The 72,089-nt window shown below is 41.5% G+C and overlaps 2 protein-coding genes across 5 annotated transcripts in view; one reads left to right on the top strand and one right to left on the bottom strand.

Moving 5' to 3' along the window:
* Positions 1-11,069, bottom strand: part of LOC121299263 (pyruvate kinase PKM-like) — a 29,985-nt gene extending 18,916 nt beyond the window's left edge. Inside the window, exons 1-2 of one of the 2 annotated variants that reach the window (XM_041226930.1) lie at positions 10,964-11,069; positions 550-731 (exon numbers count right to left, since the gene is read on the bottom strand). In XM_041226930.1, the coding sequence (XP_041082864.1) occupies positions 550-712 (163 nt within the window). In that variant the 5' untranslated portion in view covers positions 713-731; positions 10,964-11,069. The remainder of the gene's footprint in view (positions 1-549; positions 732-10,963) is intronic. The other variant, XM_041226929.1, reaches the window with a different exon arrangement.
* A 3,984-nt stretch (positions 11,070-15,053) lies between these two features.
* Positions 15,054-60,987, top strand: LOC121299304 (protein mono-ADP-ribosyltransferase PARP6). 3 transcript variants are annotated; one of them, XM_041226985.1, is made up of 23 exons: positions 15,054-15,259; positions 17,902-17,963; positions 24,210-24,284; positions 30,567-30,661; positions 31,212-31,272; positions 32,196-32,286; positions 33,441-33,507; positions 34,450-34,599; positions 35,054-35,204; positions 36,959-37,090; positions 37,218-37,313; positions 37,820-37,912; positions 38,738-38,863; positions 39,056-39,121; positions 41,364-41,431; positions 41,520-41,568; positions 45,941-46,053; positions 47,117-47,189; positions 49,007-49,076; positions 53,550-53,629; positions 54,126-54,189; positions 57,844-57,928; positions 58,424-60,987. In XM_041226985.1, the coding sequence occupies exons 2-23, from the start codon at positions 17,961-17,963 to the stop codon at positions 58,524-58,526; spliced, it is 1,911 nt and encodes a 636-aa protein (XP_041082919.1). In that variant the 5' UTR covers positions 15,054-15,259; positions 17,902-17,960; the 3' UTR covers positions 58,527-60,987. The 3 variants fall into 3 exon arrangements, with proteins under 3 accessions (XP_041082919.1, XP_041082920.1, XP_041082918.1); XM_041226986.1 differs by having other exon boundaries at positions 17,792-17,963; positions 37,037-37,090; XM_041226984.1 differs by having other exon boundaries at positions 17,792-17,963.
* Positions 60,988-72,089: the final 11,102 nt, after the last annotated feature.

The following is a 72,089-nucleotide window of genomic DNA, read 5'->3' as shown; positions in this document are numbered from 1 at the left end:
AACATATGAATCTAAATTAAAACAAAAATGACTACAAAAGATTTAGAAGTGTTTACAGTATAATCGTAAATCTCGAAAAACTACTCCCTTCTAAATCTTTTGTAGTCATTTTTGTATTACTTTAGTATAAATACATGTTAATTTGGATTCATGTGTTTTTTTTTTTTTTTTTTTACTTTATGTGAACGAAAAGACACACATTTGCCCGTTTTCTCATTGGAAATAGTGATATTTTGAAATATCACTGTCCTGGTCAAAAAAGCAAAGTTTGTGGGGAATAATAGCCATTTTCTATACTTTTGAGGCATAAGCAATTAGGAAATAACACTTACTACCCAGGAACAAAAAACAAAAAAAAAAATGTTATTTCTATATGTATATATATATATATATATATATATATATATATATATATATATATATATATATATATATATATATATATATATATATATATATATTACACACACACACACACACACATGCACAAAATGTATTCCCTGGTTGAGGTGAAACCCTGGTCAGTTGTGGTCCCCAGGCAGCACTCACCGATCGTACAGATGATGCCGGTGTTGCGGGCAGTGGTCGGCTCCGAGTCTATGTCCAGCAGACACAGGTGCTCCAGGAAGGTGTCAGCCATGGAAGCGTTGAGCTGCTGGGTCTGGATAAAGGCACTACCCATCTCTTGGGAATGAGTCTTTGATGAGGGCATGGTCACTATTGGGTCTGTCCTGCAATTCAGAATGGTGGGGGGAGGAGGAGGAGCAGAAGGTTAGCTTGACAACAGCTTCAGTCCAGCAACTGTCATTGTTAGAGTTCAGTTCTGTGGATCTCAGTACACACAGTTTAACACTAAAAGGCTGATCTTTACATACATTTCCTCAAAGTAACTGAAAGAAGGCAACATAAGCTGCATCCTACATGCTCAATCACACTTGTCCAGAAGACAAGATAGAGTTGGGTTCTCTCACCACTTGTGCTAGTGTGTGCATCAGAAAAGTTTATTTACTTCACAGAACCACTGCTGCACATCTTTCCAATTGTAGTGTGCAAGGTATTTGTATTAGTTTAAACTGTAATAACTGAATACCTTGTTTTGAATTCCAATCATGTAGAACCTGACCTTTATCGAAAGAATCAAACTAGACAACGTTTCTAGTGAATAAAAAGTAAGTTTTATTAGAAATAAAACTAAATAAAGGAAAAATTTAAATTAAAAAGGAAGAATTAACTAAAGATTTGGACCCTTTCAATTATCTATTCTTAGGCATTTAAGGGTGCCATGCCAGCAGGGAGAACAAACTTAGGCAGAAGAGATGCCAATGGTTTCCAGAGATGCAATGAGACTCACATTACCAATCATGGACTTTAATGCAGATGCAAACATGCACTGCAAAATATGTCAGCTAGTAATCCAAAGTCACCCAAGCTGCAATACACTAGTTTTCATTTGAAGGCCATCGATTTGAACTGAGCAGCTCATTCGTTTGACAAGAACAGAAGATTAAATGCATTGCAGAGTAAGTGAGCACTGATCACAGGTTGTACTTCTATCTATCTATCTAAAATTAAAAAATTAAAAAGGAGAGAAGATCTTAGATTTCACTTTTCATCTGCCATCCACTACATGAATTCTCATTGAGAGGTTGATGCTGGACTGTACTAACCCAAACCTGCCTACTGACTCCATCAGTCAAGCAAGCCTATTAAATATAAGCGGAGTCTCTGCAGAGGTCTAGTTACATGGACCAGGGTGTGCCAACTTTAGGAAGTCTAGGCTACACACCAATTATTACATTACTTATTTATGAATATGTGCTGTTTTATACACAAGTCAGCGGTGGTTTATTATTTTCATAGTTTGTCAGCTTAATTTCTCATACCTTCAGCTCTGATCAAAACGCATGTTTCTGCATGCACTTACTGGTAAAAGCAGTGCTGTATCAGATATATAGTTTAAAGAGCCTTGCTAGCAATATAAATTATATATAACTAAAAGCTCGCATGAGTTGGAATTTATCTGGAAAACCTGGTTTCTGAGATACAGATCCTAAAGAGCCCATTATAACCCCTCTGGTCTAATGGTTGGACTGCATGATTAAAAAGCGTGGGAAATCACAGTAGTTTCAGTTTTCCGTCAAGGTCATTACAATGTACCTTACCTAAAGTTAAGAGACTATGTTCTTCAGTCAGTTGGAGATGTTAAATAAATGGAGATGAGAAGCTCAGATATAAAACACACAAACATTACCAGTTCCTAGGGCAGCATATCAGACACAAAAGGAGGAAGAAGCTGTAGCTCTGCCTCTAAGAGGAAGTGTCTGTGATGCAGTAGGCCCTGACTCGGACTGCTACACTACGTGCTGCCTCTCTCGCAGAGACATGACTAAGCCCTCTTCGTTTTGTTACGCAACACACTTACTACAGCAGATCCTGAGCGGCATCTTAAAATCAGCTATTATATTCATGGTTCTCATCTGTATAAAACAGAGACTTGCAGATGAACATTTGAAGTGGCAATTCTAGTTGTCATTAAGGAAACACTTTAATGTGGATTACAAAAATTGAGAAAACAGAAGGGATGTTGAGAGAAAAAGGAGGTTGAGAAACTGGATCAGAGAAAGCTTGAAAGTATTACTACACAGGATTGTATACCAGAAATCACGGCAAACTGCACTGCAGATGGCATGATGAATCACATAAGCTAGTAAATTTCCACTCGCTGGCTTTAGTCTTAAGGTTAAATGAGAAACAGGAGTGGAAAAGCAGTGAAGCTGAATAGAAAAGGTTATCCCCAATCAGCCCTGCATGCTCATTAAATAAAACTACATGAACGGGTGTAGCTTACAACCAAGGGCTTGACTCTAAAGCAGTACTGCAATTAAAACTACTGTTTTAATGTTTGAATACATTTATCAAAAAGGTACATGACACTTCTTTCAAACAGCAACAAGGGCAATTTACTTCAGTGCCAACTAAACACCAGGGTTACCACTAGGAACAAATGATACTTTATAGCTCTCAATGAAGCAATGGGTCTAAATAATTGATAGTACATCAGGATAACATTATTCCACAAATTCACCTCTGTGGAAATTAAACACTTGTGTACCCATCATACATGTAAATCATCTGCTCAATACAAAAGGTCTGAAGACTGCATGTTCAGACTGCATTGTGTGGAGAATGAATGCCAGAAGGTAGTCAGTTGTCTTAGAAATCAGGACTGAAGGGAACACTGCTTCCAGGGAAAGGAGAAATAGGCCAAGATGATCATGCAACAAAGAATTTACACCGAAAGTTGTGAAACCAGTTTCTTAGCGGTCCTGTGAATCAATTCCTTCACTGTTGGGCCAACATTGCAACATGAGGAGATTAAATACATAATATTTCTGAGAAGTGTACAGAACATTTTGGAACACACTAAAGATAACGTGTGCAACCATCCACAGACAAGCGTTGGGTAAATGCTATTGGATGGGAATTGCATAATTTAGTGCTCTCCTACTGATATTTTCCATAGTACATTCCTTGTACAAAACAAAGGAATTGACGGCTGCCAGGTCCAGTATATATATAAATAAAATAAAAAGAATATTGTAGGTTATATTTAAATTAACACACATATTGCAAAAACCAGTCAAAATGATGGTTCTAGGTGGGCAGGCTTAGAACTTCCTTATTTTTGTGGTCCTGCCTTTCAAAACACTGTCAGGGTATTTAATACATGTATTTAGGAAGTCATGAAATGGGCAACCACATAACTTTCAGACATACAGAGTAAATTTAAATTGGAAAACCTCAAACCCTAGTTACTTCCATGCTAAGAAGGTATACCTGAATACGACAATGCAACTGCCCCTGGACTTGAGGCTCAAAGCAGGAGATGGAGATGGAATTCAGACGCTAACAAAACTACTTTATTAAATAAACAGGGTCCCTGTTTGGGTCAGGACAAAACATGCTTCCTCCTGTCTATCCTAAAAACTTGCTGAATTCCTCTATTCCACACACACAGGCTCAGGCTCCATCAGTCCCCTCACACACAAAGAGAGCAAACCACTACTCATGGTCGGCACCCAATAGCAGCTCACACACACACTACCGAAACTAGTGGTACGGTCCCTCCCTGGTACAATACAAATAACAAAAAAGGCATAGAACCAGACAAAACAAGACAAAAAGAAAAGTCTTGAGGACTGGAACTGACTGGGTCGCTACAATATACTGAACTTACATTCATGAAGAGATATTATTTACTTTGAGTAATAAATTAGTGCTCGAGTAATTACAAATTTAGAGTACTCCAGTACTCTAACCCAACCCAATTAAATGCACAACAACGTTTCCATTAACCACATGCACATGAAGGGCAGTTGAAATAGGAAGCCTGGAATTGTCAAGAATAGGACTTACTCCAAAGAACAACCCAGCTGTACTGTGTGCAACCGCTAGTAAAAATACCCACAGCATTCACACAGGCTGGTTGCTACTGTAGCAAGTATCTATATTTCCTAATCACAAAGGGAAGTACCTGGCTTTACAGTACATTTGTGCAAGAGGAAGTTGCTTCAGAACGATTTGTAAACATATACTAGCAGTTCAGTATTTCATAACGGAGAACTGTCCCAGAATCATACAGCTGGCAAACAAAGGTGTAGACTGCAAACGGAATGCGTCAGGTATAAATGAGTCTAGCAGCTAACCAAAGTCTCTGAAGGTTAAAGCCCTTGGAGGCTGAACTCACAGGTGGCCTGAATGCAGCACAGGATTACCTGTAATCAGCACAAATCCTTCCTGACCAAGCACTGCATGAACACTTCCATTTCTGGAGAAGACGTGCTGGCTGTCACATCCCACTGCCCTTAAATCGTACCAGCATCACATTCAATACTGCATCAGAATAAGTGTCCTATGGCTCAAGCTGCAGAACAGCACATCAGATCTACTTGTGCCTAAATATGCACTGGTTTATTTGTTTGTTGTTCTTATTACAAAAGGGTTTCAAACATTTAAACCCAGCACATTGGTAAAATGACAGTGGCTGTATTTACACCATAGGTGCTTGTTCTATAGATACTAATTTAACAAACATTTTGGACATATGCATGGTACAGGTCATGTTGGGTCCTCTTGGTAGATCAAAAGCACATAATGTGGGCTCAGATGGGGTTGCCTTCCAGTGGTCTCCTAGGCTGTAGAGGTTACTGCAGTGCAAGCTGTGGGCAGTGACTAAGCAGTACAGTACGTGAGCAGACTCACATCTCACAGCAGACTCTATTCATACACAGACAGCCAGATAATCCTGGCGGAATTCAACAACCTGATGCAAATACGGTATAAACACACAGGAGCAGGACTGCACAGCATCCCAGGATGAGAGGCTACATTAGTGTGCTGTACTACACAATATTAGCAAACCACAGATTTAAAAATCACCTCGAGCAGCCCACCAGCACCCCACACAAAGGATGCTTTTTCACTCTTTTGACCAACTAGTTTAATGTTTCAGGAGAGGAACGTTTACTCGGGAGGATCACCAGCACCACAATAAAACAAAACTTTAAACTGCCCAATCCGTTCAGCAAAATACAGCATTTGCTTTATTACTTGAAAAGCTGTATTGTCTACTAATTAGGGAGCAGTAGACTGACTGTGAAAATGAACTTTTCGACTATAGATGATATATCCCTCGATATATGATATATAATATTACAAATTTTATAATATTTTAGTTAATTCATTACTTATACAGCAAGAAATGGCCATGCAGTTTCCCGACAGCAATTGGGTGTCGGTAACATGACCTTGTAAAAAGTCTGTGCAATGTACCCCAGAGTCTTTAATGGCCAAACAAAAAACAGAAATGCATGCAGCATACAAGGTTACCATAACACATTCCACAGGGTATACAGTGGAACATGGAAGTTGATTAAAATTAGTGCACCAAATAGCAACCAATACAAAGCAATACGTATCAAGAGAAGAACTGAGAAAAAAGCAATCCAAACACGTTTATTAGAGACTGATGCAAGTATGTGTGTTTTTCTAAATATAAAAATTGCAGGTTGATCGCATGGATGGAAATAAGTTTGTAATAAACTCCAAGTTTAACTACAAACTTGATTAACCACAGTGTGTATAGGGAAAAAGCTCAGATGTGCATTAACGTAATAAAACCAGAAATGGATCAAACAGCTATGTGATGGAGTCTTATTTCCATCGTGACATGCTGTATCAGAAAGCCAAAGACGGCAGGGAGTTTGTCACTGACGACAATAAAGGCAGTTCAGACTTTGAAATTACTACAACCTTGCTTCTGGGCGGGGGACCCTGACTGCATTTCTCTCTCAGTTCCTTTTCTTTCCCATTAATCCTGGAAGCAGTAGTACAAAGATTGTACTGTTCCAGTGGTGACGTGGTATACATGCATTATTAAAAAATGCAATTATCTCTTTACAATGCAAATGAGTATTACAGTTTTCCAGGCATATTCTTTCATTACTTCATCAGCACTGCAAGTGTCCCCTTTGAAGGATGTCAGTAAGTTACTGTACTTTGCACAGTTTCACAGTAAACTCCTGACTTCGAGATGCAACTAATTCAGGAAAGAGGAAAAGTGGAAATTCTTACATACATTCAAATATTAAAGACATCAAAAGACAAAGATTAGAGGCATCAAAAGATTCTGGTACCTGTAAATGAAAGTGCCCCTGGCAACCTCCCCGACTTCACATTCTAAATCACAAGGAGCTTGTCTTGGAGGAACAATACCTTGAAGGTCAGTTAAAGTCTAAACAATGCTTTTTTTCTTTTTAATTTGTATTTTCACCTTAAAGTCTTGTACCCCGCCCCCATTTTTTCCAACCTATACATAACAAAATGCATTCCATGTAGTACTTCTGTGCAAGAGGCTGCATGCATCACAAGCCTCAGTCAGGTCTTCTTAATCTCATACGCATGCTCACATCCTAGACACACATACCTGAGAGCTGGATTTCCTCCAGATGCAGAGCAGTTGTTTCACTGCCTGCCCTTTACCTAGCAACCCCAGTCTCTAACTCTACAGATTCCTCAGACACAACGAGGCCAGGCCAGTGCTTTACTGTCTACACCTACCCTGAAAAGGCAATATGCCTTCTTCACAGCACTAGCGATAAATGCTCTCACCTTATCTCTAACCTGATAGTACGCCTAGATTTTCAGAAAGCTAGACAATTATGTAGCTGTTCCTACAATCCAAACCAAGAGTGACTTTAAGGGAGCTTCCTCCACAGAGTCCTTCTTAAGGTTACCTACCAACTTCCAAAAAATGATCCACTTGTAGTTGGGTACCAACAAGGTACATACAGTCTGCGTGCTGGGTAAGGCTTTAAAGGCTTGGATGCTACAGCATAGCATGCAAACACATTACTGTTCATGAAGGAGCTCTTAAAATAAACAAATCCCCTGGGCCGGATGAGATCAGTAGTACTCAAAGAAATGAAAGAAGTGCTAACCAAGATCATGCAGCAGTCTCTTGACACAGGGGTGGTACCGACAGACTGGAAAATTGCAAACGTAATACCGATCCACAAAAAGGGAAACAAAACTGAACCAGGTAACTACAGACCAGTAAGCCTGACTTCTATTATATGCAAACTTATGGAAACTATAATAAGATCCAAAATGGAAAATTACCTATATGAGGGTACTGGGAGACAGTCAACTGGTTTTAGGAAAGGGAGATCGTGCCTAACTAACTTGCTTGATTTTTTTGAGGATGCAACATCGATAATGGATAATTGCAAAGCATATGACATGGTTTATTTAGATTTCCAGAAAGCTTTTGACAAAGTCCCGCACAAAAGATTAATTCTCAAACTGAACGCAGTTGGGATTCAAGGAAACACATGTACATGGATTAGGGAGTGGTTAACATGTAGAAAACAGAAAGTACTGATTAGAGGAAAAACCTCAGAATGGAGTGTGGTAACCAGCGGTGTACCACAGGGATCAGTATTAGGTCCTCTGCTATTCCTAATCTACATTAATGATTTAGATTCTGGTATAGTAAGCAAACTTGTTAAATTTGCAGACGACACAAAAGTAGGAGGAGTGGCAAACACTGTTGCAGCAGCAAAGGTCATTCAAAATGATCTAGACAAGATTCAGAACTGGGCAGACACATGGCAAATGGCATTTAATAGAGAAAAGTGTAAGGTACTGCACGCAGGAAATAAAAATGTACATTATAAATATCATATGGGAGATATTGAAATTGGAGAAGGAATCTATGAAAAAGACCTAGGAGTTTTTGTTGACTCAGAAATGTCTTCATCTAGACAATGTGGGGAAGCTATAAAAAAGGCTAACAAGATGCTCGGATACATTGTGAAAAGTGTTGAATTTAAATCAAGGGAAGTAATGTTAAAACTGTACAATGCATTGTAAGACCTCATCTTGAATATTGTGTGCAGTTCTGGTCACCTCGCTATAAAAAAGATATTGCTGCTCTAGAAAGAGTGCAAAGAAGAGCGACCAGAATTATTCCGGGCTTAAAAGGCATGTCATATGCAGACAGGCTAAAAGAATTGAATCTGTTCAGTCTTGAACAAAGAAGACTACGTGGCGACCTAATTCAAGCATTCAAAATTCTAAAAGGTATTGACAGTGTCGACGCAAGGGACTTTTTCAGCCTGAAAAAAGAAACAAGGACCAGGGGTCACAAATGGAGTTTAGAAAAAGGGGCATTCAGAACAGAAAATAGGAGACACTTTTTTACACAGAGAATTGTGAGGGTCTGGAATCAACTCCCCAGTAATGTTGTTGAAGCTGACACCCTGGGATCCTTCAAGAAGCTGCTTGATGAGATTTTGGGATCAATAAGCTACTAACAACCAAACGAGCAAGATGGGCCGAATGGCCTCCTCTCGTTTGTAAACTTTCTTATGTTCTTATGTTCTTAACAGGACCAGGTGCCTTGTTAACAGAGGTGCTGTCACAATGTACTACAAGACATTACTGCAACAGGAAACAGGGACACCTGATCAACACTGGAGGGAAGTAAATGAGTTAGACACACCGCATTCCTGGCAAGGCCACAAAAAAAAAAAAAAAAAAAAAAAAAAACCCTTGACAACCAAAGTCACAATCAAGCACAGAAAGTCTTAATCACACTGAGAAATCCCACTTTAATAAAACTGGCGGTGGGGGGGTGGGGTATTTCATCAAAGTGCAAATGCAACCACAGCCTCCTTACTCTATTTCCCTAACACTCACTCAGTTACCTACCACATTACTCACTTCAACACAAAACAACGTGGCAGAGTAACAGTTCATTTTCACTGGTGTAACAAAGAGGATCAGCAACTGTACTGCTTCATTCCCCAGGAAAAAAAAAAAGTCACATGTCTCATGTCAGACCTACGTTACTGTAATATCAAGGGCACCAACATAAGTGTTTAAAACAATGCACAATGAAGTCACTACCTCAAGGTGGAGTTATGTGACCAGAGGAGTTACTGAAAATATGAACTTGACCTCTCCAAACGGTTAATGACACAGCAGTTGAAACGTATAAGCTCTTCACATGGATGTTAAAGTATTGATTTGCTAACCCAGTATCAGGTAATATTGCTTAGTGTGATTTTAAATTTCTTGTTCAAGTATTATTTCTCAAGACTCCCCCCGCCCCTGTCCTCCACAAGCAATGTAATTTTGCAGTGTACTGGCAGCAATCAATTTAGAAGTGTCAGAGCGGAGCCCGAGAGCAAATCAAGTCTGTCCTTCGATGCAACAGTACATTCAATCTCTACACAGAGGCCATGGATGAATCACATCCTCCTAATCCAAACCGACTGCACTGCAAGTCAGGTCTCTTACTGATGAGCAATTAAGTGCTTTTCCACTTTAAATGCATACACATTGAGCTTTTTTTATTTTTTTTTTTATTAAATTAAATTAAATAAAAAAAAAAAAAAAAAAAAAAAAAGCCTGTCGCTTTGAAGATACACACTACATGAAAAATCCTACCCTTGGAAGTCAATAAAAGTATACATAATATACCCCGATAGTTTGGATCATTCAGTTCAGAAAAGCAACCTCTGACCTAAAGCTTAAGAGGCATTACAAATCAAAAGGAAATCAAATGCGCATATGACTGACAAGACAAATGACATACAGATCCCAATCCTTTCTTCAAAAGGCTAGTCAAATTTTGTATTCTTAACAGTAGTACACTGTAATAAAGATACTGTATATAAAAATGTTTTCACCCCAAAGCACATACATGTTTTGTCGGGGGGTTGCGACAACATTGCTGAACTGAAAAATGGACTGGTAGTCAGTTGGACTGGCAAAGGGATTTAACATCTACAGATAAAGCACCTCCAATTGTCTCGGTATAACTAGCACAAACTGCCAAAGGCTGCATAACTAAATGTGCTGCATATAACAGCCGTCCCCACTGTGCTAGAAAAAGGGCCACAGCGGGCATCTCCTCACATCACCCCACACCAGCGCCTCGGGAGCTCCAGAGTCGCACTTGAGGGTTTTAGAGCTGCATCATCCATTGCGTTCATTGAAGTATACATGGTAATGCTGGTTATCTTTTAAACAAACCTCAGAAACTGTAACAGCTTAGCGGAATAATATACAAGCAAGTAATACGTGATTTAAAATATTAATGCAAGATGTAATTGTGCGCACAAACACACACTACGTAAAATAACAAATTTTACGCCGCACAGCAACCGTTACTAAAATAACATTTAGAACTACGATGCCTGGCGGTACGAATGAATGAACTAAATCATTTCAAAACATGTTAAACGTTATTACCCCTACCACGTTAAATCTATTCCTTTTTAACCATATTACAGAAACCTCCTAGTAGTCGCCACCTAGATGGTACCCTCTTTTAGATCGACGTTTTCTCCCGCATTAGAATGCTACGCAACTCCTACAACTTCCTAATACTCACCTCCACTCGATACGCTCTGCAGCAAACTGGTCGGCTGCTGCGACAACCGGCTCAAGATGACCTACCGGTGCTACCGGATCTACTTTTCAGTTTCACTGATATGTATAAATCCGCACACTAGAAAGTGCAACCTCTGGCATTATCTTCCAATCACTCTACTTTTGCCGACACACTTATAATGAAAAGATTAAGGACTTAAGCCAAGAAGAAGAAAATGTAAACCGAAATTAAAATATATCGGTTATTTTCAATAGAAGAAGGATCCACTGCAGGGGCTGCGTTGCGGTCTTCAGTCAGCCAATCAAAGCGCTCTGACTGCCACTGAGGCATGAGGTGATCACGTGAACAGCATGCTGCGACAGTGACGGCTTTAAATAACATAGCAAGCGCGTGCTAGGGTAATAATAATAATAATAATAATAATAATAATAATAATAATAATAATTATTTAGTTAAATCGTTGTTCAGTTTTATTTCACGAATATCGTATTCGAAAAGGCAAATTACCTAAAGTTTAAAACCTTACTGTTCTGGAGTGATTACGAAAAATTCAAAACAAATGAAAATTTCTAGACGGTGCCTGCTTCAATACAGCTAGTAGTGTACCACGGGTTTGCACAAAGGTGGACATTAAAAAAAAAAAAAAAAAAAAAAAAATGTACCATTTTTTTTTTTTTTTTTTTTTTTAAATCAGTGCTGCCTTTTTGGATTTAGAGAGACTACCTCAGTACGAATATCCACGTTAAAGCAGTCTCCAATCTAGTTATCGGAAACAGTACTTGCGTTTTGGTGTTATACAGATAATATCATTCAATTGACATGTTTGTGAAGAGATACAATAAATAATAAAACAGCTTCACACACACAAATAAATGAGTTGATCTGGGTCACACTCCCTTTACAAAAGCATGCTGCAGTATTGCAGTGCACTGGTTCTGCAAATATTACAGATATCTGGAGCCACACTGCCTTCCAGTCCCTCAGTTCTAATCACTAGACCACACGTCCTCCCAGTCTTCATATTTAAGAAGCTTGATGCCACACAAGCCCATGGTGACAACATTGGCTTGAGGGTTTTGATGAGAGCTTTCATATGGCATTTAACTCCTGATGTAGTATCTGAATCGTACCTGGAATTGTGCATCTGTAGCTAAAACTACCTTGGACAATGTAAACAAACCCTTAAAATGACAACATACAGTTTTCTGATTAAGCAAAGCAAACAGAAGGCTAATATATGTAAAACTGTAGTCACAGGAATCATATGTTAGTGTAAATATAATGTTGAATAGCTCTATAAGAAGGTGTACTGTGCCATTTCCTAGTCTGGCGCTTCCTTTTTAATTCCATGATAGCTAAAATAATCTAGCATTACCAATCTGTGCCATGGAAAAGTACAGATTGTGTTTTAAATTAGATTTGTTCTGTGTATTTGCACTTTAAGGGTCAATTGCTCCATCTAATGGGAAAAAGTTGTGACTGCAGGTATAGAAAGATTTCAAGGAAACACGTGAACAATCTTCAATGCACCACTGCAATTCCCCAAATGTTGGCTGCATTTGAACAGACAGAAACCAGTTTCCCTGTTACATTTTAATTGATTGTAAAATAAAATGTAAAATAAAAATATGTTAACCCGTTCACTGCCGCGTTGTTTGAACCTCTGGCTATGTCAGTGATAAAGAACACATTCTTTAACATTGGGTCTGGCACACAGCTGTATTCTATGGTTCTCTCAATACAATTCCATTACAGGTGGTGCCCAGTAACCCTTACCTGTTCTGGTGCCCCATTCTTTTTACCATATTAATGAACCTAACTCTCACTTTCATACATTGTTTTTACAAGTCTTTACAGTTACCAACCAGCTGCTTCCCTGAATGACTGACATGTTTTGCAGCCAGTAAGATGCTTAGACCCTGAAGATACTTTAGTAAGACCTGCAATTGGGCCGAACCTGCAAGTGTTTGTCCTTTACCTACTGCCTGCGCCGACTGACTCTCATCTCACATTCACACACAGATACCACAGAATGAGTTCATGCAATAGGCTGTACTCCTGGTAGCTTTTTCCAGTGGTCTGAATATATTTTAACATTGTAACATTAACTATCTATACTTACTTTACTATAAATACCTGTATATTCCTTTAATGCCATCAGCTGAAAGGGAGCTATACCTATGCTTTCGCAGTGTTTTGTGGCTGTCGTTTATAAAAACATAATGACAGGTTTTACAAGCAACGAATCCAGTCACATGTTCATTATTTTCATTCGCTATGATTCCAAAAGAATGCCACACTTCTGATTTACTTCTCAAACTATTATCCATGACTTGGTATAAACCCTGCGCTGTCTTTTGTTTCACCTTGTCCAATTGCATTTTTAACATCACCAAGCAGACGTTCAAAAAATATCTTGCCACTTATCAAACAAGCGAGAACAACACTGCTTAGTCAACTGACTCCTTAATCACCTCCTACTTTAGTGTTGGAAATACTAATACATAAAACATTTAAGTAGAGCTTACAAGCTACTTTGGGTGGAGCATGTTTGAGTGTATTGGAGTGTATTGGGGGTGTATAGAGAAGTGTTGTCCAGCTGTTGTGTGATTTTGAAATGCACCTAGTAAAGAACTGCTGTTTCAAACAGCACACGACTTCTCTTGCAATCTCTTGATTATAACAGGTTCGCTACAGTATATTAGCAGATGACGTTAAAAGAAGGCGTTCACATAAAAAAAAACAAAAAAAATGAAAGTAGGAGATGTTATCTATAAAATTAGCACAATGGCTCAAGTCAGCCTACGTAGGATTTGATACCTATGGGGAAAATATGAATATGGCAAGAGGCAAGTTCAATGATAGTTCTATTAAAAGTGAAACAACTTCCATGGTAAATATTTCCTTTTCGTCCATCACTTGTTGGCAAAATTCCCATCTTTCAGACCCTTGTCCTTAAATATTAGTTGTGTGAATGTCACTGTGTTTTTTGGAGTCTATTCACTGGTTCCTCCAGCATCGTCAGTAAGCAGTTTGTATGCATTCCTGAAGGGCTCCCTGTCCTGCAGATCTGCTTCTGATTCTCATACAGTACACTGCAGCAGCATGAGAGAACAAGCAGATTGCCAAGCCTAGATACTCAAATAGATTGGAACTGACTGCTTTGTCTAACAGTGTATTAGTGCAGACATAGCAACAACTACACTGAGCAATGCAACAAAACCATAGCAGCAACTACACTGAGCCCTGCAACAAACCCATAGCACTACAGAAAAAACATGAGATAGCAGCAACTACACTGAGCCCTGCAACAAAACCATAGCACTACAGAAAAACAGGAGATATCAACAACTATACTGAGCACTGCAACAAAACCATAGCACTACAGAAAAACAGGAGATAGCAAAAACTACACTGAACCCTGCAACAAAACTGTAGCACTACAGAAAAACATGAGATAGCAACAGCTACACTGAGCCCTGCAACAAAACCATAGCACTACAGAAAAACATGAGATAGCAACAACTACACTGAGCCCTGCAACAAAACCATAGCACTACAGAAAAACAGGAGATAGCAAAAACTACAGAGTCCTGCAACAAAACCATAGCACTACAGAAAAACAGGAGATAGCAAAAACTACACTGAGCCCTGCAACAAAACCGTAGCACTACAGAAAAACATGAGATAGCAAAAACTACACTGAGCCCTGCAACAAAACCATAGCACTACAGAAAAACATGAGATAGCAACAACTACACTGAGCCCTGCAACAAAACCATAGCACTACAGAAAAACATGAGATAGCAAAAACTACACTGAGCCCTGCCCTGTATATAGTGTTTACTTTATTATTTTAATCAACTTCTGTTATTTTAGTAACAGCTACTGCATAAACTATTCAATTAATTTCCCTTGATACAACCCTCTAATATGAATACCCCTTTTTACAACAACTCTCATCCTCTCAGCTCTGCTCCTCTCTCCAGTCTACATGCTCTGTCAGCTGGAAGTCACATGACCAGAAGCCTAGCTACACTGAGCATGTGCACACCAGGCTGTGTTGTCAGGCAAAATAAGAAGGCAGAAGGACTGGAGATCTGCAATAGATAAAGCTTGGAGCAAGCTAGAGAGAGAGAGAGAGAGAGAGAGAGAGAGAGAAAGAGAGAAAGAGAGAAAGAGAGAAAGAGAAAGAGAAATATCCCTACAGTAGTTGAACATGCAAGGTGTTAGGTGTTGATGATTGAAGAATAAACACAGACAATCTCCTCTATTCATCTGGCACCTTCAGAGCTGGTAAGTGTGGGATGGGGAGAGGGTGCTTGCTTTGTCTTCCATTGATGATGATCCATAGGTGATCCTGGAAGGCAGATCCCTGAATAAAGAGGTGTGCCTGGGCCTTCATTCATTGGAAGAGAAGGGAGATGAAGAGCAGGGACGGGTGATTAGAAATTCAGCTCATTGTTTATTTGTAGAATGAGAGGGTTCAAGTAGCAATAGTTATTTTTTTCAATGACGTGTTTACAAAACAACATAATTTTATATTTATTTTCATTTTGCATTATTATTGCAATACTGGAGATTTGTATTGTGCCGCAACAAAATGGCTGGGTTTATTCACACAAGCAGGAATTGAGCTGTCACATTTAATTGTGTGCCGGGGCTTGGGGAGGTAAGTGGACGCTTATTGACACACTGGGGTGAACTTTCGGGGGGGGGGGGGGATTGGAGAGCAGGGACTTGAGAATCGGAGCTCACACCGAACAGGGACCATGAAGTTGTGTTGAATCAGAGGAGTCAAACACTGCTATCAGAGTTGAGCTGGCATGCAAAGAACCTAGCAGGGCTAGAACATTGGACATTTATCAGAGACTCCAAATTACTGCTTTTTAATGGCAGATCAGCACTATAGCTCATGGTCAGGTTTATTCGAATGGCTAGACTGTATCTGAATAAACAGATTGGATTAGTGATATACAGTCACACCTGTATTATGAATAGACTGACCACCTATATACGGAGTGTCGCTTAGTGTACATATTTATTTACATGTTCTGAAGGTTTGACTTCTTGCCTATCTCTTCTCCTATTGCACTGTATGGCTGTTTTGTCAATGTCCAGGTCTACTTTGATCATTTTTCACCACCACCAATAAGGTCCTTCTTTAACCACAGCTTCTGAAAAGACTCATTAGCACGACTGTCATTTCTACCCCAAAAAAAGGCAACTGTGTCTTAGTAAATGGAACAACTTAAGGCAAAGTCATAGTAGTAGAGGGTCATTGTTCAAGCCACCTGTTTTTTTTTTATGTTATTCCTCTTTCCTCTTATTTCAGAAGCAGGGCCATAGCAATAGAAACAAAATACAAATAATAATAATGACATATCTTGAAAATGTGGATGGGAAGAAATATCTCTTTAAATGTATATAAAGCCACCCTTTCTATAGGCAGCACTTTGATATTGCCCCTTGAAGCTTGATGATTTTTATATTGTTTCTTACATTAACATAGCACAATGTTGATGTGTGGATTGTTTTGGGGGTCACAATTGAGCTTCAGTGATAACAAACTTGTTTAACTGGGATCTATTTCCACACAGACACACAGCAGGAGGGGTCTGGTCCTCTTTTTCTAATTTGCGCTTTAACAATAAATAAATAAACATATTGTTTAAATCACTTCTTTTAAAAGAAAAACCTTTTATTCATTAAATGCTTCATGCTAATAACTGTTAAAGATCGCTAAAAATTTTAACAGCATAAACTGAATTCTATTTTATTTGTATTATCAACACCAGCCAAGTTAACATAGAGTTAAACCGCAACACATTTTAATGAATTGTTTTCAGTACAATCTAATATATATGCCAATTAGGTTTGAAATAAGAATGTTGCTAGTTTCATTGAAATAAATGGGCATAGAATGTTTTCTGAAGAGGCACAATATTTCAACCTAAAATTGGCAAGCCAAGCGAGAGAGACTGAGCAGGTCAGACACGATGCAATGTGCGTTTATATAACATCTTGCAGAGCCAGCATCTCTAAATTCAGCAATGTTTCAAAACAATGGGGTGACCTATTTTCAACAGGTATTATATATACTGTAGCACTGAGATTGGATACCAGGACTGGGGCTCAATCACTTAGGAAAATGAACTCAGTTTGGCATAGTTTGCATATCAGGAAACTGGTCCTGTACTGGAATTATTCTAACTGGGATACTGGTCTTCTGCAGTGAGGTGGTACTGACGTGTCAGTATTGACAAGAAGAATCTGTTATGATAGAAACTGGTTAGAAATCACAGATTTTGTTCTGTCAAACAACAAAGAACCCTGGTGACAACAAGCAGAGTTGAGTTTACCTGACAAAGTAAGCATTGAACTAACCCAAAAGAATCATCGCACAGGACTTGAAAGGTTAATAATAGGTGCATCAAATTGATAGCTCATCCTAAGCATCTGTAGGAAGCAAGGATTGTTTGATAAAGGGTTGGTGAAGGCTGGTGCAAATTCAGGACATTTCAAGGTGGTGATGATAAACAATAGGGACATTAAGAGCAGTGATATTGAACTGTTTTGACTGTACTGTAAATACTTAATCCAGGCACACACAGAGGATAGTAACTGGTACTGATGGTGTCTCAACCAATACCTTTATCTTGAGTCTAGGATGAGTACACAGGTTTTCCTCTGTCAATTTGTTTCCTTATATTCATCCACTGTTTCTGTTTCCAATGTTTCTGCCTTCAAATTCACTGTCAGTCTTTATACTGTGCTGCTGATAGTATTTATTTATAGGGCTCTCTTTTCTCATGTTAATTGATTAAGGCAGTTGCTGTGAAACAGGTTGCCACGGAAACAGCAGAGTCAGGAGCCTAGCATCTGATGTGAGGCCTGCAGATTTTCTAGATTGCTGTCTCACTCTTCACCCATTTTAGCCGGAATGGACAGGAGCCGCCTAGTCCTGTCTCAGCAACACCTATGAACTGCAGATCCAATGGTAAGTGTGGGGACCAGGTTCTGTTTATGTAAAATGGTTTGTTTACAGTTTTGTAACTTGTTGTTTACCAATGGTTTGTTTGTGGATGAGGCTGTTATTAAGGACAGTGAGTGGTGTTTCAAAATAGTACACAAGCCAAATGGAACCAAGCTACCTTAATTTTTATTTATTTTTGTTTTTTGTAAACCAAATATTCAGATTATAAATGCAATACTTTAGATTACAATTGGCTGCTGGCCTCATGTACCTGTTAAATAACCTGTTGTGCAGTAAGTCAGTCAGTGGACTGGCTCCAATCAGAACAAGTGCCCTACAGCATAAGAAATAGTAGATAGGTACCAGTATCAATCAATTGTTGCTTCATAAAGTCAAAATTAACCTGCTGAATAATGTTGCATTAACATATTTAATTACTTGCCGCTTTGTTGTTCTCCATATAATTAACGAAAAACTGACAAAAATTTAAAAATGTGATATTTTGAAATCTAACATGAAATACTGTACTACTGAAATGGCTTCCAGTAGCCAAAAAAGGCTGTATTGGGCACTGTCATTAGTGGTACTGCTGAACCCTGCTTGTGATTTATTCAATCAGAACCTTAACCCACACATAGATCCCAATTTGAGCTCCAGTTACACTGACTCAAACCTGGAATGAAAGCCAAGCCCAATGATTAACCCTTCCTGTCCAAAGCTCTGACTTCATTTAAATGATCTGCCACTATACTATAATCACTGTACATTTCAGGCTAGATTCCAAAGCTCTTCACTCCAGATTTTCACAAGCATTCTTTTTCAGGAAGGTAAAATGCACCTAGTGAAGTAAGAAACCCAGAGATAAAAAAAAAAAAAAACCTCTTAAAGAGGAACCTGATGTGGGCATACAAATGTCAGTTATTATTTCCTGTTTCAGTCACCACATCCTTATGAATTTCTAAAGCCCCCTGTGGGCTAAGTAGAGCTCTCTGCAGAGCAGAGCTCTCAGAATTGCATGTAACCGGCAAGCAAAGCTCTTAGAGTCACGTGTAAACCCTCAAGCAGAGCTCTAACAATCACGTGTAACCCTCAAGCAGAGCTCTCCGAATCACGTGCAACCTCCAGGTACAGAAGGTACACCATTAACCTGCCCCCACCCACAACACTGGCATTTTTAAAGTCACCAGAATGGAATGTTTCTTAACATTTGTTAATGTAACTCTTAATTTTTAACTCTTAACTTCTACCCATATTTCTTGCATGTTTTGAACGAATTGTTTTTTCCTTTCTGAAAAAAGGCTAGATACTCAAAGCTATTTACTTCCAAATGTTTACTTCCAGTATATATCATATATATATATATATATATATTATATATATATATATATATAGTAAAATATGCACTAATAAAATATCAAATCAGAAATTTCATTTAGGGACTGTGAGTAGTCTGAAGTTGCTTCTTGTTTTAGAATTGCTGTGTGGAATGATGAAGCTCGAGGACGGGGTCACTGTGTGGATGAAGCTCCGAGGACGGGTCACTTCTGGAGGCAGCTCTGATAAAAGTTCCCCACAGTAAAAACATAGCAAAGTGCAACAAAGCACAGTGAAAGCATTAAGAACATAAGAACATAAGAAAGTTTACAAACGAGAGGAGGCCATTCGGCCCATCTTGCTCATTTGGTTGTTAGTAGCTTATTCATCCCAAAATCTCATCAGGCAGCTTCTTGAAGGATCCCAGGGTGTCAGCTTCAACAACATTACTGGGGAGTTGATTCCAGACCCTCACAATTCTCTGTGTAAAAAAGTGTCTCCTATTTTCTGTTCTGAATGCCCCTTTTTCTAAACTCCATTTGTGACCCCTGGTCCTTGTTTCTTTTTTCAGGCTGAAAAAGTCCCTTGGGTCGACACTGTCAATACCTTTTAGAATTTTGAATGCTTGAATTAGGTCGCCTCGTAGTCTTCTTTGTTCAAGACTGAACAGATTCAATTCTTTTAGCCTGTCTGCATATGACATGCCTTTTAAGCCCGGAATAATTCTGGTCGCTCTTCTTTGCACTCTTTCTAGAGCAGCAATATCTTTTTTATAGCGAGGTGACCAGAACTGAACACAATATTCAAGATGAGGTCTTACTAGTGCATTGTACAGTTTTAACATTACTTCCCTTGATTTAAATTCAACACTTTTCACAATGTATCCGAGCATCTTGTTAGCCTTTTTTATAGCTTCCCCACATTGTCTAGATGAAGACATTTCTGAGTCAACAAAAACTCCTAGGTCTTTTTCATAGATTCCTTCTCCAATTTCAATATCTCCCATATGATATTTATAATGTACATTTTTATTTCCTGTGTGCAGTACCTTACACTTTTCTCTATTAAATGTCATTTGCCATGTGTCTGCCCAGTTCTGAATCTTGTCCAGATCATTTTGAATGACCTTTGCTGCTGCAACAGTGTTTGCCACTCCTCCTACTTTTGTGTCGTCTGCAAATTTAACAAGTTTGCTTACTATACCAGAATCTAAATCATTAATGTAGATTAGGAATAGCAGAGGACCTAATACTGATCCCTGTGGTACACCGCTGGTTACCACACTCCATTCTGAGGTTTTTCCTCTAATCAGTACTTTCTGTTTTCTACATGTTAACCACTCCCTAATCCATGTACATGTGTTTCCTTGAATCCCAACTGCGTTCAGTTTGAGAATTAATCTTTTGTGCGGGACTTTGTCAAAAGCTTTCTGGAAATCTAAATAAACCATGTCATATGCTTTGCAATTATCCATTATCGATGTTGCATCCTCAAAAAAATCAAGCAAGTTAGTTAGGCACGATCTCCCTTTCCTAAAACCATGTTGACTGTCTCCCAGTACCCTGTTACCATATAGGTAATTTTCCATTTTGGATCTTATTATAGTTTCCATAAGTTTGCATATAATAGAAGTCAGGCTTACTGGTCTGTAGTTACCTGGTTCAGTTTTGTTTCCATTTTTGTGGATCGGTATTACGTTTGCAATTTTCCAGTCTGTCGGTACCACCCCTTGGTCAAGAGAGTGTTGCATGATCTTGGTTAGCGGTTTGTAAATTACTTCTTTCATTTCTTTGAGTACTACTGGGAGGATCTCATCCGGCCCAGGGGATTTGTTTATTTTAAGAGCTCCTAGTCCCTTTAACACTTCTGCCTCAGTTATGCTAAAGTTATTTAAAACTGGATAGGAACTGGATGACATGTGGGGCATGTTGTCAGTATCTTCCTTTGTAAAAACTTGTGAAAAGTAATCATTTAACATATTTGCTATTTTTTTTTCTTCCTCTACGATTTTGCCATTTGTATCTCTTAAACATTTAATCTCCTCTTTGAATGTTCTCTTGCTGTTGTAATATTGGAAAAACATTTTGGAATTGGTTTTAGCTCCCTTAGCAATGTTTATTTCTATTTCTCTCTTGGCCTTTCTAACTTCCTTTTTGACTTGCGTTTGCAGTTCTGTGTACTCTTTCTGCGTACTTTCTTTTTGGTCCTTTTTTAATGCTCTGTAAAGTGCCTTTTTTCGCTGAATATTTTTTTTAATTGATCTATTAAACCATTTTGGCAATTTAGTTTTACATTTAGATTTGTCTACTTTAGGGATATAATTGTTTTGCGCCTCTAGTACTACATTTTTGAAGAACAACCATCCTTCTTCTGTGGGTGTTTTCTCTATTTTACTCCAATCTACTTCTGTTAGTCTCTGTTTCATACCTTCATAGTTTGCTTTTCTAAAATTGTAAACCTTAGCTTTAGTCTTTACTTTTGGGGATTTAAAAAACACTTCAAATGAGACCATGTTGTGGTCTGAGTTTGCCAGTGGTTCTCTGACCTCTGTTTTAGTTATTCTGTCTTCGTTATTTGAAAAGACTAAATCAAGGCATGCCTCCCCTCTAGTGGGTGCCTTGACAAATTGTGTTAGGAAGCAGTCATTTGTCATTTCCACCATTTCTATTTCATCCTTCGCGCTACCCACCGGGTTTTCCCATTTTATTTGGGGGAAGTTGAAATCCCCCATTAGTATGGCTTCTCCTTTGCTACACACATTTCTAATGTCATTGTATAACAGATTATTGTGCTCACCGTCTGAATCTGGCGGTCTATAGCATGCTCCTATTATTATGCCTTTTGAATTTTTGTCTGTTATTCTGACCCATATTGATTCGGTTTTATTTTCTTTGTCCAGGTTTAACACCTGGGCTTCAAGACTGTTTCTTATGTATAGCGCTACCCCTCCTCCTCTTCTGTCCTGCCTGTCTTTCCTATACAGTGTATACCCACAAATATTATATTCGTCCCCATCACTCTCAGATAACCACGTTTCTGTAACACCTATCACATCATAGTTACCTGTTAGTGCAGTAGCTTCAAGTTCTAGAATTTTGTTTCTGATACTTCTAGCATTTAGATAAATACATTTAATGGTTGTCTTACCTGAGTTGTTGTTCTTGTTTTGATGCGGTCTCCCTTCTGTTTTTTTTTGTTGATTTCTCCCCCCTTCCTTTCTAGTTTAAATGCTTCCGAACCTGCTCGAGGATCTTTTCTCCGAGTAGACTAGTTCCCTTGTTATTTAAATGCAGTCCATCCCGTCTATACAGATAGTCCTCGTTGTAGAATGTGGTCCAATGATCAAGATAGGTGAAGCCTTCCCGTGTGCACCACGTCTTCAGCCATGCGTTTTGATTAATTATTTCCAGCTGTCCATATGGTCCTTTGCAAGGTGCGGGTAGTATACCAGAAAATACCACAGTTTTGGTTTTCTCTTTTAATTTCCTTCCTAGCTCTCTGAATTTGTTTTGCAGGGATTTTGGTCTGTCTCTTCCAATGTTGTTTGTACCGATGTGGACGACTACTACCGGGTCGTCTCCTGTTCGTTCTAGGAGCCTGTCCACGTTCTCAGTGATGTGCTTGACCGAGGCTCCCGGAAGGCAGCACACTGTTGTAGTAAGGGGGTCCAAACTGCGAATTGAACTTGCTGTGTTTCTCAATATGGAGTCCCCAACAATCATGACCTCCCTTCTTTTTGCTGTCTGGTCACCACTGTCAATAGGGTCCTGGATGTTGTTCCTTTCATTCTCTTGTTGTTGGTTCTGCTCATCAAAATTCTGAAGTGACTCAAATCTGTTGGTTGTTTTGATTTCTGGTGGTTGTGTTTGACGAAGTTTCTTTTTTTCCCTGCTTCTGCCTACCTGAACCCAGCTGTTCTGACCTTCTATCTCCCTGGTGGCTTTCAGTCTGTTAGGGGTGATGCAGACTTCCATGAATTGTGGGTGTGCCAGTTCCTCAAGATCCTGTTGCTGTCTCACTTCTTCCAGCTCCATTTCTAGCATACTTACTAGTTTATGAAAGTCCTGGATCGTGCGGCACTTTACGCACACTTGGTTTAGCTCCGCTGGGTTTTCTCGGATTTCCCACATCAAGCAGGTGTCACAGATTACTGGCTTGAAGACCATGTTGAGGTTTTTTTTTTTTTGGAAGTTTAGTTTCTTCTGCAGCCGTCAGCCTGCTTTCTAACTGCTTCGAAACTGCTCTGTACTTTTCCACGCCTGTACTTCTTCCACTCGCTGTCGCTGGGAAGACTGCCTCGTTTAACTGCGTTGTTCTGCTGTGCTATTGGCTCCTCCCCTCGCCCGTGTCTCAAAACGGCGCTGAATTTGAATCAGCTGCTCCGAGTTTCAGCTTGTTTGTTATCAGAAAAACACACGCGGCTGTTTGACTTTGAGCTGCTGCTGTGTTTCCCCAATGTCCTCTGTTTTCTGATTAAAGCAATTCAAGATGCAATTTCTCCTTTCTGCTTCGAAACTGCAATTTCTCCTAACTGCTTTGAAACTGCTCTGTACTTTTCCACGCCTGTACTTCTCCCACTCGCTGTCGCTTCCACTCTCTAACTGATCTTCATTGTACTGCCCTGAGAGGTATGCTGAAGAAAATTGAAAAAAACAGCAAAACAAAATGCACGGTATAAACATGTGAAAAAAAACATGAGAAAACAGCCAATGCACTGTGGTAAACTTTTATAAGGGACTGCTTAATCCCAGCCTCTCTAACTGAACTTCAGTTGCTACCAGACTGAACCCTGAAGCATGACAGGGCTCTGTTAGCTTTCTTGACTCTTTCCTCAGTAGTGTACAAACCTCTCCCCTGTTGTAACCCTTTCTCCTACAGATTGAGTGCCACAGGTGAGTGTGAGGGTGTTGGCTTGCTCGCATTCTGAGGCTATCCTGTCAATCTCTATGTATGCAGGACATTAAAGGCCAGTACTGGACCGATGAGGATTCCGATGGAGACAATGACTCGGAGTTCCTGTATGGAATCCAGGTAGAGCCCTCAGCACTTCAATCCATGAGCTTAGTGGAGTGAAAAAAATCATTCCTAAACCTGACCTTCTGTCACTAAATTCACTATCCCTGTCTAATAAACCTAACACGCTATCACTGCATTTACTATCCCTGTCTAATAAACCTGACCTGCTATCACTGTATTCACTATCCCTGTCTAATAAACCTGACCTACTGTCACTGCATTCACTATCCCTGTCTAATAAACCTGACCTGCTGTCACTGCATTCACTATCCCTGTCTAATACACCAGACCTGCTGTCACTGCATTCGCTATCCCTGTCTAATACACCTGACCTGTTGTCACTACATTCGCTATCTCTGACTCAAATTTGCAGTTTTAAAAGAGCATCTTATTGGCTGAAAGCATGTCAGTTATTAGAGGAAGCAGGAAACAAGTCATTTCTCTTGATGAAACGATGAAGGAAGTGCAAGACAATCTGAATGCAGGGCCTGCAAACACACTGTTTAAAACAGTGTGTTTTAAATGCAGATACTGTACGCTTGCTAAACAGGGTTATTTCATATCTGCACATTTCAGACCTATATAATGAATGGTTGTGCATGACAATGTATGGATTGAATTTGTTAGCAACAGTCACTTTTTAAAAGAAACAACAAAAGCTAGTACACTTTGTATGAGCTAGCCTAGTTTACATGTAATTATGGAAGATAACTTGAACTAAAGAGCTGTTCATAAACTCCAAGTCAAAACACATTCATACATCTTGAAAAATGAGAAATGTCAATAAAAACTAGATTGAATGACTCCAGAAAAAAGCATCACAAGAAATGCTGCCTGTGTGCTGTGTTTGCAGGGTGCAGTGTTCACCTCACTGCCTGTGTACTGTATTCACAGGGAGCAGTGTTGTCCTCACTGTCTGTGTGCTGTATTCACAGGGAGCAGTGTTGTCCTCACTACCTGTGTGCTGTGTTCACAGGGAGCACTGTTGGCCTCACTGCTTCTGTGTTCACAGGGAGCAGTGTTGGCCTCACTGCCTGCACTGTGTTCACAGGGAGCACTGTTGGCCTCACTGCTTCTGTGCTTTGTTCACAGGGAGCAGTGTTGACCTCACTGCCTGTGTGTTCACAAGGAGCATTTGGCCTAACTGCCTGTGTGCTGTGTTTGCATGGAGCAGTGTTGGCCTCTGCCTGTGGTATTTGCAGGGAGCAGTGTTGGCCTCACTGCCTGTGGTATTTGCAGGGAGCAGTGTTGGCCTCACTGCCAGTGTGTTGTTCTCGCACGGAGCAGTGTTGGCCTCACTGCCTGTGTGCTGTTTGCAGGGGAACAGTGTTGGCCTCATTGCCTGCACCTCACAGGGAGCACTGTTGGCCCCACTCCCTGTGTGCTGTGTTCACAGGGAGCAGTGTTGCCCTCACTGCTTCTGTGTTCAGAGGGAGCAGTGTTGGCCTCACTGCCTGCGCTGTTCACAGGGAGCAGTGTTGGCCCCACACTGTGCTTTGGTCACAGGGAGCAGTGTGTGTTGGCCTCACTGCCTGTGTAACGTGTTCACAGGGAGCATTTGGCCTCTGCCTGTGCTGTGTTAGCACGGAGCAGTGTTGGCCTCACTGCCTGTATACTGTGTTCACAGGGAACATTTGGCCTCACTGCCTGTGTGCTGTGTTCGCAGGGAGCAGTATTGGCCTCACTGTTCATGGGGTGCAGTTTCACAAGGAGCACTTTCACAAGGAGCAGTTGGCAGATATGCCGTGTTTACAGAGCAGTGTTGGCCTCACTGCCTGTGTGTTTGCATGGAGCAGTGTTGGCCTCACTGCCTGTGTGCTGTGGGTGCACGAGGGAACAGTGCTGGCCTAACTGCCTGTGTGCTGTGTTTGCAGGGGAACAGTGTTGGCCTCACTGCCTGTATGCTGTGTTCACAGGGAGCAGTGTTGTCCTCACTGCCTGTGAGCTGTTTTCACAGGGAGCATTTGTGGCCTCTCTGCCTTTGTGTTGTATTCTTAGGGAGCAGTGTTGGCCTCACTGCCTGTGTGCTGTGTGTGTGCAGGGGAACAGTGCTGGCCTAACTGCCTGTGTGCTGTGTTTGCAGGGGAACAGTGTTGGCCTCAATGCCTGTATGCTGTGTTCACAAAGAGCAGTGTTTGCCTCACTCCCTGTATGCTGTAGAGGGAGCAGTGCTGGTCTGTGCTGTTTGCAGGGAGCAGTTAGCCTCACTGCCTGTGTTGTTTGCAGGGTTACAGTGTTGGCCTCACTGCCTGTATGCTGTGTTTGCAGGGTTACAGTGTTGGCCTCACTGCCTGTATGCTGTGTTCACAGGGAGCAGTGTTGGCCCCACACTGTGCTTTGTTCGCAGGGAGCAGTATGTGTTGGCCTCACTGCCTGTGCTGTGTTCGCAGGGAGCAGTGTTGGCCTCACTGTTCATGGGATGCAGTTTCACAAGGAGCAGTTGGCAGATATGCTGTGTTTACAGAGCAATGTTGGCCTAACTGCCTGTGTGTTTGCATGGAGCAGTGTTGGCCTCACTGCCTGTTTACTTTGGTTGCAGGGGAACAGTGTTGGCCTCTGCCTGTGTGCTGTGTTGGCAGGGAGCACTGTTGCCCTCACTGTCTTTGTGCTGTGTTCACGGGGAGCAGTGCTAGCCTCACTGCCTGTGTGCTGTGTTTGCAGGGGAGCAGTGTTGGACTCACTGCTTGTGCTGTGTTCACAGGGAGCATTTTTGGCCTCTGCCTTTGTGTTGTATTCACAGGGAGCAGTGTTGGCCTCACTGCCTGTGTGCTGTGGGTGCAAGGGATCAGTTCTGGCCTGACTGCCTGTGTGCTGTGTTTGCAGGTGAGCAGTGTTGGCCTCACCGCCTGTGCACTGTGTTCACAGGGAGCAGTGTTGGCCTGTGCCAGTGTGTTGTATTCACAGGGAGCAGTGTTGGCCTCACTGCATGTGTGCTGTGTTTGCAGGGTTGTAGTGTTGGCCTCTGCCTGTTTGCTGTTCACAGGGAGCAGTGTTTTCCTCAGTGTCAGTGTGCTGTGTTCGCAGGGAGCAGTGTTGGCCTCACTGCCTGTGTGCTGTGTTCGCAGGGAGAAGTGTTGGCCTCACTGCATGTATGTTCTACTCGTAGGGAGCAGTGTTGGCCACTGCCTGTGTGCTTTATTTGCTGGGGAACAGTGTTTGCACTGTGTTCACAGGGAGCAGTTGGCCCCACTCCCTGTGTGCTGTATTCACATGGAGCACTGTTGGCCTCACTGCTTCTGTGCTTTTTTCGCAGGGAGCAGTGTTGGCCTCACTGCCTTTGTGCTGTGTTTGCAGGGGAACAGTGTTGGCCTCACTGTCTGCACTGTGTTCACGGAGCAGTGTTGGCCCCACTCCCTGTGTGCTGTGTTCACAGGGAGCACTGTTGGCCTCTGCTTCTGTGCTTTGTTCACAGGGGAGCAGTGTTGGCCTCATAGCCTGTGTGCTGTGTTCACAGGAGAGCAATGTTTTCCTCATTGCCTGTGTGCTGTGTTCACAGTGGAGCAGTGTTGGCCTCTTTGCCTGTGTGCTGTGTTCACAGGGGTGTTGGCCTCACTGCCTGTGTGCTGTGTTCATAGGGAGCAGTGTTGTCCTCACTGCCTGTGTGCTGTGTTTGCCACTGGTGAGCAGTGTTGGCCTCACTGCCTGTGTTCTGTGTTTGCAGGGAGCAGTGTTCGCCTCACTGCAGTGTTGCCCTCACTGCCTGTGTGCTGTGTTCATGGGAGCAGTGTTGGCCTCACTGCCTGTGTTGTGTTCTGGAGTTTGGCACTGGTGAGCAGTGTTCACAGGCCTCACTGCCTGTGTGCTGTGTTCACAGGGAGCAGTGTTGGCCTCACTGCCTGTGTGTGTTCATGGGGAGCAGTGTTGTCCTCACTGCCTGTGTGCTGTGTTCATGGGGAGCAGTGTTGGCCACATTGCCTGTGTGCTGTTTTCACAGGGGAGCAGTGTTGGCCTCATTGCCTGTGTGCTGTGTTCATGGGGAGCAGTGTTGGCCTCATAGCCTGTGTGTGTTCACAGGGTAGCAATGTTGTCCTCATTGCCTGTGTGCTGTGTTCATGCCGAGTCGTGTTGTCCATTGCCTGTGTGCTGTGTTCACAAGGGAACAGTGTTGGCCTCATTGCCTGTGTGTTTTGTTCACAGGGGAGCAGTGTTGTCCTCATTGCCTGTGTGCTGTGTTCACAGGGGTGTTGGCCTCACTGCCTGTGTGCTGTGTTCATAGGGAGCAGTGTTGTCCTCACTGCCTGTGTGGTGTGATTGCAGGGAGCAGTTGCCCTCACTGCCTGTGTTCTATGTTCGCAGCGAGCAGTGTTGGCCTCACTGCCTGTGTTCTATGTTTGCAGGGAGCAGTTGGCCTCACTGCCTTTGCTGTGTTCACAGGGAGCAGTGTTCGCCTCACTGCATGTGTGTGTTCATGGGGAGCAGTGTTGTCCTCACTGCCTATGTTCTGTCTTCACAGTGGAGCAGTGTTGGCCTCTGCCTGTGTGCTCTTTTCATGGGAAACAGTGTTGGCCTCCCTGCATGTGTTGTCTTCACTGCCTGTGTGCTGTGTTCACAGGAGAGCAGTGTTCACCTCACTGCCTGTGTGCTGTTTGCAGGGAAGCATTGGCCTCACTGCCTGTGTGCTGTGTTTACAGCAGTGTAGCCCTCACTGCCTGTGTGATTTGTTCACAGGGAGCAGTGTTGGCCTCACTGCCTGTGTGCTGTGTGCAGGGGAGCAGTGTTGGCCTCACTGCCTGTGTTCACATGGAGCATTTGGCCTCAGTGCCTATGTGCTGTGTTCGCAGGGAGCAATGTTGGCCTCACTCCCTGTGTGCTGTTCGCAGTCAGTGTTGGCCTCACTGTCTGTGCTGTGTTCACAGGGAGCATTCACCTCACTGTGTGCTGTGTTCATGGGCAAGTGTTGGCCTCACTGCCTGTGTGCTGTGTTCACAAGGGAGCCTGTGTGCTTTTCATGGGGAGCAGTGTTGGCCTCACTGCATGTGTGCTCTGTTAATGGGAAGTGCTGTGTTCACTGCCTGCGTGCACATGTTCACAGGGGAGCAGTGTTCACCTAACTGCCTGTGTGCTATGTTTGCAGGGGTGCATTGGCCGGTCTGTGTGCTGTCTTTACAGGGAGCAGTGTTGGCTTGACTGCCTGTGTGGCATTCACAGGGAGCAGTATTGGCCTCACTGTCTGTGTGCTCTGTTCGCACGGACCAGTGTTGGTCTCACTGCCTGTGTGCTGTGTTTGCAGAGGAGCAGTGTTGGCCTCACTGCCTGTGTGATTTGTTCACAGGGAGCAGTTGGCCTCTGCCTGTGTGCTCTTTTCATGGGGAGCAGTGTTGGCCTCACTGCATGTGTGTGTTCATGGGGAGCAGTGTTGTCCTCACTGCCTGTGTGCTGTGTTCATGGGGAGCAGTGTTGGCCACATTGCCTGTGTGCTGTTTTCACAGGGGAGCAGTGTTGGCCTCATTGCCTGTGTGCTGTGTTCATGGGGAGCAGTGTTGGCCTCATAGCCTGTGTGTGTTCACAGGGTAGCAATGTTGTCCTCATTGCCTGTGTGCTGTGTTCATGCCGAGTCGTGTTGTCCATTGCCTGTGTGCTGTGTTCACAAGGGAACAGTGTTGGCCTCATTGCCTGTGTGTTTTGTTCACAGGGGAGCAGTGTTGGCCTCACTGCCTGTGTGATTTGTTTGCAGGGAGCAGTGATGCCCTCACTGCCTGTGTTCTATGTTCGCAGGGAGCAGTGTTGGCCTCACTTCCTGTGTTCTATGTTCACAGGGAGCAGTGTTGTCCTCACTGGTGTAGTTCAGTGTTGTCCTCACTTCCTGTGTTCTATGTTCACAGGGAGCAGTGTTGTCCTCACTGCTTGTGTGCTTTGTTCACGGGGAGCAGTGTTGTCCTCATTGTCTGTGTGCTGCCTCACTGCTTGTGTACTGTGTTCATGGGGAGCAGTGTTGTCCTCATTGACTGTGTGCTGATTTCACAGGGGAGCAGTGTTATCCTCAATGCCTGTGTGCTGTGTTCATGGGGAGCAGTGTTGTCCTCATTGTCTGTGTGCTGTGTTCACAGGGGAGCAGTGTTGTCCTCATTGCCTGTGTGCTGTGTTCACAGGGGAGCAGTGTTGTCCTCAGTGCCTGTGTGCTGTGTTCACAGGGGAGCAGTGTTGCCTCATTGCCTGTGTGCTGTGTTCATAGGGAAGCAGTGTTGTCCTCAGTGCCTGTGTGCTGTGTTCACAGGGGAGCAGTGTTGTCCTCATTGCCTGTGTGCTGTGTTCATGGGGAGCAGTGTTGTCCTCAGTGCCTGTGTGCTTTGTTCACAGGGGAGCTGTGCTGCAGACCTATACAGACACCCCCAGCTGGACGCGGACATCGAGGCCGTGAAGGAGATCTACACTGACACCGCCCTCTCTGTCAGGTGAGAAGTGACACTGGACAAGCTAACAGGTGCTTTATAGAAACTCTTTTTATTGCCAAACACTGGTTTACCGTGTGCTGAGAATGGTATAACATTGACTGTTGTGCCAGCCTTACCATTAGAACACTGCCCCACAGTAAAAGCACAGCAGTTTAATAAAGCCCAGTGAACATAGTGGGTGAACCATGGACAATGCATACTGCAGTATAACTATGGCTTCAGGAAAACTGATATATTACTGTGTGCATTTACTGTGGGAAATTTTTCTAAGGGTGGTAGTCACCTTTCAAGCCTCTTTTTGGGTGTAAAATGCTGAACACGTTTCTCACCCAGTCATTCTAAATGCTTTTTTGTCACAATATAACAGGGGTCAGTGATTGGGCTGCTAATGATACTCAAGCCTTTGTCGTCAGTCCTTTATTAAGTGTCTCTGAAACTATGCTATGAAATGACTGAAGCATGTTGAAAAGTTCTAGGTAGTGTGGTCCTGACTGTCTCTTGGGAAAGTGCTGAATTAATTGTATGTTTTCTACACCATCTTCACCGACAGGGAGTATGGAACCATTGACGATGTGGACATCGACCTACAAATTAACATCAGTTTCCTGGATGTAAGTAGACCTGCAGGGCAGGGCTGTCTATCTATCTATCTATCTATCTATCTATCTATCTATCTATCTATCTATCTATCTATCTATCTATCTGTCTGTCTGTCTGTCTGTCTGTCTGTAAGAACATAAGAACATAAGAACATAAGAAAGTTTACAAACGAGAGGACCATATAGGTAATTTTCCATTTTGGATCTTATTTTAGTTTCCATAAGTTTGCATATAATAGAAGTCAGGCTTACTGGTCTGTAGTTACCTGGTTCAGTTTTGTTTCCCTTTTTGTGGATCGGTATTATGTTTGCAATTTTCCAGTCTGTCGGTACCACCACTGTGTCAAGAGATTGTTGCATGATCTTGGTTAGCGGTTTGCAAATAACTTCTTTCATTTCATTGAGTACCTATTTATCCATTCACTTGTCTTTTGTCTGTCTGTCTATATTTCTTTCTGTCCCTTTGTCGTTGTGTCTTTCTGCCTGTCTATATGTCTGCCCATCAGTACTGATGTTAATACAAATCCTGCCGACTATAGCAAACTACAGCTCCAATGCTCACACTGCTGGGGTATCTCTCCATCTCTCCAGCAGTTCTCTCTGCCTCCCTCATTATTTCCCTATCAGACTTCCAATTAAATAAATCTTGAAATGTTGAGTCCCGTGAATTCATCAAGGGTCCTTGCACAGTACTGTACCTGTACAGTTTCCTTTCAGCCTATCCTGACTGTGAATTTAGGAGTTACTGAGGTGTGAAATCACAAGAAGCATTCTGGCTTGTAGTGCCCTGCCTTTATGAGTGGCTGTCTGCATGTATTGTTCATGTATTGTCTGTCTGTCTCAGTGTGTGCCTACTCTGCTGAGAATCCCTGATGTTTTTGTTCTTGATCTTTGTTTCGCCTCCAAATCTGTGATTGTCTGTCTCTTCTCCTCAGGAGGAGGTGGCGACTGCATGGAAGGTTATTCGAACAGAACCAATCGTTGTGCGCCTTCGTTTCTCTCTGTCTCAGTACCTCGATGGACCGGGTAAGCAAGGGCAGCTGCAGTGGACGCCATCCACTCAACAGGACTCTGAAAAATAGGATCCTTTATTATCTATGGTTCGTTTAGAACTGCGGAACACACAATTTTTTAAATGTTAATGTTGCTTTTTCAATGATAGCTTTAGAGCCATGGTTTTCAACCTGTGGTAGGTGTACCAGTACTGGTACATGACGGGATTGCAACTGGTACGCAATGGCAGTCGTTCTTTATGACGATATGATTCCTCAACCACAATACTCCCTCAGTCATAATGTATCAATCTGTTTGCACCACTGAATCACAGAGACATGTTCCTCAACCACAATACTCCATCAATCATAATGTATCAGTCTGTGTACCACTGAATCACAGAGACATGTTCCCCAACCACAATACTCCCTCAATCATAATGTATCAATCTGTGTACCACGGAATCACAGAGAAATTAGAAATTATGATGAGCAGTATTTGTTGTGAACTTTCAAAGTTCCTGATGGGAAACCAAAGCAGCCACTCTGTGTTGTTGATTATGGTGAACTCATGTCAAGTGATGCCGTCCCATTTTCAGTGAGAAAACCGGTTGTATTGCATTTGCTCTTTGTTTTACAACAGCCGTTTAAGATTACACATGGTTACTAGTACACCTGGTGATCCCCTGGAAACCACTGCACAAAATGTTCTATCTAATATACCCTCTTTATACAGGTAACTTGTACTTTTCTGGGTATTGAGCTATATCTGTCTTCATCTGGCTTTGAACTTGTTTTGGGCTGGAGAAATGAAAGGCTATTGAAATTGGCAGAGGCTGCATCTTAGCAGTTGATAGCTGTTTCAAAGCTAGATCAGCAGTAAAGAAGGCATAAGGTGTAGCCAGGCTAGTGCAGCGTTCTCCACACGTCAGGAGAGTGATAAAGACAGTTCAGTGCAGAGCAGTGTGCTGATATGATTAACCAGGGTCTCTGAGCTCATCTCTTGTGTTTGTATTGCAGTGTGCTTATATGATTAACCAGGGTCTCTGAGCTCATCTCTTGTGTTTGCATTGCAGTGTGCTGATATGATTAACCAGGGTCTCTGAGCTCATCTCTTGTGTTTGCATTGTAGTGTGCTTATATGACTAACCAGGGTCTCTGAGCTCATCTCTTGTGCTTGAATTGCAGAGCCATCAGTGGAAGTGTTCCAGCCATCCAACAAGGAGGGATTCAGTCTGGGGCTGCAGCTGAAAAAGTAACCAAGTCTATTACGTTGTTGTAGTCAGTGAAATAATTCCAGAAATCTTACCTGTTTTGCACTTTCATTGGTTACATTATGTGCAGTTTTTATAGAAATGTTATAGCAAACGTGTGGTTTCTGTTTAAAATCTAATGTCGGTACTACTTTTGGTTAAAAAGTTCTCAGTTTCTTTGCCTTTCTTCAGGTTGTCTGTTACACTTGTACTTCCTGGGTCTTTTCACGTCAGCAGTGTCTGAGTCTAAGTATGTTACTGGCTGAAAGCATGTCAGTCATAAGCAGAGACAGCTGGTTATGACAGGAAATAAGTAATTGACAACTAACCAAAAGCATGGCTTGCAAACAGAGATTTCTTTAAATAAATGTAGTACCAGCTATGATGTTTTCAAATAAAAACATGCAAACCATGTGTTTCTTTCAAAACTGCACACTTGAGACCTGTATAACTAATGGAAGGTCACAGCAGGTACGGTTTGTGATTTACTTACTGAGCTATGAACTTAAAAGAAAGAGATAATTGTGTTAATCACCTGGAAGAAATCAACCAAGCACTGTGAAAGATCTGTCAGAATTCTGGTAGATCTTATTTTGTATAGAGATGCCTTGCTGTGCATAGAACAAATGACACAGTTAAAAAGACAGCTTTCTTTGAGTTTTAATAGTACTTTGTGAGCAGTCTTCATTTTTGTGATTTCTATTTTTTTGTCAGAGTAGTAGATTTTAATTGCTTGGGTTTCTATAGGAACACCTGAGTATCGTTCTATTCATGATGATCAAATATGATACAAGATAGCATAATTTCAAAAGAAATAGAGTATATGTTTGTAGTGACATTTGCTTCTTCCAGGTACTGTAGCTAGACCTCTTCCAGCTAATCCAGGGGTAGGGCTCCCTGTGGCTGAGCTACTCTGGTTGGTAACGTCACTTCTCTTCCTGCAGGATCCTGGGCATGTTCACCTCTCAGCAGTGGAAGCACCTGAGCAATGACTTCCTGAAGAGCCAGCAGGAGAAGAGGCACAGCTGGTTCAAGGCAGGGGGCACCATCAAGAAGTTCAGAGCCGGACTCAGTATATTCTCCCCCATCCCAAAGTGAGTAGCTGTCGCCCAGCCCTCTCCATCCCCAACACCCTGGTTAAACCTGGAATCTCATTGAGCTGACAGGGATTAAGCCTAAATATGTGGAATTGTATAAACTCACCATAAAGCCTGTAGTGGCTAACACTGTTGAGTGATATTGCACTTCCTGGACTAGAGAAGCGTGTGTGTACACCTCAGAAGCCTTCGTGCGGGCCCTGTACTTGTAGTTTATGATCTGCATTGGTTGGATATTTGGAATGTCTTTCAGGAATTGAGCCAGAATTCAGCTGATATATAGCACCCTGTTGTATTCCTATTTACTGTGTGAGTTTTTTTATACCATTATTTACTGTGAACTAACCTTTCCCCCTCACTCTCCCCTCCCTATCTTGTGCCCTTTCCCTTTCACCTCTCACCCCCTCTCTCTCCACCCTCCTTCCCCACTCTCCCACCCTCTCTCTGGCAGGTCTCCCAGTTTCCCTCTCCTCCAGGACTCTGTGTTAAAGGGGAAGCTGGGTGTGCCGGAACTGCGTGTAACGAGACTCATGAACCGTTCCATCTCCTGTACCATAAAGAACCCCAAGGGGGAGCTATTCAGCTACCCTCCAAGCAGCCAGGCAAGTCACACTGTTGAACAGGAGAGTTGACCCTTTGAGGTATTGTCTCAATACATTTTTTGTGATACAGAGCTGTCTCCAGTAAACAGTTCTGTAGAAACACAAAATAAAATGTGGAACATTCTTTGATTAGCATGTATTTGTATGTTTTTTTAGGTCCTTTATTCTTTGCATATAAGTTTTTTCCAATAGACAACAAAACATGTTATTCAAATGTGCCTCCTGTGCAACTCTATTCAAATGCATATACATTTGATGAAATGTTATCAATTTTTTTTTCTTAGAGAAATAAAACAATTACAATGAAATAAAATTAGATGAAATCATTTCTACCATATTAGAGTGCCACACAAGATTTTTTGTCTGTGTAAATTATTGTCTCTCACATAAGTAATTTTTCTAACAGTGTGTTTTTTTTTATAACATCAGTATTATAATATTTCAATTTCCCATCACATTCTTGGGTTCTGTTATTCGAATACTGACTTTCAACTCTTCCAGCCCCACCTACACTACATAATATAGATATAATATAACATATAATAGATATAATATAACATAGACAGCTGAAAGGTCACACTGTCACATGTTTGGAATGGAATGAGGAAGGGTTAGGGTTGGGGTTAGAGTAGAGTAGGAGGGCTGGCAGAGCTGAAAGGTCACACTGTCACATGTTTAGAATGGAATGAGGAAGGGTTAGGGTTGGGGTTAGGGTAGAGTAGGAGGGCTGGCAGAGCTGAAAGGTCACACTGTCACATGTTTAGAATGGAATGAGGAAGGGTTAGGGTTGGGGTTAGGGTAGAGTAGGAGGGCTGGCTGGGCTGAAAGGTCACACTATCACATGTTTGGAATGGAATGAGGAAGGGTTAGGTTTGGGGTTAGGGTAGAGTAGGAGGGCTGGCTGAGCTCAAAGCTCACATTGTCACATGTTTGGAATGGAATAAAGGCTGCTCAGTCCTGGCACCTGGGATTCTCTATTCAAGCTCAAACATGCATTTTCATTTTAAAACAGACATCTGCTACTACGCTAAGCTCTCGGTTTGCTTGACTTGCCTTCCTGGAAGTCTGTTACTGCTTTACATCTTTGGCCATTTCACTCCAGCAGTGTCTTCAGAGACAGAGAAAGTAACTGAGAGCATGCCAGTCGATAGGGGAAGCAGTTGATTGGTTATCGAAAGGATAGACGCTAGGGAAGGGATGCGCAGGCAAGTCTTAAAGCATGGCTTGCAAACAGAGATTTCTTCAACCTGCAGTAGTACCAGATATCAAATGAATGTTTGCTAAAACATTCAAAACTGCACATTTGAGATCTATATAATGAATGACTGTGGATGGTAGAGAACACTTCTGGAGCTAAAGTGTGGATTTATACATCAAAAAGATTCAAAATATTGATCTGGGATATTATTATGTCATGTGCACAGTGCATGTCTAGAATGAGGAGAGAAGCCCCCTTCCAGTCTGGCTAGCCCCATCCCATAATCAATGGGGAGAGAAGCCCCCTTGCTGTCTGGCTAGCCCCCTCCAATAATCAATGAGGAGAGAAGCCCCCTTCCTGTCTGGGTAGCCCTCTCCCATAATCAATGGGGAGAGAAGCCCCGTTCCTGTCTGGCTAGCCCCCTCCCATAATCATGAGGAGGGAAGCCCCCTTCCTGTCAGACTAGCCCCCCTCCCATAATCAATGAAAAGAGAAGCCCCTTGCTGTCTGACTAGCACCCCTCCCATAATCTCCTTGTCTCCACTTGACCCATCAGAGCGTGTCTGTTCCCGCTGCCAGGCCTCCCCTGCAGATTACCACGAAGCAGCTGATTGAATTGTTTTTCTCATCCCAGGCGGGCGGACACTGCAAGAACATCCCCACCCTGGAGTACGGCTTCCTCGTGCAGGTAGGGCCGGCCTAGTGCTGAGCTGCTCTCGCACTGGGGATAGGTCATGGGTGGTTTTACAACTCATTCAATCTGATAAACTCTAACATTGCTGTTAGCTTACCAACCCCTCCTCCTCTCTGTTTAGATTATGAAGTATGCAGAACAGCGCATCCCCACTCTCAATGAGTACTGCGTGGTGTGTGATGAGCAGCATGTCTTTCAGAATGGATCCATGCTAAAGGTGGAGTATCAAGATCACAGATCTCATTGACAGGACGTACTGAAACTATCATGAAAAGAATGTGAAGCACTGGTGCATCACAGAACATACAAACATGTACCATCAGGTCCTCTCGCATTGTATCGTTCCAAATTCACCACCTCAAACCACCACTATCTAGGAATCTGCCATTTGATTTCCTTTTTGTTTTTCAGGCAGTAAACTAACTGTGAACTAGGTGGTGCTGGTGCTTACTATTGTATATACACTTGACTGATCTAGTCTTCCTAATAGATATCTACAGCAGCTCCTAAACTCATACTGTAATCAAAGAACCTTTAAAAACACAGTATTGAGATGCTGCAATAAGAACACTCAGTAGGACTGTAAACCTCATACAAAGGCAAAGGGGCTTCTTTAGACACGACTTGACAGTGTATTGAGATCAATCAGCTGCAAGGACCTGGGTGAGTGCTGATGGTCTGAATCACTCGTGAACGTTCTGATGTTGTTCTCTGTCTCTGCAGCCAGCGGTGTGCACCAGGGAGCTGTGCGTCTTCTCCTTCTACACGCTGGGGGTTATGTCCGGAGCAGCCGAGGAAGTAGCCACTGGAGCAGAGGTGACCACATTATGAGATAAACTTATTCATACTCTACTGTCAGTATTTCTACAGTTACCACTGTGCACAGTTACATTCTACTGTGGTAATGCCACTCTGAGGCATTGGTTGGCCCCTCACTTCATACACTGAGACACATGATATTCATCAGAAGCCTCCTGCTTAACTTTTAAACGTGAGAAGACGGTATTGTCGACGTTAATCCCTGGTACAAGACGGGCTTCATGCCTGTGTGTGTGTGTGTGTTGTGTGTGTGTGTGTGTGTGTGTGTTCCAGGTGGTTGATCTGGTAGAAGAGGCTTCTTGCTTCTGTGTGTGTGTGTGTATGTGTGTGTGTGTGTGTGTGTGTGTGTGTGTGTGTGTGTGTGTGTTTTTTTTCCAGGTGGCTGATCTGGTAGAAGAGGCTTCATGTCAGTATGTGTGTGTATGTGTGTGTGTGTGTGTGTGTGTGTGTGTTCCAGGTGGCTGATCTGGTAGAAGACGCTTCATGCCTGTGTGTGTGTGTTTGTGTGTGTGCGTATGTGTGTGTGTGTGTGTGTGTGTGTGTGTGTGTGTGTTTGTTTGTGTTCCAGGTGGTTAATCTGGTAGAAGAGGCTTCATGTCTGTGTGTGTGCATGTGTGTGTGTGTGTGTGTGTTCCAGGTGGCTGATCTAGTAGAAGAGGCTTCAGGCCTGTGTGTGTGTGTGTGTGTTTGTTTGTGTTCCAGGTGGTTGATCTGGTAGAAGAGACTTCAGGCCTGTGTGTGTGTATGTGTGTGTTCGTGTTCCAGGTGGTTGATCTGGTAGAAGAGGCTTCACGCCTGTCTGTGCCTGTGTTTGTGTTCCAGGTAGTGGACCTGTTAGTTGCCATGTGCAGAGCGGCGCTGGAGTCGCCCCGGAAGAGCATCATCTTTGAGCCCTACCCTTCTGTGGTCGACCCCAATGACCCCAAGACCCTGGCCTTCAATCCCAAGGTAAATACTGCAGTCTGCCAGTGTTGTCAACTCCCAGCTACCAGCCTGAGGACTTCAAGGAGACTGTACAAGCCCCAAATCAGTTAGATTGAAACACTGTATTTCAGAAGCAGTTATATTTGGCCTGCAGTATATGAAATATATGTGGTTTAGTGACCCAGTCGCTGTGTCTCCTCTCTCCTCTCCCCACAGAAGAAGAACTATGAGCGTCTGCAGAAGGCTCTGGACAGTGTGATGTCTATCCGGGAGATGACACAGGTGAGGGTGCAAACCCAGTGACTAGACCAGAGATCCTGATGGCAACAGATGCATTTGTGTACTGAGTAAGGATAAGGGCATGCTCATGTTTCTAAAATGTAAAAAACAAATAAAATGACAAACAAATATGGATCTATCAAACTGCACAAAAGAGCTTGAGACCCAGAATAGTTAATTGGAATGTCTTTAGTTTCTGTACCAATACAAGAGTGTTGCACTATTTCAGCTGGCATTGCAAGGTACAACATGCTGGTACAGTTTTAAAGGATCCCCGGTCTATACTTTGGTAGCTTTCCACAGACACTACAAGCAAGGACTTGTTTGAATAGCTCCACCACTAGATACCGCAACTTAAAACTAAAATAAGTAACATCCATTAAGTGATTTGTGCAGTCTTTTTTTGGAGGCCCTTTTTATGAGTGGATTTGAAAAGAAGTAAAGCTTGGTGTTTTGCCAGGTAATAAAACCGTTACTAAGAAGAAACAAATAAGAAGTCTATCCTTGATTAAAGAAATACAGTGCCATGAAAAAGTATTTGCCCCCTGCCTGATTTTCTACATTTTTGCACATTTGTCACATTGAATTTGGTCAGCTCTTTTTGTGAGTTGTAGTAGTATATAGAGGGTGTCTGAGAGAAAAAATGACACCAAAGTTTGGTGCTTCTTTCATTTGTTTGGTGTGCTAGGTAATCAAACATGCAATCTTCAGGTGTGAAAAAGTTAACTCAGTCCAATTAAAGAGATAATTAGGGTCAGCTGTTTGAATACTATGGTTAACAATCAGGCCTGATTATTGACAATATCAATCTAACTAACTTTGGCCCTTACCATCAGAGTGAAGTTGTCAGCACACAGTTTCTAGAGGCACATCATGCCACGATCAAAAGAAATTCCTGAAGACCTCCAGAAAAAAAATTAATTGATCAGTCTGGAAAGGATTACAAAGCCATTTCTAAGGCTTTGAGGCTCCATCCACCCAGTCAGTCAGAGCCATATTGTCCAAATGGAGAAAGTTTGGGACAGTAGTGAATCTTCCCAGGAGTGGCTGCCCTGCCAAAACCTCTCCAAGAGCAAGGCGTAAAATTGTCCAGGAAGTCATAAAGACCCATAGAACAACATCCAGGGATCTGCAGGCCTCTCTCGCCTTAGCATGACTCCAACATCAGAAAGACACTTGGCAAAAATGGGATTCATGGCATAGTAGCAAGGTGAAAATCACTGCTCACTAAGAGGAACATGAATGCTCATCTCAAGTTTGCCAAAAAGCACCTGGATGATCCTCAAGAGTTCTGGAACAATGTTCTATGGACAGATGAGTCAAAAGTGGAACTTATTGGCCAACATGGGCCCCGTTATTTCTGGTGAAAACCAAACACTGCATTACACAGTAAGAACCTCATACCAACGGTCACGCATGATGGTGGTAGTGTCATGAGGGATGCTTTGCTGCGTGAGGACCTGGACGACTTGCCATCATTGAAGGAACCATGAATTCTGCTCTGTATCAGAGAATTCTACAGCAGAATGTCAGGACATCCGTCCGTCAGTTGAAGCTGAAGCGCAGCTAGATCGTGCAGCAAGACAATGGTCTGAAACACACAAGCAAGTCTACATCAGAATGGTTGAACAACAAGAAATTTAAAGTTTTGGAATGGGCTAGTCAAATTCCAGACCTAAACCCCATTGAAATGTTTTGGCAGGACCTGAAATGAACAGTTTATGCTCAAACCTACAAATGTCACTGAGTTGAAGCAGTTCTGCATGAAGGAGTGGGCCAAAATTCTTCCACGGTGCTGTGAGAGACTGATCAATAACTACAGGAAGCGTTTGGTTGCAGTTATTGCTGCTAAAGGTGGCGTAACCATTATTGAGTCTAAGGGGGCGATTACTTTTTCACACGGGAGCATTGGGTGTTGTATAACTTTCTTTAATAAATAAATGAAATAAGTATCAAAATTTGGGGTTATTTGTTCACTCAGGGTCCCTTTTATCTAATATTAGATTTTGGTTGAAGATCTGAAAACATTCAGTAAAAAAAATATGCAAAAATGCAGAAAATGAGACAGGGGGCAAATACTTTTTCACGGCACTGTATATTCATTTGCGTGCACATACATTTCTGTCTCAGATCTCGGCAGATCTAGAAAATTTCACTAGCAGGCAGCAGTGTGGTCAAACTGTGGGCTTGGATAGCTGACCACATGGCTTATTTTGAATTGTTGACTTGACGTCCTCTATTTCAGGGCTCGTATTTGGAGATTAAGAAACAGATGGACAAGCTGGACCCCTTAGCCCACCCCCTGCTCCAGTGGTGAGTGGAAAATCGTGCATTAGATTGTCATAGAAAAGTCCAATAGAGTGCTGTATAGTGAATCTTTCTTCTGATTCTCCTGTTTCAGGATCATATCAAGCAACAGATCCCACATCGTCAAGCTGCCACTGAGCAGGGTATGTTTCAGATCAGACTGTACTGGGGGGAGGGGGTGGTCCTCTCCCCACCCCCGTCCAAAGGTTAAGGCTGGTCTGCAGTCTTTGAAACAGTAGAGCCAGGCACAGAAACTGCAATTCAAGCACTTCTTGCACACTTTCAGTTCCCAAAAAAACCAAAACAAACTCAGCAACAAAATAAACAAAGTAAAGGGTTACAACTTTACAACATACACACCACCCAAGCTTTGCTAGCTCAGTGTATAAACACACAATACACAACATGATGCTGCTGCTCTTGCTCTCACAAAACAAATATTCCTTTGTCTCTTTTTGTACCATGTGGCCAGTGGTTAATTCACAATAAGCCATTCAGTCACCGCCGGCCACAAACCACACTTTCCAATCACACAATTAAACGTTACCTATAAACATACCTATTAAACAGAGAAACCCAGTTTACAGTTGAGGACTGTGCAAACGTCGATTTTTCTAATTACTTCACTTTTGAATGGTGCTTTATGATTCTCCAGATAAGCTCAAGCAGCTCAAAGCCCAGTAAAGGCAGATTGACAGAAATGTGATAATATCTGGATACTGGATCAACAGAACCAGAACCACCAGCATGATTACAAACACCATACCATAGTAAGAGAAATGGAAAATCTCCATTCAAATGATATTGAAATGACTAGCTCTTTAATATTATAACTCACTAGAATAGCCCTAGTCTATCTGGTTGTTCCATTCACTCTAAGACCTTGTTGTTTTGTTTAGAAGGTTTGCAGAGCATCCAGCTGCTGAACTGGGTATTATAATACTAAGAGCCATGTTGGAAAAACAACCCTTCAAAATACAAAACACTGTGTTGTTTGCATGCTGCTTTCTGCCCAGAGACTGCCCTCCGCGCCTCATCCCACGCAGGGAAAAACACGCTTGCAACAGAATTTGTATACCCCACTGACCGTAGTATACAAACATTTACAACAGCTTCTTATTAAGTGGTTTAGAAGTCCCTGGTGTACAAGTAGGCCCTAGCTGATGAACATTCAGAAGTTTCAGAGTTGGAACCTCTGTTGGAAACTAAAGAACAGCAATTTCAGTGCAACAAACCACCCCGAACACAGCTATCATTCCAAAAAGAGAAACATTGCATTTTAAAGAAAGACAATCAGATAGCTGTATTTACTTATCCTAGGAAATTTAAGTTATTAAATGTAATTTGCATTTTTTTTGTTGTCCAGCATAAATCAGTAATAAATCACGTGTCACTGTAATGTACCACATGCCAATATCAATTGAGTGAAAGCTGAACTAACAGATGGATAACTGGCTCCCTCATTCACTATGTTGAAAAAAGTGCTTCAGGGTTTACTGGCTGGTAATAGCAGGCTAACCAACTGTATGCACTTAAATCCAATCAAACCCGACTGCTGCGCCAAAATGGGTTACATGCAGAATATATTGATCGTTTTGGAATCAATTCCTCAAACAGGTGACTTGACACCAATTCCGTTGTGATTATATAATCAAGGCAGTGTTGTCTCAGTCATTTCTAATAGGTATTGAATGAAATTAGATTAGATTTCATGGACAGAACAATGGGACAGTGGATTTGTAGCACTGCCTGGCTGTATCACATGATTCTCACAGAGATGTATGAGTGAAGGTCAGGCAGTGGAAACTGTTCAATAACATTCAGTGACAATACTGCTTCTGTTGTCATTGCCCTAGCCTCAACCATGACATCAGGTATTTTAAGGGATGTGAACATAAGTCGTGATCGAGACAGTGTACTGATTTAATTCCAGTGATTATATGGGTTGGAAATGTGCAGTTTTGAACGAAACGCATGTTATAGCAAAAAGTCATTTTTAAAATAACATCTGGTATTACACCAAATTAAATACATCGTTATTTGCAAGTCATGCTTTTAGATAGTGTTGCACTTTGCTGGTCATTTCTTACCGTTGCTTTACTATACTTTCACTAAAGTAATAGTGCCTGTCATTGAATGCTTTACCATGTCATAGTTGACCACGACTGGCGAAAAGCGAGGGTAGTAACGAAAGTTATGGTCAACTACCACACGGTAGAGCCTTCATCAATGGGCACTATTTTTCAAAACAATTTTTATCATTTTTTTTAAAAAACCACTTTATTAAAACCTACATTTACTTTGAACTGCTAATGATTCTTCGGCTACCCTTCCACTGAGAGGTTTTAGGAAAATAGTCCTGAAATTTTCCTTAAACGATCATGCACATAAGTAGAGAAAAAAGAAGACTGTATTAAACAAATAACTTTTAACTTGTCAGAGCTGCTTCAAGTTTATCTGGACAGTGCCATATATCTGAATGGGGCAATATTGCAAAATTGTCTGTGTCTTGGTTTGTTGTTGTTGAAAGAAGCTGAGCTCCAATTGAGCTGACAGGCTGTAGATTGGCTGATTTGGCAGTTGCAGTTACAGGACTGGTTGTTTTCGTGAGTGCAAAGTATTGATTGGCTGGTTTTGGTGGATAATAAAATAAATTTGGACCAATTGTGTCTTTGTTTAGTATTTGCTGTCCAATTGCTTTTAACACAGCAATTCCCGATGAAAAAAACAGCACTTGCACACATTTATTTTAAGTTTGATTGACAGTCGATGCTGTGACATTCCAGCATGCATCTACTGTCTAATAGAAGCCCGGCAGAGCTGGAAGCTGATTGGCTGATAGTAGTGAATCGTTTTCTATGCCTTATTACTCTTGTTTTTGTGGTAAGATTTTGTAAGGGAAGGCATGTAAACTTTATTTAACCTATAGTACCAGATATCATGTTTAAAATATCAAACTGCACATTTGAGACCTACAGTATCTAGCTAATGGAAGTGCAAAACATGTCACATTTCTGAAATTATTTTGTAAACTACAAACACTGTTCAGTGTTCACAAAATAAATGTTTTTTGCACAGCACACATCCTGATGAAAATGTTGATGTGTTGAGTTCTAATTGAGAGGCTCTCTCAATCCATTGCTTCTATCTCAATCTTTCTCATTGTTAAAGAGCAAGTTGTTTCAAACAGCATTCAGAACAGTGACGGGTTCTGTTCTTGGTGTTATGTCATTCAGAGTGGTGAAGGGTTCTGTTCATGATGATATGTCATTCAGAGTGGTGAAGGGTTCTGTTCTTGGTGTTATGTCATTCAGAGTGGTGACGGGTTCTATTTATGGTGTTATGCCATTCATAGTGGTGATGGGTTCTGTTCATGGTGTTATGTCATTCAGAAAAGTGATGGATTCTGTTCTTGGTGTTATGTCATTCAGAGTGGTCACGGTTTCTGTTCATGGTGTTATGTCATTCAGAACAGTGACGGATTTTATTTTTGGTGTTATGTCATTCAGAGTGGTGAAGGGTTTGTTCATGGTGTTATGTCATTCAGAGTGTTGACGGGTTCTGTTCTTGGTGTTATGTCATTCAGAACAGTGATGGATTCTATTCTTGGTGTTATGTCATTCAGAGTGGTGACGGGTTCTATTTATGGTGTTATGTCATTCAAAGTGTTGACGTGTTCTGTTCATGGTGTTTTGTCATTCAGAACAGTGACGGATTCTGTTCTTGGTGTCATGTCATTCAGAGTGTTGACAGGTTTTGTTTATGGTGTTATATCAATCAGAGTGGTGAAGGGTTCTGTTCATGGTGTTTTGTCATTCAGAACAGTGATGGATTCTATTCTTGGTGTTATGTCATTCAGAGTGTTGACGGGTTCTGTTCATGGTGTTATGTCATTCAGAGTGGTGACGGGTTCTGTTCATGGTGTTATGTCATTCAGAACAGTGACGGATTCTGTTCTTGGTGTCATGTCATTCTGAGTGTTGACGGGTTCTGTTTATGGTGTTATATCAATCAGAGTGGTGAAGGGTTCTGTTCATGGTGTTATGTCATTCAGAGTGTTGACGGGTTCTGTTCATGGTGTTATGTCATTCAGAGTGGTGAAGGGTTCTGTTTGTGGTGTTATATCATTCAGAGTGGTGACGGATTCTGTTACTCCAATTTTAAGTTGCCATAATGTTTTTCCTATAAATCTGCACATACTTGGCTTGTCTGGAGAATCCAAAGTGCCACCTTTCAACTCTGCCAGTCCCACCTATATACATGTAGACAAGGCTGTTCTGTCCTGGCACTTAAGATTCTTCAGATAAGTAGCTCAAAGCCAGGTAAAGGCCCAATATTGGAGCAGAAGACCCCAGAACCACTCAAAATGATTGTACCAAGCACCAAGCACTAAACACCAAACACCAAGCACCAAAGCACCAAACTAGTATAGCAAATGTAACGAAATAAATTTAAATGACATTTGAAGCTATTTATTACTAACTTTGCAACCCCCCCCCCCCCCTCTCTCTTTAGCAACTCAAGTTCATGCACACCTCTCACCAGTTCCTGTTGCTAAGCAGCCCCCCCGCAAAGGAAGCTCGTTTCCGGACCGCCAAGAAGCTGTATGGTAGCACCTTCGCCTTCCAGTGAGTGACGCACCAGCGCCCTTCAGAACAGAGCAGGGCAGAACTCACCTCACACAGCATGAGTGTCAAACACAAGCCCCAGGGCGTGTGCGGCCCTCCCCAGGCCTCCCTGGCTTCTCAAAGGGTTGATGGGATTTATAGTTTTCTTTTTATAAGGGGTGTGCTCTGTATCACAATTTCCACCAACCCTTTTCAAAAGAGATTTCACTTTGCCAGATGGGCATACAGTGCGCTACTGATACTTCTCCGTTCGATAGTTCGGTGACGTGTTTAACTCACTTTAACTTATGTCATGTTGACAGTAAATTTAAACAGTTCTATATTTTACAGTATAAGTGCCTTTTAATAATTTATTGCTTTCAACGTAAGACAAATAGTGAATTAAGCAGGGAGCCCTGCAGTATATGTTGGCTATATTGAAATTTGTTTTTTGCCTTTTTTAAATATATACAGTAGCAACACACCCATTAAAGTAATATAGCCAGTTTAAAAAAGGGTAAAACTACCCCATAGTTCAATCAGCCATTGGTACTTCTTTTAGGAAGAAACTACAAAAGTACTGTAATATACTGAGTATAACATTATTTGGATAATGTCTGTGAGTTATAATGAGGTTGTGCAGTGCACCTGAATAATATTTATTGATAGGGTTGAAAGCAGGATGTAATGGATCACTGCTGATCAGTTAATAATACCGACATTGGCATAAGCCACATACTTACTGTACCTCTCAACTACAGAGCTTGTGCTTTAGTTGAATGGTAAAATGTTCGTCTTTGAACCATTGTCGTTTCGCGTCCAGTCTTTGCCAAGTATTTTCAAAGAAGTAAGGGATGTACACACTAGTAGAAGATGTGTGTGTGTGTGTTATTCCCTGGTTATGTGTTATACACAGGGAGCATGTTGTATTCTAATAATTACAGTAGTCCTATATACCCCTGAGTGATCCCATCTCCTGTATTGTAGAACACAAGCACGCATCAGGACAGTGTTCAGGCAGTATCCGGGACCCTTTTTGTTCTCACAGTTTTTCTGTTTCTCTCTTTCCCTGCCCCCATTCTAGTGGTTCCCATATTGAGAACTGGCACTCCATTCTGAGAAATGGACTAGTCAATGCGTCTTATACCAAACTGCAGGTATGTAGCTATCACAGCTAGAGAGATGCATCCATCCCTGGACTAAGGCCTGCCTTAACCCAGGCCTGGGATCCAGCTGCTCCATTTTGACAGTAACGGATGCCATGTTCCTCCTCATTGCAATGGGTTTCTGCAAGGCCCACCGATGACCCAGTCCATGTCACCCTCCTCTTCAGCTCTGACAGCAATGGGCGCCATGTTTCTCCTCCCTGTTCCTATTGGCTGTTACATCCAGCGTGGAAGTGTGAAATATGGCGTCCACTGGGTGGCTGGGTTTTCGGTCTGCCTTGCTAAGGCAAGGGTGGGCCACTAGCTGGAGAGCGAACCACTAACCATCAGTTTTCAGAGCGGAATTTTGCTTCCATGAAAGAACCTTTTCCAGGGTGGCCCCTGGAAACAGCTGGCAGTCTAAAGGTGGTGTGGTCGGTGGGAGACAGTGTTAAAAGGTTGTAGTGGGAAAGAGAATCCAATAGCAAGGTTAGTAATTCACCATTGAGCATGTGTGTTTTTTTGTTTGTTTTTGGTTTTTTTACCTTTGAACTTTGTTAATGTATGCTGCTGTTTACTAACATAAATTTTTCAAAGCAGAGAATTGGTTGTGATGGTGGTAGAATAAAGATACAGTTTACACTCAACACACAAAACTGGTTATGGGGTAGACCCTCACTTGGCCAGCCATTCAATAACAGTCACTCACAAACATTCTCAGAATTAAATGGTTTACTTGCAAGACACAATGTAACAACCATCTGGACAGGTTCAGGGTAAGGTCTGTGCACCAGCCACTGAAAGGGGAAACAGTCAATAGGCATACAGTTAGGTAACTCGCACTGCAATATTACCCTATATTCACACATAACTATCAAGTAATCCATCCTCTTTTACTTCAATAGGGAGTCCTGCACTGATAGAGCAACGAAACTTGATTGACTTGATTGAATTCACAGTGCTTTCACTGCGCTGCACTCCCTACATGACTCAGGGTAGAATTCACAGTGCTTTCACTGCGCTACACTCCCTACATAACTCGGGATAGAATTCATAGTGCTTTCACTGTGCTACACTCCCTACATAACTCGGGATAGAATTCATAGTGCTTTCACTGCGCTGCACTCCCTACGTGACTCAGGGTAGAATTCACAGTGCTTTCACTGCGCTGCACTCCCTACATGACTCTGGGTAGAATTCACAGTGCTTTCACTGCGCTGCACTCCCTACATGACTCTGGGTAGAATTCACAGTGCTTTCACTGCGCTGCACTCCCTACATGACTCGGGGTAAATTCACAAAGCTTTCACTGCGCTGCACTCCTCACACGACTCGGGGTAGAATTCACAGAGCTTTCACTGCACTGTACTGACACGACTCAGGATAGAATTCACAGAAGCCATCATGAGAAGCCCTCCATTAGAGTGCTGTTACTTTTTTATGATGCAACATTAACGTGGATGAGACTGCATGCATGCAACATGCACGTGTATATGGAAAAGACTTTGAATACATCTGGAATAAATACGTTTGCACTGCACACCTCATGTGGTAGAATCAGTACAGCTGACCTATATACTTGACATGCATATCCTTGACAATAGCTGAACGTTCAGAATAAACACTTGGAAAATGTTTAAGCTGTAAACTAATATCCTCCCTCTGTCTGGTGTTAAGATCTGCCTGTGTTCAGATCATTGCACTAGAGCTGAAGAGAGACAAGCCTAGATGTTTTACAGCATGCACACTCACACACACACACACTCCTTGCCCTTGCCTCTCTCACTTTGAGTGTGATTGTGATTGTCACCATGTCTTTTCAATGCAAGCTGCACGGGGCAGCGTACGGGAAGGGCATCTATCTCAGCCCCATCTCCAGTATATCATTTGGATACTCAGGTAGGAATACAGTTTACTAACTTACCAGACCATGAAGCCAGGTGGGATTGTGTTTGCATTGCCAGAGACAGGACAGGCACACACACACACACACACACACACACACACACACACACACACACACACACACACACACACACACACACACACACATACATACATACATATATATATATATATATATATATATATATATATATATATATATATATATATATATATATATATATATATATATGATTAATGTGATATGCATTGTATGTGCATGCTTAAATAATATGTATGGCTGCTTTGAGCAGCTGTTCAGTCCTTATAAACAAAAACTTTAAAGTAATAGTAAAGGTGCAGAAAGTACAACATGAATACAAATGTATTTAGGATGTTTTGGACAGAAGAGCCCTTCATCAGCTAAAATGAGGTTCCAGTGAGTTGTTTGTTTTAAAGAATTTATTTCAAATAAAGCCAAATGAGGGCTTCATGGTAGAATGTTCCTCCCAAAAGGTTCAGAAGTACAGAGTTTGAAAATCAACTTGTTTTCTGTCTGCTTTCTGGTTTTGTGTGTTCCATAGCATTTGTGAATTCCACAGAGAGTGACATCATCAATAGACGGTCCAAGACTGTCCATATATTAAATATATATAGTGCTGAGAAAACCCCAATGATAATTATGGAAATGCCATTGTTATCATGATAGCCTTCTTGAATCAAAACCAGTTTTTTTCTTAAATATTCAATAGGGTTTATATTAACCAATTCTATGTCTTTTGAAACAAAATGATGTATAAATTAGACAATAAGTAATTAGGATTCAGGGTATGTGAAAAAGTAAGTGGTTTTATCAGCTCAATTAAGGGGATAATTACAATTAGGTGTTTATTTAATTAGGTAGACTCACTAACTTTGTGAGTTTGGTCTTTACCATACAGGTGTGTGGAAACATGTCATGCCACAATCAAAAGAAATCTCTGAGGACCTCAGAAACACAGTTATTGATACTCATCAATCTACAAAGGGTGACAAAACCATTTCTAAGGATTTGAGGCTCCACCAATCCACTGTCAGACAGATAGTCAACAAATGGAGAAAGTTCAAGACCACAGTCACTTTACCCAGGAGCGGTCGTCCTACCAAAATCTTTCTAAGAACAAACCGGAAAATCATCAAGAAAATCACAAAGAACCTCAGACTAACATCCAAAGATCTGCAGGCCACTCTTGCCTTGGCTAATGTGAGTGTTCATGACTCAACTATCAGAAAAAGACTGGGAACAATGTTCTCTTGACAGATGAGTCAAAGGTAGAACTTCTTGGCCTATTTAAGAAATGTTATGTTTGGTGAAAACCAAACACTGCATTCGAACAGAAGAAAATCAACCCAACCGTCAAGCTTGGTGGTGGGAGTGTGATAGTTTGGAGTTACTTTGCTGCCTCAGGATCTGGATGGCTTGCCATCATTGACACAATCATAAATTTTGAATTGTGTCAGAAGATTCTAGAGGAGAATGTCAGGCCATCTGTCTGTGAGCTGAAGCTGAACTGAAAGTGTGTCATGCAGAATGGATCCAGAAGAAATTCCGCATTTTAGAATGGCCTAGTCAAAGTCCGGTCCTAAACCCCATCGAAATGTTGTAGCAATACCTGAAGTGAGCTTTCCATGCAAAGAAGCCATTAAATGTCACTGAGCTGAAGTAGTTCTGTTAGGAGGAATGGGCCAAAATTCCTCAAAACCGATTTGAGGGACTGACCAACACTTACAGGAAACGTTTAGTTGAAGTCATTGCTGCTAAAGGGGGTGCCACCAGTTACTGAATCTAAAGGTTCACATACTTTTATTGTTTAATCAGGTTATCTTGATCTATTATTAGGACTTAGATTAAGATCTAATAACATTTTAGGTTTGAAATATGTGAAAATGCTAAGGTGGATTTGATCTTAATCCTTCTGAGCAATCTGCCAAACATCTTTTATTCTTTCCAATATATAGCAAGTTGTACATTTTGCAGATGATACAATCCGCAATCCCCTTGTTAGTGCATGTCAATTGTTCATTGATGGTGATAGAAGATTTAGGACTATGTATTTCCAAGTTTGTATGTTTACAGGTTGCATAAAGTGATCTGTTGCAAGGAAAAGTGCCTTTTGAAGTATTGTTTTCACAATGGATAGAGCTTTGGACCAAATAGTCTCTAATGCTTTTGTCTCTCCTATATGATGTTAATGGAGGTTCTTTAAAAATGACTGCCGTAGGACCCTCTTGCAAAATTGTAAAGCTCTTTTGAATGAGGTATTGAATTGTTTGTAGGAGGATCTGTTACTACAAAAGGTATATGATGATTTCCATCTTGCTTTCTTTGATGTAGGGCTTCATTCCTGTTTAATGTAAATATCTGTGTCGTGGCTCTATTGATGATGTGGTCTGTGTATCCACAGCTCTTAAACTTGCACATTTCATCTACTTTATTTCAAATCATCCTCTTCATTGCAGATGCGCCTGAGGCACAATAAGTGTGAATAAGCAATGGAATCTCTGCAGGTTTCAATGAGTGAGCAGTTGTATTGGAGATTCGAGCAGTTGTATTGGAGATTTGAGGAGTTGTTTTGGAGATTCGAATGGGAGTTGTATTGGAGATTCGAATGGGAATTGTATTGGAGATTCGAGGAGTTGTATTGGAGAGTTGAGGAGTTGTATTAGAGATTTGAATGGGAGTTGCATTAAAGATTTGAATGGGAGTTGTATTGGAGATTCAAGGAGTTGTATTGGAGATTCAAATGGGAGTTTACTGGAGATTCGAGGAGTTGTATTGGAGATTCGAGTAGGAATTTTATTGGAGAGTTGAGGAGTTGTATTGGAAATTCAAGGAGTTGTATTGGAGATTCGAATGGGATTTGTATGGGAGATTCGAATGGGAGTTGTGTTGGAAATTCAATCAGTTGTATTGGAGATTTGAGGAGTTGTATTGAATATTCGAATGGGAGTTGTATTGGAGTTTCGAATGGGAGTTGTATTGGATATTCGAATGGGAGTTGTATTGTAGATTCGAATGGGAGTTGTATTGGAGATTCAAATGGGAGTTGTATTGGAGATTCGAATGGGAGTCTGTTTCTTTGTAACACACGCTAGTAGTAATGCAGGAATTGTTGACAACACAAACATTGATGTCTAAGAAACATCTTGTTGTGCAACCTCTAAACACACAAACACAAACTTGGAAATTCATGGTCCTAAATCTTCTATCACCATCAATGAACAGTTGAATTGCACTAACAAGGGGATTGTGGATTGTATCATCTGCAAAAAGTGCAACTTGCGATACTAAAGGATGTTTAGCAGATCTCTTTGTAGAACACCTCAGAAGCATTAAGATCAAATCAGCCTGGTCATCTCTAGCTATACATTTTAATACTGTTGGACAGTCTATTGATGATGTCACTGTCTGTGGTATTTAAAAATGCTATGGAACACTCACAACCAGAAAGCAGAAACAACACAAGCTGATTTTGAAACGTTGCACTTCGGAACCTCTTGGGATGAACATTCTACCATGAATCTCCACTTGGTTTTTATTTTAAATCAGTTCTTAAAAAACAAAAAAACTCATTGGACTCCATGGCATTTTAGCTGATGAAGGACTCTTATGTTGGTGTGATGTACCAGATACAGTCAAAGGAGTGAGAGACTGCAGTTAAAATACCCCCATAATCAACTGATTATGCAAAGCAATATCTCAAAGAATTGGACAGGTCACAAAAGAAATGTGATCAGCACACAACCGTTTCATTACTAAACACAATCTTAGCGGCTCTTGAAACTTTAATGGAAGTATTTCTCCGGTTACATTAAAATGGGTGTCCAAGTTTGCCCCATTTATGTCTTGTTTAATTTTTTTTAGATCTTTTTATCTCACCTCTTTATATGGCTGTCCCCTTTTTTTGTATTTGGTTGTTTTTGTACATGTGAAAGGCCAATCGTCATTGTCCCATCCCCCTGGCCCTATCTCTTTTTGCAAGCTGCAAGCACACTTCAGTACTCTGGGGAGGGGGGGGGGGGGCTAAGTCGAGCCCACCAGCTTCTTTCACTTGTGACCTGAGTTCTCAGGCCTCCAGCAGTGAAAGACAGCAGAGGCCTTTGTCCCCTAGCCACATAACATTTGTAAAATCCAAGGAGGAAAACAATCAGATCCCTTAAAAAGTGAATCAAACTGCTTATACATGCACCTCTGTTGTTTCCTGCTAGTTAAGTAACAGTACTGGAGAACAAAGCTAAATGTGGTCCATAATCTGGACAGCATAGTGTTTACAGACAGGATCTTTGCTTGGTTTGTGGATTGTGCTGGAGTAGAGTGTGTAGGAGGCTGCTCTAGAGGAGCGCAGGGGAGTGTGTAGGGGGCTTCTCTAGAGGAGCGCAGGGAAGTGTGTAGGGGGCTGATGTAGAGGAGCTCTGCTGACAGGCTGTTGTTGTTTTGTTCTCTGATAGGGATGGGGAAGGGGCAGCACCGCATGCCCTCGAAAGACGAGCTGGTTCAGCGCTACAACAGGATGAACACCATCCCACAGGTACAGTGTAGGAGTACAGGGAGCTACTTCAGTGCTGGAAATACCACCTCTATCACTGATTCCCTTGAAGTCCCTCAGCTCTAACCACTGACCACACTGCATCCCTCCTAGTCTGTCAGCTCTAACCACTGACCACACTGCATCCCTCCTAGTCTCTCAGCTCTAACCACTGACCACACTGCATCCCTCCTAGTCTCTCAGCTCTAACCACTGACCACACTGCACCCCTACTAGTCTCTCAGCTCTAACCACTAGAACACACTGTCCCTCCAACCTGTCTACTCTAACCACTAGACTACACTGCCTCCCTCCAGCCCCTTAGCTCTAATCACTAAACCATACTGCCTCCCTCCCGCCCCTCAGCTCTAACCACTAGACCACACTGTCTCCCTCCCAGCCCCTCAGCTCTAGTCTCCAGCCTTCTCATCCTTTTTTGTGCTTTCAGTGCAGTCCTGCCCCTGAGTCCCTGGTCAGGTGTCTCAGTTCTGTTTTTCAGAGTCGCCCGATCCAGTCCAGATTCCTGCAGAGTCGCAATTTGAACTGTATAGCGCTTTGTGAAGGTAAGAGCTGCTTCACATTCTATTCATCATAACAGTTGCAGTCTACTACTAATGATATTATTAGGGAATAATCATGCATATTTAAATCTCCTGCTGTTAAGATCAGTAAACAGATCGGACTGGACTGGCTTTGGTTGACAGCTGATAGCAGTTGCTTGGTTGGCAGGTGCTTCCATATCTAAGATAGCATAAATGACTGATGTTTCAGTTTATGAGCTATTCTGGAGAGCAAATTTTCAATCCCAATCTAAATTCTGCATTTTTATTAATAAAATAGCACATGCATTTGATGTTTGATTCTCATAATCTTGGTACAGCCCTGTTGTGGCAGTATTGAAATCAGGTGTTGTTTAGGACAATAGAGAGAAGTGATTAATCAAGGTTATTGAAATCTCATATCCCCACCATCCCCTCTAGCTACAGATGAACAGCTTTATATTTCTATGGATTGCAGTGTGCAGTGCATAATGTCTCTACTGCATTTCTCTTCAAGTCGCAGAGTGATTAAAACATCTCTTTTAACCAACCTTTAACAGACAGAGCAATCAAAATTAAGTGCCTCAAATCGCGCCACTCAGAGACTGTTATTTATGGGATTACATGGATGTCTGGAAAATTGTGAATATGGGTAATGAGATGGAAATGACTTTCTTGAATCAGTGGTTATTAAAATTGCGATGTTAGTCAGTGCTATAAATAATCCTGCAGTCAAGCACAATCCCGGAATGAGATGTGACATCAGTCTGCATCGTTCAGCCCAGGCCCCAGAGTGTGAATGTGAGAACAGGAGAGACAAGTTTTGAGCAGCCTGCAGCACAATGGAGACTCTATCACTGGCATTGCGGGATTGTTTGCTTTCTTTCAACACTCCATGGTTCACAATGGCGCTCATGATCTATGTTATGAAGTCCAAATTTTTCAATTCTGGGCCATATGCGGATCTCGATGAATCCATGTTCACAGTCACCACCACATTAGCATGGTGCATTTTAAACAATATCAATGCCTAATAGTTGTATACCCTTTTATGATGTATCATTTTGAATGGTTGGGAGGTACTATATCTTACTGTAATAATAGTGGCTGCCACTTTCAGCCCTATGTGAGTTTGGCATTGTCTGTTGTCCCTGGTTTGATATTGTGATGGTGTTGAGGATTTCATGATTTCTCAAGAACCAAGGAATCAAAAAAATGTTAAGAAAACACTATACCACAGAGACACTACAAACCCCATAGAGACGCTACAAACCACAGAGGCACTACACACCTTGTAGAGAAACAACAAACTCCATAGAGACACAACAAACCCCATAGAGACACTACAAAGCCCATAGAGACACAATAAACCCCATAGAGACATGACAAACTCCTACTTTGACCGCTGGAATTTCACAAAATCAACTGTGAATCAAACTCAAAACCAAGCTATGCAAGAGCCAGCTTTTTCATTTTGACTTGTTTTATTGAAAGTGTAGTTCATATCTATTGCACAGCAAATACTAAACAGAGACACAAATGGTCCAAATTTATTTAACCTAGATTACACTATGTAACACAATTTTTGTTCCTGGGTAGTAAGTGTTATTTCCTAATTGCTTATGCCTCAAAAGTATAGAAAATGGCTATTATTCCCCATAAACTTTGCTTTTGTGACCAGGACAGTGATATTTTGAAATTTACCTATTTCCAATGAGAAAACGGGCGAATTTGTGTTTTTTCGTTCACATAAAGTCAGAAAAAAACAACATATGAATCCAAATTAACATGTATTTCAAAAATGACTACAAAAGATTTAGAAGTGAGTAGTTTTTCAAGATTTACGATTATACTGTAAATCACTTTCACGAATCAGCCCCCAAATGTAGTCTCCCATCATGTTCTCGTTATACTGTCCTTGGTAACGGCGTTCAAAGTCCAGTATATCCTGGTGGAAGCGCTCGCCTTGCTCCTAAGAGTACGCTCCCATGTTCTCCTTGAATTTATCAAGATGAGCATCAAGGATATGGACTTTGAGGGACATCCTACAGCCCATTGTGCCATAGTTCTTCACCAGAGTCTCAACCAGCTCCACATAGTTTTTGGCCTTGTGATTGCCCAGGAAGTCCCCAACCACTGCGACAAAGCTGTTCCAAGCCGCTTTCTCCTTACTAGTGAACTTCTTGGGGAATTCATTGCACTCCAGGATCTTCTTTATCTGTGGTCCGACGAAGACACCGGCTTTGACCTTTACCTCAGACAGCTTAGGGAAGAAGTCTTGAAGGTACTTGAAGGCTGCCGACTCCTTATCTAGAGCTCTGACAAATTGTTTCATAAGGCCCAATTTGATGTGCAGTGGTGGCATCAGCACCTTCCGGGGGTCCACCAGTGGCTCCCACTTGACGTTGTTCCTCCCCACAGAGAACTTGGTCTGCTGTGGCCAGTCCCGCTTGTGGTAGTGCGCCTTGGTGTCCCTGCTGTCCCAAAGGCAAAGATAGCAGGGAAACTTGGTAAAACCTCCTTGGACACCCATCAGGAATGCCACCATTGCAGCCTCTTGATGCCATCTCAGAAAAATGCAGATATGTATCCACTTAGGCAGCTGGAACTACACTGAACTGGTGGGCTTAAGGCCCCTGTATTTATACTACTATTTATATTACTAGAAAGTTCTAGAAAGTTCTAGAAGTTACTCCAAGTTTACTCAGCACTGAGTCTATCTGGAATGTTCTGGAAAATAGGTTAATTTCAAAATATCACTGTCCTGGTCACAAAAGGAAAGTTTGTGGGGAATAATAGCCATTTTCTATACTTTTGAGGCATAAGCAATTAGGAAATAACGCTTACTACCCAGGAACCAAAAAAAAAAAATAATAATTGTTACACGGTGTTATAAATCTAGGCTTTAAAGTGTTTTTTTTTTTCAATAAAATCATGAGAAAAAAAGGTTTTCTAATAGCGATAGTGCCCTCTTTATGAAGGCTGTACCTTGTGGTAGTTTACCTTGACCTTTGTTAGCACCCTTATCCAGTCAACCACCATGTGGTAGAGCCTTCTTCGACAGGCACTATTGCTTAATCCAAATTTTAGCATTTTACATGAAAGAGATACAACCAAGGCATAAAATATTTACTTATCTGTCATTAGCACCACCGTCTTCTCACAAGGTCGATTATTATTCTGTCAATCATTTAGTTCTCTAGAGTAACCCATAGAGAGTCATTACTTTTCACATTGTTCCTCTGGAATCATCAGTAATTTCTCTTGGAAAACATCTACCCACCCAGTACTTCTATCAGTGATCCAACAGGGAGATATGTACCATGTCAGGGATACCACGTGCATGACAAATGAATTAGTCATTTGAGAACTAGCCCACTCCAAAGTAATGAGTATTATTACACATGCACAGCACAGACAGGAAGAAGCTAGGGGCTTGTAAGTACTCATATTAAGTCTTCTTTCCTAGCGCCTGCATTCCCCCTTACTGTGGTTAGCGAGATAGTGACAAGCTGCAGTGCTGCTGAACAAGATCCCCGGGTGTAGTGCTATCCTGCCTCCGGCACGAATCCTACTGCCTTTAAAGCTGCTCGTGGGAGTTGTCTTCTGAAGATTTTTTTAATAATTACCCTCAGACTAATGTCTGATGCAGTGTGCTTCTCTCTGTTGTTTTCACAGTAATAACGTCAAAAGACCTGCAGAAGCACGGGAATATTTGGGTGTGCCCCGTGTCAGACCATGTCTGCACAAGATTCTTCTTTGTGTAAGTAAGAAGCCTGGATTTAGAACATTTATTGGGCTGGATACAAATCCTGGTAAGACAATAAATATTTTAAAATGACAGACTTAACAAGATAACACCACTCTATCAAATATTCTCTTTGGCAAACTTGACAAGACAACCTGGTTTAACCTGGCTGCATTGGAAAAAACAAAATGGGTTTTGAAGTCCTCAATTGAAAACAAAGATGATTTTGTTTAAATAGTTGGTATAATGTTCTTTTGGATCCAGGTGCTTTTTTTTTTACTAAATTTGGAAGCGGTTAGTAAGCTACCAAGCTACCTATTACTACCAAATTGTTTTTGGATGAGGGTGTTGTATCCCATAGGTCTAAGCACAGTATCAAACAGCTGTAAAAAAAATAAATAATAATGTTTAGGGTAAGCAGGTAACATTTTATGAGTGAGTGTTTTAGTTCTAGATTATATTTGCTGGATTAGGACAGAGTTGTTTAATTGCTTGTTCCCTATACTGCAGATATGAAGATGGCCAAGTGGGAGATGCCAATATCAACACTCAGGAGCCTAAAATCCAGAAGGAGATAATGCGTGTGATAGGGACTCATGTCTACTCCAGCTGAGGGAGGGACGGGAGATGAGGCAGGGAGAGGGCAGCTACTGGACTGAGGAAACAAGAACATGACCAGCTTCACTTCCCCGGGCTCAGCATTGTGATCAGCTCCACTCCCAGCCCAGCTCAGCACTGTGATCAGCTCCCCCAGGCTCAGCATTGTGATCAGCTCCACTCCCAGCCCAGCTCAGCACTGTGATCAGCTCCACTCCCAGACCAGCTCAACATTGTGAACAGCACCACTCCCCCAGGCTCAGCATTGTGAACAGCTCCACTCCCAGCCCTGCTCAGCGTTATGATCAATCATCTCCACTCCCCCAGGCTCAGCATTGTGATCAGCTCCACTCCCAGCCTAGCTCAACATTGTGAACAGCTCCAGTCCCCCAGACTCAGCATTGTGATCAGCTCCACTCCCAGCCTGGGCTCAGCATTGTGATCAGCTTCACTCCCAGCCCTGCTCAGCGTTATGATCAATCATCTCCACTCCCCCAGGCTCAGCATTGTGATCAGCTCCACTCCCAGCCCAGCTCAGCATTATGATCAGCTCCACTCCCCCAGGCTCAGCATTGTGATCAGATCCACTCCCAGCCCAGCTCAGCATTGTGATCAGGTCCACTCCCAGACCAGCTCAGCATTGTGATCACCTCCACTCCCAGACCAGCTCAGCATTGTGAACAGCTCCACACTAGTGAAGCGCCACTTTTCACTAACCTTGGATCGGTTTCAGACAGCAGGGTCTGCATATCCCTTTTACTTATAGTAATCTAGCCGGGGTTTCCCCAAAATTAACTACAAAATACAATGTTCTGAAAAGATGTCTTCAATGGGGCAGGTTTGCAAGTTTTATGGCAGCAGTGTTGAGATCTGCTTCTGTTTAGTCATTGAAGACAATTGTCATCTCATACTGATTCAAATTACATGGCAATCAATCACAAAGAGTATTGTAGTAACTGGAAAGAAATTGCTTTAAAGTAAAAATATTTTTTTACTGATTTTTGCAATTGATCTGAGTAGTTTTTTCTTTTATTATTTTATTGCCAGAGTATGGTGCGTTAAGTTTTTTTTTATTTTTAATTGCCTGCTTGGAATCCATATTCTGGTTAGTGATGGCTACAAGCAGACATGTCTAAAGTATTACTCCAATAAATACAGCCGTGCTGGGACATATTTTAAAATATTCAAACAAACACTACTTGAAATAGCAAAAATCACCTTGTCTGTATTCTTATTACAAAATTTATAAATATTTGTATTATACATGTCATTTCATTAACAGGTCATTTAATTGGGTACTTTACTCCTGAGAGATTTATACTTTCAATTTCCAGCTAATGGAAAATTAAAGAAAGTCTGATTATTCATTTAAACTCATGTTCGTCCTAGAACTAAAATCCAGGAGCTCTAATGGTAGCCACAGGACAGTTTCTAACGTCGTATTTAAAGAGATTGGCAGTATAGCTGCAGTGCAGCACTACATTATGGCACTTTTTCAACCTGTATTTTCAAGTTAAAGAAGGTGCAGATGTTAAGTACATTCTGTTGCACTTTTGCATTCCCAGACCAAGCAAGAACCTACTAACTTGATGACCCATAAATAAAATATCCCCAACAGCTCTCCAGAATGCATCCTTTGCAAAGATGTCTACTTTTCCAGTGGAAATGCGGAATATATTTCTGTATTTGTTCTCCTGTATATAAATACAAACACAGCTCTTTTAAAGAAGGAGTAGAGGGTATTGTCAGAGTCTCTACCTGAATTCCAGTCTGCCTTCACTAGAATCGAAAAGAAATGTTCTCTGCACTAACAAGGAAGTGCAGTCTGAACAGCATTCAGTTCTGCCTGTGCTAAACAGCTCTTAAAAACCTTGGTTCCTATCAATAGCAACATTGCAAGTGTCCTGTGGGGACCTATTACCGTTAACACAGGAGGGAAGTGAGTCAGTGTCATGCTAGCCTTGCACCCAGTCTTGGCTTTCAGAACGTCTTTGTTCAGGTATATTGTTGAAATGACCAGGTGCCATGAGTTTGAACAGTTAGGTCCCTGGTAAATCTACTCATCGCAGCATTAATAAGTCACACCTGAGTCTGTATGTTTACTACATGAGTTGTTCATGCAGCTGTCAGGGAGGAACAACTGCTCCTAATCACTTATGTAATATACTTTATTGACAGCAGTTCTAAAACTCAGGACAAGCACCACTGCATTCCCTCCTTACTGGAGCTGCACCTTCATAGGCACTTAGTCACACAACTTCCAGGGCAAGATCCTCTTCTAACTGAGAGTGTAACTCTGGAGGACTGGACTGGTTTCCCCTGGCTGTTCCCAATAGCACACAGCCTGGCCCCCTCCTCCCCTGCCTGTTTCGATGTTGTGAGCTTGTACTGTGAATTATTTTGTCCGATGGTGACCTGTACAGTATTTATGTATTTATAATCAACTTCTTTAGTCGTTGTCTGTGGTGTGTGTGTGAATGGAAAAAAAATAAAGAATTTTGCACAATTTTACCTAACTGGTCAGTTCTGAATTCTTGAATTGTTTCTAATATGTGTAGGATTGATGAATCTTTTAAATGTTTCTATATGTCTACGTGTACTGCTCGCGTCTCTCAAATATGGACACCATAGTGTTTGACTTTTTTTGTTTTGGATGAAAAATACCTTTTGAATATTGGCTTCATACTCGGAACATCTGGGATTCTCCTGATCAAGTTTGATTGTGGGTATTGTATCACAGCAATAAATCCAGTAAACAATGAGGGCATGTCATCTATCTATATTCAGTGGATCAGGTATCAATCTGATCATTTTACATGAGCCCCCTACTCTATCTCAACTAGTTTCTTCCCACAAGGTAATCCGAGAATACTCCACTAGGTGGAAGTGGTGTATAATGTGAGGCCGTGTGCTGTCAGTCTCTGAGAGGAGACCTTTGTAAACTAATGCAGGTACTGCATATACACCAGTGTGCATGCTCAAAAATTTCATTTCATCTCATTCCAGTGTCAAACTGGGGCTACAATCCAGTCTGCGACCAGACTTTCCACAGGACAAACACACAATTTGCACAGAATTTTTTATATAGAAATGTACATGACATTTTTTCACGTACAACCTTTCGTTCTACCGGCATGCATGCTCTTTGTAGTGCAAGGCTCAACACAATTTGTCTCAAGCATTCTTTGCTTTGGACACTCATTAGGTAAATAAGAGAGACTGAGTTCCTCACAGGCTGACAGAGTCCCAATTCAAACTGATTGGATCTCAATCGCTGGGGTCAAATGGCTTTCAACTTGCTCCCAGTGGCAGATAAGAAAGGTGTCAGTCTGGTGCAGTAGCTCAGGGGAGGCACTCTTCATGACACACAAGCACACTGCATCCATGAACCCTTTACTATTACATGCTATAGGACATTCTCTTTTTAGGGTCTAAAATACACTTTATGACCACTTGTATTTTAAATAACACCTACAGTGACTGTTAATCTTGCGATTGAATGACCTGTGTATACATGACAAACATGCATTTTAATTTCAAATCCTGTGTAATGAAGTGAACTGCTGTTACTCATTTCTGTCAAGCATACGTTCAAGTTCAAAACACTCAGATGGACAGACAGCCAACACATAACCCCAGCTTCTGAATAATATTTGCTAACCAACAAGTTTCAACAGAGTTTGATAAGTGGTTCTCTGCATTTATGTAAAAATATAAGTGCGACAGACTGTCAGGAAGCGTGCATGTACCCCATATTGTCATCTACTCATTAACTTTTTATAAAGTAAGTTCCATCTCAGTTGGATGAGCAGTGCTGTAGATATATGTACGCATGTAGGTGTCACACACAGACATAGTCGCACAGTTAAAAAGCCTCCATATACCGATTATAATCAACTCAATAAGTGTCATTGTCAAGGTTCAACATTATTAGCTTCATCACAGTTGGAAGGTTCTCTAGATATGTGCAACACTTTAAAGAGAGGCAGCTATTTCCATTACATTCTCAGAGGTCAGAAGGCAGAAAGAGATTTCTTGGAAAGTCACCCAGGACTCTGTGTTCTGTAAATCACTTAAATTCATCTGAATGTATTTAAATGGAAATTCTTCAGGACAGATTTACTGCACAACTACCTCGTAAAGAATTCTGCTTCCAATCTCAATTGTATTTGCTCTCCTGCTATTGTCCAAACTTCTTTTTTTTTCCCTCTAAATGATTATTTTTACTAAATTTCCCCAGAGCTCTGCCTTCTTATTTGTGCTGCCGGTGAGGGGATTGATATTTTTCATCACTCACAAATTCAATTCCGCTCTAGTAATCCCAATCAGCTCTTGATTGGACAACAATGTATAGATGTGTAACTGGAAAACACTGGAACTAACCAAGCTGAACTGTGGCCCCTGGGAGACACTCTGTTTTGAATGTGTGCCAGTGGGAGTGTTGACACCATAAGGGCAGCATATCTTCTGCAAGCTCTGTGAGCTCACTGATCTGTGCTGGTATGTGTACAGGTGAGCAGAGCATGACATTTTTTCATGTACAACCTTTCGTTCTACCGGCATGCATGCTCTTTGTAGTGCAAGGCTCAACACAATTTGTCTCAAGCATTCTTTGCTTTGGACACTCATTAGGTAACTAAGAGAGACTGAGTTCCTCACAGGCTGACAGAGCCCCAATTCAAACTGATTGGATCTCAATCGCTGGGGTCAAATGGCTTTCAACTTGCTCCCAGTGGCAGATAAGAAAGGTGTCAGTCTGGTGCAGTAGCTCAGGGGAGGCACTCTTCATAACACACAAGCACACTGCATCCATGAACCCTTTACTACTACATGCTATAGGACATTCTCTTTTTAGGGTCTAAAATATACTTTATGACCACTTGTATTTTAAATAACACCTACAGTGACTGTTAATCTTGCGATTGAATGACCTGTGTATACATGACTGTGAGGCGAGAGTGTATTAAATGGAATGTCCAGACAGTAATTTATGTGTACAGAAATAAAATAATTTATTTTTATTATCTATACAAAACAAAATAATTAAATAACAAAAGAAAACAAAATGGTGTGAGGGAAGGAGTGCAGGGGTGAAATCCAAAACAAACCGTGATGACTCGCTTTAATCGTCTTCGTGGCTAACCATACATAAACAAAAAAAGACAAAAGAAATGTTAGTGTTTTTTTTTGTTTTAAAAATCCCGCTGCACCAAACCAGTCTCTCCCTCCACCCGTTACTCCTCCTATTTTACTTTCGGACCAACCACGAACACAGTAGTACGTTCCCTTTAGTATGTAATGTCCCGCCTCTGTAGTCAGTGGAACACCAATCCCCAACTGACAAGTGTCCTTATCCTTCACTTGACTCCAGTGGCTGGAATTTACATACTCGTACTTCCGCCCCTCACCAAGGTGCCGCCCCTCAAAAGATGACTTTTGCCATGGTCACGAGATCTTGGTAAGGGAAGTCCCGAGTTGGTTTGATGCCATCTACTGTCAGGAGGCTGAATCACAGACCGAAATCCCTTTGACTCATCACATATCCCACCCCTCAGAGTGGAGCCGAAGGAACACTCGGAAACCTCTAACCCTTCCCTTTTCCCTCCCTCCCGGGAAAAAAAATCAGCATTTTGATGTAACTTACCCGCACGATACCTTATTTGAAAGGCGAAGGGTTGGAGTGCCAGGTACCACCGCGTAATCCTAGCGTTTGAATCCTTCATCGTGTCTAGCCACTTTAAAGAAACGTGATCTGTGATGAGTACAAAAGGTCGTCCCAGAAGATAGTATTTTAAAGATTCCACTGCCCATTTCACTGCCAGGCATTCTTTCTCCACTACCGAATACCTCTGTTCTCTGGGCAGTAACTTCCGACTGATGTATAGTATCGGGTGTTCTATACCATCTCTCTCCTGGGACAGAACCGCCCCCAGACCAGTCTGCGATGCATCTGTCTGCAGGACGAACTCTCGGCTGAAATCCGGGCTTATTAATGCTGGGGCCTGACTCAAATTAGTTTTAATAGATTCAAAGGCTGTCTGACACTCTGCACTCCACTTAATTTTATTTGGAGCGTTCTTTTTAGTGAGATCAGTGAGAGGGGCGGCTATAGTGGAAAAGTGTGGAATAAAGCGGCGGTAATAACCAGCCAACCCTAACAGTGATCTCACCTGGGTTTTCGTGGTAGGTACCGGTGAATCCAACAAAGCCTGGACTTTTGAAACCAACGGTTTCACTCTACCCTTACCCATTATGAAACCTAAATATTTAGTTTTTTCTTTTCCAATAGCGCACTTTGCCATGTTCGCTGTGAGCCCCGCCCTCCTCAGAGACTGTAAGACGGCTTCTAATCTAGTCAAATGTTCTCTCCAGGAAGAACTATAAATGACTACATCATCGATATACGCAGCTACATACTCTCGATGAGGTTGTAAAACCTTGTCCATTAGTCTCTGAAAAGTATCAGGCGCTCCATGAAGTCCGAACGGCATAGTACAAAATTGAAAAAGACCCTCTGGGGTTGAAAATGCCGTTTTCTCACGAGAGGCTTTCGTTAATGGAATTTGCCAATATCCTTTCGTCAGATCCAGAGTTGAAATTGCCCCAGTTTGTCTAAGAGTTCATCTACTCGAGGCATGGGATATGCATCAAACTTGGAGATAGCATTCACCCTCCTAAAATCGATACATAATCGTAGTGATCCATCTGGCTTGTCTATTGGTACTATTGGGCTACACCACTCACTTCGGGAAGGTTCAATTACCCCAAGTTTTAACATACACTCCACCTCCCTTCGAACAGAATCTCTCCGACTCTCTGGAATGCGATACGGTCTCTGTCTAACTCTTAGACCTGGCGGAGTGATAATAGCATGTTCGATCAAATGCGTTCTTCCAGGCACGTTAGAAAACACATCACTGAACATATTAATTAGATTGCTTACCTCTTTCTGTTCTGTGGCACTGTGTGGATAGATGTGTTTCTTGTTCTTTGACACTGTGTCAATGTGAGCTTTTCGTATTCTATGGCACTGTGTGGATGTTTGTGTTTCCTGTTTTATTGCACTGTTTGAGTGTGTGTGTTTCCTGTTCTATGGCACTGTGTGGATGTGTTACATGTTCTATGGCACTGAGTTGATGTGATTCATGTTCTATTGTACTGTCTGGATCTGTTTCCTGTTTTATGGCACTGTGTGGATATGTTTCCTGTTCTATGGCACTGTGTGGATATGTTCCCTTTTCTATGGCACTGTGTGGATGTGTTCCCAGTTCTATGGTACCGTGTGGATGTGTTTCCTGTTCTGTTATGATCTGTTCCCTGCTTTAGGGTACTGTGTAGATGTGTTCCCTGTTCTATGGCACTGTGTAGCTGTGTTTTCTGTTCTATGGTACTGTGTGGATATAGTCCCTGTTCTATAGCACTGTGTAGCTGTGTTTCTTGTTCTATGGTACTGTGGATGTAGTCCCTGTTCTATGGCACTGTGTGGATACGTTTCTTGTTCGTTGCACTGTGTGGATGCGTGTGTCTCCTGTACTGTGGCACTGTGTGGATGTGGTTCTTGTTCTTTTGCACTTTGTGGATGTGTGTGTTTCCTGTTCTGTGGCCCTGTATGGATGTGTTTCCTGTTCTACGGCACTTTGTGGATTAGCATGTTTTCTGTTCTATGGCACTGTGTGGATGTGTTCCCTATTCCATAGCGCTGTGTGGGTGTATGTGTGTTCTCTGTTCTATGGCACTGTGTGGGGATGTGTGTTTCCTCTTTTATGCCACTGTGTGGTTGTGTATGTTTTCTGTTCTATTGCACTTTGTGGATGTGTTCCCTGTTCTGTGGCACTTTGTGGATATGAATGTTTCTTGTTCTATATCACTGTGTGGATGTGTTTGTTTCTTGTTTTATGGCATTTTGGATGTGTGTGGTTCCTGTTCCATGGCACTGTGTGGATGTGTTTTTCTCCTGTTCTATGGCACTGTGTGGATATGTGTGTTTCCTGTTCTATGGCACTGTGTGGATGTGAGTGTTTCTTGTTCTATGGCACTGTTTGGATGTGTGTGTTTTCTGTTCTGTGGCACTGTGTGGATTTTTTTTTAAATCTGCTTCTCCCAGTCTGCTCAGGATCATATTGTTAAATGGTCCTTGTGTGAAGAAATTTGCACATTTTGTAAGAAAGGAAAAAAAAAAAAAACACCTATTAAATTCACCAAACCAGAAACAAATAACTCAGATGTTTCATTTAGGGGCTTGTAAATAACTAAATGGCTGAGTAGCACCCGGGAAGGGCACTTTCTTTTAGATCGTGATTAGATCAGTCAGGTAGAATACCTGAAGGAAATAAACTAAAATCAAAACAATATGCAAGGCAATGAACATTACTTTATTAAATACAGGTGGTTAACTATATTTAACAAATAGGACATGTCTAGAATACACAGTCACGGCATGGGGTTTGCACTATTCAGTAGAAAAAAAAAAAGTTATTTATACTTACAGAACAAAGTGCAGTGCTTCTCAATATGACTGCGGAGGAGGGGCTTACTAAATAAAATAAAACAAACCAATACTTTAAAGCCCCCATATACAGCACTCCTCTGAAATTCCCAATACCTTTTAAAAATACAAAATCTAAAACAGTTAAAAACACACAGACACACAGAGGGATACAGGAAGCACAGCAGGTGCCTCGCTCTAAATGTCAGCGCCTGTTTCATTCATTTTTCTCCCAAACCACCGCCGAACCAAAATAAGTCGAATTCCTTCTGTGCTCCTGCTGGCTGTGTGTCCAACCTCCACTCCAGACAAACCTGGGTTCACAACAATGACAAAATCCAATCTCTCGAATGGATGCAATCAGGAACTTTTCTACCAGTTTCTCAGCTTCTTCAAATTATCCAATTGACACCTATGGGGGCTGAGAACAGGAGAGCATCTACATGCCAGTGAGATCTGTGCTTAAATTAGAAAAGCAGTATGCAATACAAAATAAACATGCTTTAAAACAAGGTGATAAAATCAAGACAAACTAACATTAAATCATAGGTAATAAATCAAAATGTGATTACTAGCATATAAAATGTTAATAAAAAGTTCTTAAATTAAGTGATGTGGGTCACTCCTTTGCAGATATTTCTTCCTTCCAGAAAAGAATTGTGACAATGATGATTTAAGGCTGTGGGACAAAGGACAGCTTTTAAACAGTGTTTTAAAAAATAAAAATAAACCCAAGAACAGTTGATAATTATTTATAATTGGATTATTTAGCATTTTGAATAGCGCCCTATAACCTGAAACACAGTAAACCAATGGGAACAGTTATCCTTCATTGATCAAATGAAGAGAAACAGTAAATACTGACTCATAACCTCAAAATGTCATGGAAGCGGACACACTAGAAATGTAATGTGTCAAATAAAACACAGAGAGTAAACATTGCATCAATTTCCATACAAATAATCAAGACTAAAAATGGATCATTAGCACATTTCAGGCTGATCAATTTTTACACCATTTTTTCACAGAGCAATTTGTACCATTTTTTATATAAGAAAAATAAAATGTTACATCACAAGTTTCAAAATGTGATGTGGGAATAACCGAATGTCCTAAACAGTGGGTACATTTACACAAAACATCCATATTTTAATAAAAAGATCCACCCCCTATACCAGCAATGGTATGGGGGTCATATGGCTAGTTTACAGTGAAGTTCTTCAAGTTTGCGTGCAATTCTGTATCTTTTTAAAAAAACAGATGTTTTGGGGCCCCCCATGACTTTGGGCCTAGTATGCATACAACCAACCTTACTTAGTGCCCTTCATGGTCAGGAGGTAGATTTGCAGCTCAGATTCCTTCTCTCCTTATCACACAAGTAACAAACAATGTAGGTGGGTTCATACATAACCATTCCTGTAGTTTGTTACTTTAATAAAAAATAATAAATCTGCTCATATAAAAAAAAAAAAAAACTGAAGAAAAACTTGCAATGATATTGCTATAAACAAATAAAAAACAATATGACACAGTGTACAGTTGCACCTACTAAGGTATTTTGTTCCCCATATTAATTTGGAGTGGAGTGGCATAGCTAAAGGGGAAGGATGGGGGAAGGAGAGGCTTCAGTCCCTGTCTTCATCCCTTCTCAAGGTTCTCTTGCCCCCCTGCTGTAGAGCTGTGTCCTGAGAGACGATGACATTAAGATGCTTTCTCTTCCAGCGGGGATGACACTTTGATGCTGTGATTGAAAGCAGCTCTGAGAAGCAGCTTCTCATTCCAGTGACTTCAATGGGTCCCCTGCAAGGCTGAGCCGGCAGCTCACAATACAGACTGACCTTCTCGTTGCCACACCTCCAGCTGGCCTTTTTATAGCCCTACTTATTTCATGTTCATTGCATGACACACAATTTGCAATTTGCCATTTCACCGTGAGGCTTGTAGCATCTGTACTTTACAGACAGCTCAATCGCTTTCAACATGGTGTGGGAGAAACAGACCACAGGCCTTGTTAGCATCAAACTGAAATATATATCATATATCTTGATCAGTCAACCCGAAGATATCTTTGTCATATGAAATGGTTAAGGTTAGTGTGACAGGGATGGCGAGAGTGGTGATGTCAGGCCAGAATACAGGAAGCAAAATAGATGCATCAGTACTGCAGGGCAAAAGACAAGTGGTGCGCTGTTTATTCAAAAACAATAATACAAAAATAAAATAAAAGAGTTAACAAAAAACGCTTGCTCACAGAGCACAAAAGAAAAGGTGTAAATAAAACAAATCACAAACACTAAACACAAAACCGAATAGGTCAGGCTGGGCAATCGCCTTCACTGTAACTATAAATTTTTAGTTTCAGTTTCAGTTTTGTTTCTCTCTTCTCGCTCTCCCATTCCTCCTCTGAACACCCACTCAGAGTTGGGAGAACTGCAGGCTTATACACCATGGCCGAGGGGTTTAACTAGCTTTTAATTATTCTATTACCCCTTGGTCACAATCTGCATGAGTTTATTAATTACGCTGGCAGAGGATGAGCTGGTACCCTTGCATCTGCCAGAACACATTTAAAAAAATAAAAACAAAGTACATGGCGCTTCGCCGTCATATATACAGTGCCTTGCAAAAGTATGCAGACCCCTGAGCAATTCTCTCATATTACTGAATTACAAATGGTAAATTGAAATTTCATTCCGTTCGATATTTTATTTTTAAACACTTAAACTCAGAATCAATTATTGTAAGGTGGCATTGGTTTTATTTTGGGAAATATTTTTAAGAAAAATAAAAAAACTGAAATATCTTGCTTGCATAAGTATTCAACCCCTGTGCTGTGGAAGCTCCCAGTTTGCACCAATGAAAGAAATTGCCTTAACGAGGACACAATTACCTTACCATTGGCCCCCACCAGTGAACCATTAAAGTTGCTGTCACATTTTCTGGATAAAAACCCCACTGTTGAAGGATCATTGGTAAGGCTGTGAATCTGAAGGAAAATGAAGACCAAAGAGCATTTTACAGAAGTTAGAGATAAAGTAATACAAATGCATAGATTAGGGAAAGGGTACAAAATAATATCCAAGTGTTTGGATATCCCAGTGATCACAGTTGGATCAATAATCAAGAAGTGGAAGCTGCATCACACCACCCAGGCACTGCCAAGAAAAGGCCATCCCTCAAAACTCAACGCTCAAACAAGAAGGAGACTTGTGAGAGAAGCCACAGAGAGGCCAACAATCACTTTGAAGGAGCTACAGAGTTCAGTGGCTGGGAGTGGAGTAATGGTGCACCAGTCAACCATATCAAGAGCTCTGCATAACACTGGCCTGTATGGGAGGGTGGCAAGAAAGAAGCCGTTACTCAAAAAGTACCATCTGAAAGCACGTCTGGAGTTTGCCAGAAAGCATGAGAGTGACCCAGCTGTGATGTGGGAAAAGGTTTTGTGGTCAGATGAGACCAAGATAGAGCTTTTTGGCCAAAACTCAAAGCGCTAACACTGCCCATGCCTCAAGACACACCATCCCTAAAGTGAAGTATGGTGGTGGCAGCATCATGCTGTGGGGATGCTTCTCATCAGCAGGGACTGGGCATCTTGTTACAATTGAAGGAAGAATGGATGGAGCAAAATACAGGAAAATACTGCAAGAGAATCTGCTTCAGTCCACTAAAAAACTGAAGCTTGGGAGGAAATTCACCTTTCAGCAGGACAAGCAAGCACAGGCCAAAGCAACATTGGAGTGTCTCAAGAACAAAAAGGTGAATGTCCTACAGTGGCCCAGTCAAAGTCCTGATCTCAATACCATTGAGAATCTGTGGCACTATTTGAAAATTGCGGTCCACAAACATCGTCTAACCAATCTGATCAACCTGGAGCAAATCTGCCAATAAGAACAGACCAAAATCACTCTGACACTGTGTGCAAAGCTGGTAACTACTTACCCCAAAAGACTTAAAGCTGTTATTGCAGCGAAAGGTGGCTCTACCAAATATTAATGTGTGGGGGTTGAATACTTTCGCAAGCAAGATATTTCACTTTTTAATTTTTCTTAAAAATATTTCCAAAACCAATGTCACCTTACAATAACTGATTTTGAGTTTAAGAATTTTAAAATAAAATATCGAACAGAATGAAATTTCAATGTACCATTTGTAATTCAGTAATATGAGAGACTTGGTCAGGGGTCTGAATACTTTTGCAAGGCACTGTATATATACAATAAACACAAAAAAATTAATCATAATACAAACACAAAATAAACTGATAAACTGCACAGGGGCAGAGGGGGGAACCCTGTTCTAAAAATAAATAAATGTACAGGGCTCCTCACCCTGTTACAGTTAGAATTCCAGGGTTTAAGAATATCAAGCCTCTGCTGATAATATCTTTGTTCAAACTCTCGGTGGTCTAAGTTTATGAGGATTGTTACACCTTCACACCCCCTTTTTATGCTGTCATATACAGTCAATACTGCTCAACGTATCCAACTCCTAATACTACAAAACCAAAAGCATACAATCCTAGTAATAGACACTATGTTTTATGATTACTCCCTGTGTTACAAAGATAGCTCTTCAGAGCGACTCCATTGCATATTCTCAGCCAGTGTGCAATGTGTCACTGCCGTTCGCATCAGTGGCAGCTGGTAGCCAAAAAACATGGGGAAGCAGCAGTAGAGTCTTAATATTGTATTCTGACTGACAACACTTTGTGTCTTCTTAACTTACCCCAATTTGGCTGTTTAATGCATTCTTTCCACCAGCCAGCAGAGAAAATCAAACAATAGCCCATCACAGTTTATTCTAATAAAACGTAACTGATACACTATGCCAGCTTATGTTTATAAATGCACTGTGTACAGCATTAATATAGCACGTAGATTTCAAGACCAAGTCACAGGGTGTGATTTGTCAAATTTCCAGTGGGTTGGATAAAATACACAAACTACAAAACAGTAGGAAAGGCTCCAGTAAATATACATCAGTTGATACACCACTAATATGCAAAGATTTTCCACCATGCAAATGTTATTGTTATTTAACACATTTGATGATTATTATTATTATTATTATTATTATTATTATTATTATTTATTA

This window comes from Polyodon spathula, chromosome 24 (genome assembly GCF_017654505.1).
Source record: "Polyodon spathula isolate WHYD16114869_AA chromosome 24, ASM1765450v1, whole genome shotgun sequence".
Taxonomy (NCBI): Eukaryota; Metazoa; Chordata; class Actinopteri; order Acipenseriformes; family Polyodontidae; genus Polyodon; species Polyodon spathula.
Note: the sequence above shows the minus strand (reverse complement) of the source record. Positions and strands in the feature narration are given on the sequence as shown.

What these genes read in the sequence shown, in the direction of transcription:
- LOC121299304 (XM_041226985.1), top strand. An exon ending in AGTACGGCTTCCTCGTGCAG is followed by an intron (nt 37,091 to 37,217) that starts GTAGGGCCGGCC and finishes CTCTCTGTTTAG; the next exon opens with ATTATGAAGTATGCAGAACA. An exon ending in AAGTAGCCACTGGAGCAGAG is followed by an intron (nt 37,913 to 38,737) that starts GTGACCACATTA and finishes TTTGTGTTCCAG; the next exon opens with GTAGTGGACCTGTTAGTTGC.